Source organism: Zingiber officinale, chromosome 6B, assembly GCF_018446385.1.
Source record: "Zingiber officinale cultivar Zhangliang chromosome 6B, Zo_v1.1, whole genome shotgun sequence".
Taxonomy (NCBI): Eukaryota; Viridiplantae; Streptophyta; class Magnoliopsida; order Zingiberales; family Zingiberaceae; genus Zingiber; species Zingiber officinale.
This window is the reverse complement of record NC_055996.1, coordinates 121,095,034-121,167,122: the sequence shown is the minus strand read 5'-3', so window position 1 is coordinate 121,167,122 and position 72,089 is coordinate 121,095,034. Positions and strand designations below refer to the sequence as shown.

Sequence of the window (72,089 nt, the reverse complement as noted above, 5' to 3'; positions counted from 1 at the left end):
TAAAAGGTTTTGTCTAGTCGGTGGTGGTTGCTCCCATATCCAAGAAAGCCATGTGCCTCGCCACGTCAGTACTGAGAACCAATTATGGAAATTAATATTTAATGGAATTAATAACTTAAGGTGACTTGGGTCGAACGTGTTAAGTTCCGCAGGAGATCCAAGTCAAAACCTAAAAGAACAAATAGATTAAGTTTTGGATCAAACGTGTTAAGTTCCGCAGGCGATCCAAAATTTAATTTAAAAGAACACATGGTAGCTAGGAAAAGATTCATACCTTTGTACAAAATTTTTGTACAGTGGAACCTCTAGGTTTTCCGAGTAGCAACCTAGAGGGTTTTCATTTATAGGTGAGGGTATACGTAACTTTGTTATTCTACACGCTCTAGCTACAGTTTTCTACTATTCTCCAATAAGCGAAGGACTACCTCGAGTGTCGGAGGGTCAAAGACGGGAGCCCCTTCCCGGCCCAGCACTAATGCTCCTTATCTTGCAGGGTCGCATGAAGTCTTCATCTAGTCAACAGCAAAACCACACCCCCAGCCAACCATCTTCTTTGCTTTTGGACAGGATCATATTTGGTGTCATTTGTGAAAACTTCACCTGTAGTCGAAACATGAGGATGGAAGACACTGGGCGACTCCCCTGTCGAAACATGGGCATGGTCGCATGAAGTCTTCATCCAGTCAACCGCAGAACCACATCTCTAGCCAACCATCTTCTTTGCTTTTGGGCCGGAACATATTTAGTGTCATTTGTGGAAACTTCACCTGTAGTCGAAACATGAGGATGGAAGACGCTGAACGACTCACCTGTAGCTCAAGATCTTGCTATTTATAAGATGAAAATGGAAGCAATCTGGAATGGCCTCAGATCACAAGCCATCTACAACCCTATCAGGTCGGATAATAAGTTTGTGATTGAGTTCATGTAAATTATAAAGATATTTATTCCATAAATGCAGGAAGATTTGAATAAAAAAGTGTTTCAGACTCTTGAGTCATTCAACCAAGTTATAAGTGAGCAAAACCCTCGTGCTAAGTGTTAAAGACTCTCGACCTGTTTGGACGAGTTATAAGTGAGCTGAGCTCTTACGCCTCCAAACTCTTGAGCCGTTCAACCAAGTTATAAGGGAGCAAAACCCTCGTGCTAAGTGTCAAAGACTCTCGACCCGTTCGGACAAGTTATAAGTGAGCTGAGCTCTCACGCCTCAGATTCTTCAGTCATTTGGCCAAGTTATAAGCGAGCAAAGCCCTCACACTAAGTATCAAAGACTTTTGACCCATTTGAGCGAGTTGTAAGTGAGTTGAGCTCTCACGCCTTCGGACTCTTGAGTTGTTCGGCCAAGTTATAAGCAAGCAAAGCTCTCACGCTAAGTGTCAAAGACTCTTGACCCATTCGGGCTAATTACAAGTGAGCTAAGCTCTCACGCCTCTAGACTCTTGACTCGTTCGAGCGAGTTATAATTGAGCCAAGCTCACGCCTCTAGACTCTCGACTCATTCGAGCGAGTTATAAGTGAATGAAGCCCTCGCACCTGAGTATCCTGCAGTGTTGAGCCATTAGGCCAAGTTTTGAGTAAGCTTAGCTCTCACGCTCTGCATGATACTCATGTTAAGAATGTTTTGAGGATGAAGCGTATAGGTTAAAAGGAACGAGAACACTGAAATGCCGATTGGATGCACATTGAATTTGACTTAGCAAATTTTTACAAAAGTTACTAAGTTGCCACAAAAGGTTTCTTCTAAATGCACAGGAAAGCTACGCTAGGTCGGTGGTTACATCATCGGGGAGCATCTTCGCAATCTTCTCTATTTTTATGAATATTGTTGGGACATCAGCTGCAAGATAGCCGCCCTCCTTTAGCTGCATAATGGTCCCCTCGATGTCATAACCGAATAGGTGAACGGTCCGATCTGTCAGTATCTAGTTGAATTCCCTTGAGCGGAGATACTCGACCCTGTGGGTTTCCAGCCGGGCAAGCTCTTCTTCGTTAAATTTGGCCAGTTCGACCTTCAACGCTAGCAACTCAGTGTCTTTCTCATCAACTATCCTTTTGAACTCTCCAAATTGGATCTCGTGGCTTGTCTTTTCAGTCATACAACCGGACTGCTTCGCGGCCAAGGTATTTTCTGTTTCCTAGAGCTTTTTGGCCAGAACCCAAACTTTCTTGTTCTTTAGCTCCAAGTCTTTAATAGCCTTGAGTTTCCAAGCATTATCAAAGTTGATCTTTGACTCAAAATGGTGTGCCTGCTTAGTCAGTTGGTCGAGCTGGAGGGCCTGGTCATGATTTTTGTTTTTCTCCACAGTCAGTGCCCTCTTGGACCTTAAGAGCTTCTCGGAGGAAGTGTCTAGGTCTTTCTTCAATTGGGACACTTCGACAGACAATTGCTCGACCCGGGCTCATGAGGCGCTTGCTTCCTCGACCGGAGCTTGCAGCCACTTGTTCTCATGCTCAAAGAAGGCCAACCTCGGGTACAAGGCCAACCTTTCCACCCAAAAATGTAACTAAAAGATGTTAGTTGCGTCTTACTGGGAAAAATAATAAAAAAGTTTAGATAAGGTTACCCTGGTGGATTTCTAAGTAAAGCTATCAGCAAGCTCCTCAAGCGGAACAGTCACTGCCCTAGCCCTAGCATCTACCCAGGTCTGGGATAGAGGACCTTGAACCCTGATCTGGTGTTCGAGGGAGCGCGGTTCAATGTCGTTTGGACGACACCAATCATCGATTGGCAATCGGATGGTGGTCATAATATGCCTACGGCTGCTCGGATCCGAAGGCTCAGAAGTTGCTTTTCCCTTGGACTTGGACATGGGGGAGGAACAAATAATTGAAGTGGAGGCCATTGGGTCTGCCGACGACGATGGTAGGTAGGAAATGTTGGTGCAACCTTAGGTCAAGGTTGACCTGGTTGACCCGACTCGAGGTGACTTGACTCGAGTTGTATTTTGATGTTTGACTTGGGAAGATTGTCGGTGCAACCTTAGGTCAAGGTTGACCTAGTTGAGTTGCATGTTGATGTTTGACACTCGTGAGAGAGTTCTATTCTTGATGTGAGACAAGAATAGATGGTTGGGAGTTTATTGGTCCAACCCTAGGTCAAGGATTGACCTGTTTGACCTGAAAAGTCCAAGTATGGAGACTTGGCACTGGGAAAGTCCAAGCAGGGAGCTTGGCACGCAAAAAGTTCAAGTATGGAGACTTGGCACTGAAAAAGTCCAAGCAGGGAGCTTGGCACGGGAAAAGTCCAAGCAGGGAGCTTGGCAAGTGGGAAAGTCCTAACTGGGATGTTAGGCAGTGTGGAAAGTCCTGGTGAGTGAAGCCAGGCAGTGGGAAAGTCCTGGTGAGTGAAGCCAGGCAGTTAGAAAGTCCTGATGAGTGAAGCCAGGCAGTTGGAAAGTCCTGGTGAGTGAAGCCGGGCAGATTGGAAATCCTGGTGAGTGAAGCCAAGTAAAAATCCTAGTGAGTGAAGCTAGGTGAAAGTCCTGGTGAGTGAAGCCGGGCAAGGAAAAATCCAGATGGATCAAGGGTGATCGGACATCTGGTGTTGAGAAGGTCAAGTAGGTCAAGGGAGTGACCGGATACTTGACACGAAGAGAAAAGTCCAAGTGGGTCAAAGGGATTGACCGGATATTGGTTTGGAAGACTTGGAACTCAGTTTGGGCAAAACCCAAGCTCTGGATCGATCAGTGGATCGATCCAGCGATACGCTGGGTATCTGATCGGTCTGGTGACCGATCAGATAACGATCAGTGGCTTACTGAGGTTCTTCTGATCGGTCTGCAGACCGATCAGAAAGCGAACAGAAGGCAAAGAGAAAAGGAGGGGATCGGTCTGTGGACCGATCCACATGCACCCTGATCGGTCCACAGACCGATCAGGAGACGATCAGAGAACTTGGCCGAGTTCTCTGTGAAGAGTGCTGATCGGTCTGGGGACCGATCAGCACAGGTACTGATCGGTCCCCAAGACCGATCAGAGAGGATCTGGACCGATCAGGCTTCAGCCTGATCGGTCCACGCACTAGCCGTTGCGTAGCAACGGCTAGTTCTCTGCTCTTCTTCTTCGCAGGTATAAAAGAGAGCTACAGGACTTCGGTGAAATCACTCTTTTGGCTACTTCTTCTTCCTTCTGGAAGTTCTCTCCTGCCTGAAGCTTCTGCTTCTTCTTCCTGCTAAGCTTTGTTGAGCTCGTTGGGTGCTAAAGCTTCACGTGAGCTTCTTCCTGTTGCTGGTTTTCTAGCTAGGCTTGGATCCGAGAAGCTGCTGCTTCACCAGGGTTCCTGCTGACTTCAAGAAGGCAAGCAAGTGTTGTTTACATTTCTGTTCTTGTTTTCTTGTTCCTATTTGTACTCCTATTGCTGTTGCAAAGATTGTGGTGAGGTTTCTCCACCCACAAGGAGTATCTATTAGCCGGGTTTCCGGGGACTCATCCACCGACGGATTGGTAGACTTCGTCCACCTTACGGACACGCCGAGGAGTAGGAGTTCATCTCCGAACCTCGTTATATGGTTTGTCTTTCTTCTCCTGTTTTCTTTCTACGTTGTATTTCCGCTGCACTAACCTAATCGTAGGAAGAAACGCGAATGATTTGGGTCGGCTATTCACACCCCCCCTCTCTAGCCGTACGAAGGATCCTAACAAGTGGTATCAGAGCGAGGTCGCTCTTCATCGGATCAACACCCGTGGGAGCAAAGCTAGAGATGGATCAACTCGGAGAAGACATCACCATTCCACCCTTCTACGATCGCGACGACTTCGCGTATTGGAAGGTAAGGATGAAGTATTTCCTTATGACTAACATTGAAAATTGGACTTGTGTACAATTAGGTTTCACTCTTCCGATGGATAAAGAAGGAAAACCTTTTGAGAAGAAGAAGTGGACGAAGGAGCAAATCCACCAATCCACAATCAACGACGAGGTAATGAAAATATTTGAATTCTCATTACCTAACGATATATTGTGTAGGATAGATGGATACAACAATGCCAAGGAGTTGTGGAACAACTTGGCTAAGTTCCATGAGGGGAACTCCACTTCAAGCCATGAAGAGGAGTCAAGTGAGCCAAGTAGCTCACATCATGGAGAAGAGGAATTAGAAGTTGAGGGCTACTCAACATATAAGGAAGAAGAGGAGGAGAGTTCTTCTTCAAGAATGGAGCAAGAGGAAGAAGCTTCTATCTCCGGAAGGGATGAAGAAGAAAGCATACATCCCACCTCAACCCTAGGTAACTCAAGCATTTCAATTTCAAATAAATTACACATAATGTGCTTTGAGTGTAGGGAGTATGGATATTACAAGAGTAAATGTCCAAAGAGGGTTAGAAAGACTCCACCGGCACCAAAGGTCAAGGAAGCCGGAGTCCCAACACGCAAGGGCAAGGAGCACGTGGTGTGCTTCCAATGCAAGCGAAGGGGACATTATCGGAGCCAATGTCCGAGAGGGAGGCAATCTCACAAGGACAAGAGATCGAGCACATGTATAGGGGGAGCTAGGGCAAACCCTAAGGTAATCTCTAAGGCACATTCTTGCAATTCTAGTAGGATGCATGCTAGTAGCCTTATTGCTATTGTCAAGAATGATAAGCATGTTAATTATAGAAATCGATACACATGCTTAGGTGCCAAACATGTGAGCCTAGATAAGGATAACACTAGGAAAGCCAACCCTAGAATTAACTCATCTAAGGCTAAGGAAAATCTAGGTAGAAATCCCAAATCATCTAGACATATGCCTAGGAATACCTCAAAGAAAAATGACAAATTAACACTTGAGGTATTAGAGAGGGAAAATCAAGTCTTGAGGTCAAGACTTGATAATTTAGAAAAGGCTCTTAAAAACATGGAGAAGTCATCTCTAGGGTTTAAGAGTCAAAAACCCAAGTCCAAGGACAAGAAAGGTTTGGGTCACAAACCTAAGTCCCAAGTGGTCAAGCCCACTTATCATAGTGTTCCATTCGATTATGGAACAAAACCTAGGGCTAGGAAGACCACCACCAAGGTCACAAGGGGAGTCACCCCTAGAGTTGATCTTGATGAGTCCCAAATGACCAAGGCTTCAAAGCCTAGGAGGGTCATTAGGAGGGTTGCTAGGGAAGTCATCCCTAGTGAATATTTAGTGAACCCAATGAGCTCACATAGATATTGGGTTCCTAGGAGTATCTTCTCTATCCCATAAATGGGTTAGAGAGTGTCAACTCCAATTAGAAGGGTAGTTAACCCAACTTTGAGGAAATTGATACTCAAGGAGCATTTTCAAGGTTTTGATAACCTTTGAAAATGAAAAAGAATTATTATTTACTCCTTGAAGAGTAAATTGTGCCATATTTGAAAAATATCGATTTTAATCTTATTTGGCACAATTTAAGAAAACCTAGAGAAATACCATAATTGGGATTTTGGTTTTCTCTTAGGAATATATGGGCAATCTAGGGTTAGATTTTAAGTTAGCTAAGGCTAAGGATACTTAGATAGGGAATTTAGGTATTTTATTTGTGCTAACTTGCCATGATTGGTTGCCATATGCCATGCCATGACATCATATTCATTTTATTATCATTTGAAATGTCATGATAATGCTTAGGCTAGTTTATATGTCATGTTTTATTTAAGTTTTCAAACTTTATGCCATGACATCATGACATTGGCACATATTTTTACTTATGATATCATTATATGCCATGTCATCATCTCTTGCATTATAATCAATGAAATTGATTTAAGGACAAACATATAATTTGATATTGAGATCAAATTGGTGTTTAGAAAATGCATGAGAACTTAGCCTAAGTTGACCTTAACCCATATCTCACATCAAATTGACTTGAATGTGGTTTGATACACCTTAGATGTGTATGAGATATTAGGATCATGAGTTAGGATCAAGGTGCATTGTCCTTGTACCTAGATGACCCTAACTCAAGAAATTAAGGATCATAGGGAAAGCTTGTGTACAAGTCATGTACATCTAGCCCTAAGATTATGGTCCTAAATTTAAATGGTTTTAAAAGAATTTTAAAATTGATTTGAAAAATCTTGATGAAGCTTTCCTAGTGATAGCATTCATCATTGAACATTGTGATACAAAGTTGAGTTAAACTTTGAACTATTTCAAAGTTTTTGAACTTTGTATCAAGATTGAAAAATGGAAACTATATTCATAGAAAACTACTTTTCCTTGATAGTGTATGATATGAGGAATGTATCCTCAAAGTTTCGTAATTTTCTGTAATTTTATGTGAGTTTCTGAACTTCTCCCGGAGAGAAAATCAGAAATCTCTGATTTCAGTGGCTGGATCGGTCCGGGGACCGATCCAGGGAAGATCTGATCGGTCTGCGGACCGATCCAGAGTATTGTGGATCGGTCTGCAGACCGATCCAGTGAGTTCCAGTAGCATGAGTGCGATCTGGTGAAGGGCTGATCGGTCTGGGGACCGATCAGGGCGTGCCGAATTTCTGATTTTTCAGCTGTTGTCTGAAATTTCAGTTATGGAAGTGGTGTTTTTGGATTTCTAAAGGTTTGGAACTCTCAAAGACATTGTTGGTGCAATGGTCAAAGGGGGAGTTGACCTTTAGGGGGAGTTTTACCTAATTGTCAAGGGGGAGTTGACTTTTAGGGGGAGTTTTTACTCCTTAAGACTTTTGAGGATTAGTGATATGGGATTATCACTAAGTTGATTGTTGAGTTTAGTATCAAGGGGGAAATTAAGAGTTTCAATGAAAGGTATGGGACTTTCATTAGGAAGAAACTTTTGATCTTGATACCCTCCTTTTTCTTTTTGATGTGTGTCAAAAAGGGGAGAGTGTTCGTTGGAGAGTTATTGGAGAACCCAAGTTAGGTTATCGGGTTAACCTAAGCTAGGGGAAGAATGTCAAGGAATGTTCGAGGAAGAACATTGGAATTCTTTTTGATGTGTGTCAAAAAGGGGGAGAATTATTGGAGAACCTAAGTTAGGTTATCGGGTTAACCTAACTTGAGTATGGGTTTTGTCAAACATCAAAAAGGGGGAGATTGTTGGTGCAACCTTAGGTCAAGGTTGACCTGGTTGACCCGACTCGAGGTGACTTGACTCGAGTTGTATTTTGATGTTTGACTTGGGAAGATTGTCGGTGCAACCTTAGGTCAAGGTTGACCTAGTTGAGTTGCATGTTGATGTTTGACACTCGTGAGAGAGTTCTATTCTTGATGTGAGACAAGAATAGATGGTTGGGAGTTTATTGGTCCAACCCTAGGTCAAGGATTGACCTGTTTGACCTGAAAAGTCCAAGTATGGAGACTTGACACTGGGAAAGTCCAAGCAGGGAGCTTGGCACGCAAAAAGTCCAAGTATGGAGACTTGGCACTGGAAAAGTCCAAGCAGGGAGCTTGGCACGGGAAAAGTCCAAGCAGGGAGCTTGGCAAGTGGGAAAGTCCTAACTGGGATGTTAGGCAGTGTGGAAAGTCCTGGTGAGTGAAGCCGGGCAGATTGGAAATCCTGGTGAGTGAAGCCAGGTAAAAATCCTAGTGAGTGAAGCTAGGTGAAAGTCCTGGTGAGTGAAGCCGGGCAAGGAAAAATCCAGATGGATCAAGGGTGATCGGACATCTGGTGTTGAGAAGGTCAAGTAGGTCAAGGGAGTGACCGGATACTTGACACGAAGAGAAAAGTCCAAGTGGGTCAAAGGGATTGACCGGATATTGGTTTGGAAGACTTGGAACTCGGTTTGGGCAAAACCCAAGCTCTGGATCGATCAGTGGATCGATCCAGCGATACGCTGGGTATCTGATCGGTCTGGTGACCGATCAGATATCGATCAGTGGCTTACTGAGGTTCTTCTGATCGGTCTGCAGACCGATCAGAAAGCGAACAGAAGGCAAAGAGAAAAGGAGGGTCCACATGCACCCTGATCGGTCCAAGCATTCTGATCGGTCTGGGGACCGATCAGCACAGGGCCTGATCGGTCCCCAAGACCGATCAGGCAAGATCTAGACCGATCAGGCTGAAGCCTGATCGGTCCAGGCTCTAGCCGTTGCGTAGCAACGGCTAGTTCTCTGCTCTTCTTCTTCGCAGGTATAAAAGAGAGCTACAGGACTTCGGTGAAATCACTCTTTTGGCTACTTCTTCTTCCTTCTGGAAGTTCTCTCCTGCCTGAAGCTTCTGCTTCTTCTTCCTGCTGAGCTTTGTTGAGCTCGTTGGGTGCTAAAGCTTCGCGTGAGCTTCTTCCTGTTGCTGGTTTTCTAGCTAGGCTTGGATCTGAGAAGCTGCTGCTTCACCAGGGTTCCTGCTGACTTCAAGAAGGCAAGCAAGTGTTGTTTACATTTCTGTTCTTGTTTTCTTGTTCCTATTTGTACTCCTATTGCTGTTGCAAAGATTGTGGTGAGGTTTCTCCACCCACAAGGAGTATCTATTAGCCGGGTTTCCGGGGACTCATCCACCGACGGATTGGTAGGCTTCGTCCACCTTACGGACACGCCGAGGAGTAGGAGTTCATCTCCGAACCTCGTTATATGGTTTGTCTTTCTTCTCCTGTTTTCTTTCTACGTTGTATTTCCGCTGCACTAACCTAATCGTAGGAAGAAACGCGAATGATTGGGGTCGGCTATTCACACCCCCCCCCTCTCTAGCCGTACGAAGGATCCTAACAGGAAATAGGCTGCACTATCATCATCCCGGCTGGCAGCTCGGACATAGATGGAGTCTGATCAGACGATGATAATGTTAGCAGGCTGGCCGTCATTTCAGGGATAGTGGAGGAAGAGCTCTCGCTCCTCTCAGAGGGAGGACGAGGAGTGGGTGTGGACGTTTACAGAATAGAGACCTCCGAGCAGGAAGAAGCACCAAACCAGAGTCTTTTCTGACATTGGCGTTGGATAAATGGCTCACTTGAGGTAGCTGATTCAAAAGGAATAGGCACTGGAACCATGGAAGGCCGGGTTGGGGGAAGCTCATTGGTGGCAGCCGCAGCATCACTTGCCGCCGCTCAGCTTACTTTTCTGGTCTGCTCTTCTAAATGCTCGACCGGTAGGCGACCATGGCTCTCTAGCTCGACATCCCCCTTTACGTTAATTTCCATGTCAGTTAATTTGCTGGAGCCGCTTAATAATGACTTCAGCATGACTTAGGCTGCAAAATAGAAGAAGAAATCATTTAGAATAAAAAATGATGGGTACAAAAATAACTTACCTAAGGAGCTTAGTAGCCGGGCTCGAATGGGACTTAAACCAAACATATATAGCACGCTCTCCAGCAATAATTTATGGATATGATATTTCTGACCGGCCAGGTGCGCGGTCGCTTGGAGGTAGGTCAGCTCCCATCGATACTTTGTCAGCGCAGGGGACTTTGATAGCTCCATTTGCTATCCTGTTGGGAAGGTTGGTTGTTTAGGGAGTCGTACATAGAAATAATGGTCCTTCCATCCCTTATTAGATGTGGGCATCTTATTAAAGTAGACAACATCCACTCAGGCCTGGAAGAGAAAGGTGTCTAGCTCAGACAATTTTGGATAATAAAAATAATAAAAAATGTAGGACAAAAAGGGAATTCCGTATATGCGGAATAGGGCAACAACCCTGCACAGTAGTCTAAAGGAGTTGGGTACCAACTAGTGCAAGGGAATGTGAAAGTATCTACAAACTTTCGAGAAGAAAGGATAGATGAGAAAGCGCAGGCCGATATAGAATTGATCTTTGAAGAAAATGAGGAAGTCGTTCGGAGGCGTATGGGGACGAGCATAGGTAGAAGGGAAGGCGATTCTGTAATCATCAGGAATATGTAGGTCATCTTCATCTAATTGACCTCGTCTCCGTTAAAATCTGACACGGTGGAGGTATACCATAGTCCGAGGACAGCCGGGAGAGAGGGAAGTAGGTTGTGACATAGAATATAAGAGAAAAATCAAGGATAACTAGGGAGGGTAAAGAGGAGGAGCTTACTAGAGAAGGATCACCAATGATGAGCAGGGAATAGAGAGCAAGGAGATGAACGAGAAGGAGACAAAGACAAAGATAGAGAGCGTGATCGGGCGACGAGAAAAATTAAGGGTTTAAAAACCCTGGGGGCGACCACCCTAGGCCGTCCAATTGAGGGTTTTAGGAAAATGACATTTAATCATGGCCATTGATTTTGAAAAAGCAGTCATTGCATCAAATTTAAACAGTCGCTTGTCACATTACACATGCGGCGACAGGGAAAAATGATGTGTGACATTTGATTATAGGTGGCATTAATAAGGAAGGAGAATGCATGATTACAGGGCATGGTCAAGCGTGATTTGCATTAATGGTTAGGGATTTAAATTGTTTTCGAGAAATTATGGTAATGTCAGCAACAATTAAAAGACACTAAGTGGGGTGAGCGATAGGAGCAGAGATCAGAAGGAAGTTAGAAAACAACTAAGTGTTGTCTATGATAGATCCGAGCGGCATCAACCTCAGAGTATGAATAGCTAGTCGGAAGAGTGACTAGAAAGAAGTTCAAAGATGGCTAAAGTGTCTGTCATAACCGAGCAGCGGCTCTAAATCTTGAAACATCCGATCGGGACGAAGAGTTGCAGAACATACTAATTGTCCAGTCAATCAGACTTGTAACCTCCTTTGATTAGACTTGAGGGGAATGTTTGTGATACAGTGATAAAAAGGGGCCCCACAAAAGATGGGTAAAAACAGGAAAGAACGACTGACGTAGAGGTCAAAGTAAAGACAGTCGAAGCACAGGTACCCCGGTCAGGCGTAGTGGGCCGAATGGGCTACACTGTCGGTCGGACATGGCTGTTCGGACAACCGTTCATGGAGAGCATGTGACTGTGGTAAGGGACAAAACGTAAATCCCCCGGACCATCGTCCCAGTCAGACGCCATGGCTGGTCGGATGAAAGGAAGCTCTCTGACAATAGAAAGGCCGAATAAAGGAAGATAGCTCTGTTCAGTATGACCGAGCGGGGATGTCCTTGCCGAGCGGCCTCCGATCGACTTTCGATCCGCCTGCAATGGAACTCACCTGCGTATCTCATCGTACCCTTTTGGAGGTTTGTGCCATTGACAACGAAGCATGTCTAGTAGTCAGACTGTACTTTAGAAACCTGTCACATTAGGAATTTGTGTGTTTGCTTAAGGAAGGACACTTTTTAATTTGTCTTTTCCTAAGACGCTTCGGAAAACATGCATGTGCTTGGAAATGTGTGCACAAATATTACAATGACACTATAAAAGGGGATTCCCATATACAGGTAGAGGTATGTATAACTTTATTATTCTGCAGGCTCTAGCTACCGTTTTTTACTATTCTCCATAAGAGAAGGACTGACTTGAACATCGAAGGGCCAAAGTTGGGAACCCCTTCCTGGCCCGACACTAACGCTCCTTGTCTTACAGAGTTACGTGAAGTCTTCATTTAATCAACCTCAGAGTCACATCTCTAGCCAATCATATATCTTCTCTGCTTTCAGGCAGGATATATATATATATATATATATATATATATATATATATATATATATATATATATATATATATATATATATATATATATAGTGTTCATATAGATATATGTATTTGTAGTTCGATTCTCAATTAAGGCATATTGTTAAGGGTAAAGCTAAGTTCAAGCCTACTCGGGCTGTAGCCTGGGGTCAATAGCAATCAAAATGGAAAAAATTCAAAATTTATTATGGGAGAAAGAAAAAAAATACGAAAGAAAGAAGAAGCAACCCATGTGATGACATCAGTGTTGACACTTGTAGTTCACAACTTGAGTAGATCACCCAAATTAACTTCGTCATTGCATATTATAGGATAGAATGATAAATTTTGAATGTTGGGTTTCGACCGGTTTCAAATTACGACAAAATCGAAAACTTTTGTGAGGACTTGTGTTTCAAGTGCTCCCCGAAACTTTTGTGTCCTAATTTTGCACTTTGTAATTATTTATTTAAGACAAATTAAGTGTTAATCGATGCCAACTTAGACAAATTGACATATCACAGAATATCATGCATTCCAGTTAGCTAGCTACGTACCGAGACCAAGATCTTTTTCCTTAATTATATACGTTGATAAAAATCTGCAGACAGGTGGGTCCGCACCCCCAAACCACCAATGTAAGGGATCTGCATAGGCATGCATGTGAAGTTTGGTGGTATGTCGTCGTCAATTAAACATATAACATGTTTTGCGGACCATGCACGCAATTAGTCCAGTAAGCTCGACACACAAGTCTCTTTCAAAATTATAGTCACTACACAGTCCAAATTGAGTCATCATCTCAATCACTGCGCGCCATTTTCTTTTGCCAAAATGATCCGAGCGTCGGCAACCATTAATAATAATCCCTTTTACGTTAAAGGGTGGCCTCCCTAGCTAGCTGACCCTAAAGCATGCATTATTGTACCTACGTAACTAACAGTAATATAATTAATATTGTTTAATTAAGATTGCTCATTAGTTTCTATAAAATGCGTCCTTGTGCTCATATTTGATTTCAGAACGAAACGACAGTGATTAAGTTGGTCGCAGATAGCCATGGCTCCTTTGCAAAGCAACTCTTCCATTTCCTTCCTCGCTTCATTCGTGGTCATAGCCCTGACTGCCACTGCTTGTGCAGCAGTCAGAAATGATCCTTATGGCTCATCGAAAGCCCTCCACTTCATCCGAACTTCCTGCACTGCCACCGACTACCCCAACCTCTGCTTCAGCTCGCTGTCGGGCTACGCGGGCACGATCCGGACGGACCCCGTCCAGCTTGCGCAGGCCGCTCTGTCGGTGAGCCTGACCGGCGCGCGTGCCACCGCCACCTCCATCTCCAAAATTCTGAAGAGCGGCGGCGTGGGGTCGAGGGAAGCCGGGGTCATAAGCGACTGCGTGGACAACATCGGAGACTCGGTGGAGGAGCTCCGGAAGACCATCAAGGAAATGGAAGGGCTGAGGAAGAGCAAGAACTTTAAGCTATGCGTCAACGATATGCAGACGTGGGTGAGCTCGGCGTTGACGGACGAGAACACGTGCATGGAGGAGTTTCCGAGCAGTAGCATGGCGCTGGCGGCGCGTAATTCCGTTAGGGGCGAGATTGTGAAGGCGGCGCAGCTCACCAGCAATGCCTTGTCCCTCATCAATGGTATTTCCGGTGTTTAACGACTTGAGTTAATGGGAAATTAGTTATTCTAGTTAAAGAAATATATATATTTTAACTGTGTGTAGCTAAATATATATTGGACTCGTCAGCAGTTGGTACTGTTGCTTAGTGCTCGCTGTGTTTGTGTGCAAAAGTAGTTAATTTGTAATGTTAAAGATCAAAATCATGTTTTAGCTAGGCTTAATTTGCTAATTAAACTTAGACATCCAGTATCAACTGATGACTAAAACTTCATGTAAGACTGAGGTGAGGTCTTCTTCGTCACGCCCTACTCCAATCTCAGAAGCATTGAAGGACTACACTACAACAAAAAGATAGTACCGAACTTGTTAGGGGTAAAAAAAAACATATGTAAGATCGTTGCAAAGCGGAAACAAAGGAAAAAATAAAAACAAAAAATAAACACACAATAAATACAAGAATAAAATTAAAGTACAACCAAATAACAATAATAAAATATAAGAATAGTAAAATTTATGCACGAAAAATCACCTTTTGCTCACAAAGACTCTAGAAACGTAGCAACATTCTCCTATGAACCGAACACGAGCATTTAATAGCAAAATCTACACGAGATCAATTTATATGTATCCTTATGTGTTAGTCACTATTCCAAAAACTAGTAGCCGCACGTGATTTACCTCCTCCGTGTTGACCCTGGGACGGGTTCGTGTTGACGCTGGGAGAGAGCGTATTCGCCTTTTGTCACCATTAGTAGATTGCTTGTCAATCAATTGATTATTTTACACCAATTGATTAGACCATGACACATGCATGGTCGATGTTCCCCTTTTTTAGTAATCTAGGTATTTGACTTTCAATCCAACTAACTGTAAAGGTGGATGGACCAATCCCACAGAAGGACAGGTGATTTTTGACATGATGTCCCAACATCACAAGTGGTTCAAACTCCACAAGAAATTCCTAGAGTGAGATTTGAATCCTCGTTGAATGGAAATCATTCTTGTCTCTTACCACCACACCATACTAAAGGATCGTTGAAAGCCAAAGCGAGTAAATATTACTCGTAAAAATAAATATTTAAATTTTTTTTTTAAAACACAGCCAAAAGAAGAAATACACAACGAAAGAACACAAGTTGTTAGTGAAATCAGTATCTGGAGTTTTAAATGTTTGTTTGAACAATATATTTAAGTAAATTCGATCAAGGGTGACCAAATAACTTGATCAAGAATGATTGAGTTGAGTATAGAATCCAAGCAAAATCAAGCTTGGCATGAAGCTTGGAAATGAATGAGAAATCCAAGTAGGACCAGATATTTGATAGATTGGTGGAAAGACTTAATGGGACTTAGCAGTGCAAGTCTTAGTGAGACTAAGCAATATAAGTCCCAGTGACACTAGGTAAAGGGAAGACCTGATTGGGAACCAAGTAGTAGAAGTCCTAGCGGCGCTAGGTAGTGGAAGATATAGTTGGGAACTAAGTAATGTAAGTCCTAGTAGGGCTAGACAGTGGAAGATACAGTTGAAAACTAGGTTAAATCTAAAGTGGGTCAATCGAGAGATGAATACTTGGTAAGAGAGAAGTCTTGGAGAAAAAAATTCCAAGCAAGTGAACATAGTAGGTTAGTTAAACCAAATACTAGGTTTTACATGTTTGTGTGTTGCTTGCGTGTTTGTTTTGCAAGAAAACACAGCTAGATGAAACTTGGGTGGGACCAGTTAGGAACTAGCTTGGGCGATCAAACCCATGGTCCGGTTGATCGGAAAAGTCTGATTGATCGAAAGTCGACGTGATTGAGTTCATACGAGTCAGTCTACGAATAAGTTTTGACTAAGCTCCAAGTGACCTGAGGGTGTTCCAGTCGACCATGAGGTCAAGACTTAGCTCGAAGACGATCGAGTTTGCAGTTGAGTCTGTGTCAAGCGAAGGGAGGTCTAGTCCAGCGGAGGGAGGTCTAGTCGACAAGAGGAGTGTCGATCGAGCTCTATAAAAGGGAATCGAGGCAGCCTCTTCTTTCAAGACCTGCAATCAAAAGCTCTCATTTTGGTGCTCGAAAAGGCTCTCAAATCTTGCTCGTGTGGTCTGGAAAGCACTAGGAGAAGTGTCACATCACTCAAGGCTTCGGCTTAGACCTAACAAGATTGTTTTTATTTATTTATGTACTTAATATTTTCCTGTTTATGTTTGTACTATCAAACTGTAAGAGATTTCTTCACCTCCGAAAAAAGAGAAAGAAACTAGTGACTCATGCTTACGGGTGTAAACGAATCGAATCAAGTCGAATATACAGAAAAATTTAAGACTTGAATTCAGCTCGAAATAGGTATATTCGAGTTCGAGCTCGAGCTCGATTCGAAGATAAAAAAATTCAAAATGTTTTGTTCGAATTCGGTTCTAATTAGGGCTTGGGTTCGAGTTCGGTTCGAAATATTTGAACACTTAATATTTTCATGTTTGTGTTTGTACTATCAAACTGTAAGAGATTTCTTCACCTCCGAAAAAAGAGAAAGAAACTAGTGACTCATGCTTATAGGTGTAAATGAATCGAATCGAGCCGAATATGCAGAAAAATTTAAGGCTTGAATTCGGCTTGAAATAGGTATATTCGAGTTCGAGCTCGATTCGAAGCTCGAAAAATTCAAAATGTTTTGTTCAAGTTTGGTTCTAATTAGGGCTCGGGTTCGAGTTCGGCTTGAAATATTTGAATACTTAATATTTTCATGTTTGTGTTTGTACTATCAAACTGTAAGAGATTTCTTCACCTCCGAAAAAAGAGAAAGAAACTAGTGACTCATGCTTAGGGGTGTAAACGAATTGAATCGAGCCGAATATGCAGAAAATTTTAAGGCTTGAATTCGGCTCGAAATAGGTATATTCGAGTTCGACCTCGATTCGAAGCTCGAAAAATTCAAAATGTTTTGTTCGAGTTCGGTTCTAATTAGGGCTCGGGTTCGAGTTCGACTCAAAATATTTGAATATGTTCGTGAACTATTCGAATTATTGCTCGAAAATAGGTTCGAAAGGCTCGAAATTTATTTATTAAATATATATTTAACTTATATTAATAAATATTAAGGCTCGCGAGTGACTCGAACAATATAATTTGGGCTCGAGTTTTACTCAAAAAAAAGTTCGAACATATTCGAGTTCGGCTCAAATTCAATAAATTCGAATACGAATCGAATATTTTTCGAGCCGGCTCGAAAAGCTCGTGAGCCAACTCGATTCGTTTGCAGCCCTACTCATGCTAAGTGCATAGGCTTAGACAAAAAAAAACCGAAGGGTGTGAACCAAGTAAATCTAGTGTCCCCATGTTCTTTATTTTTCTATTTAAGTACTTTATTATTTCTACTGAGCTACTAATAACTCTGATAGAAAAAGAACGATGAAAAGACATTACTGTGTTCATCCTCTCTCCAACAATCAAATCAATCCTACACAAATTTTTTACTTAGTTCACAACCCTTAGGACTACTATTCTAAGATTTATGATCCGATTGTGGATCTCTTATGAGTGGGAAAGCACTAAATTTCTCATTTTTGAAAAACTTTTCGAAAGTAAAAAAAACCTCTTACAATGAAAAAGTCTAGTAAGATTTTTACCAACCTTTTAGAATTGAATGCAAGAAATACAAGAAATTAAAGTTGACGACAACAAGAAATTCGAAGTTGAGAGTAAGTTGTCAAAGAGTAATTTGACATAGACAAGTTGATTGAGCACGAGATAAGAGATTTGAAGGATGAATGTTGATGTCCTGAACCCTTTGTTTGAGCCTTATTTTATAGGATTTTATCAGCCGACTGATACCTAGTTTGGTCGACTGATAACCTCGATAATAAGATCTAGATCTGGTTTATCGATCGACTGAATGCCTTTTTTGGTTGATCGAACTTGTCATGTCAGCTTTTCATCTTAGATCCTAAGTTGATTTGGCTTTTTCGATCACCTAAACTGGGTTTTTTCGGTTGCCTGAATGTCGTCGAGTCTGCTTTTGTGTTGTTATATGATCACCATGTCATCTTGGTGAAGGCAATCTTCAACCACGTTAGCAAGATGAAGTTTATTCTTGATTGAGAAATTTGGCATGTTAGCAATCTGAAGTCTATCTTCTATCACGTCAGCATCCTGAGATTTATCCTCGTCCACATTAGATGCCACGTTAATACAATGAACACTTCAGCTACCATGTCATATCACTGTTCCACCTCAGCCTTCAGGTGATCGAACCCTACTATTTGATCGCTTGAACCATTCGATCGATTGAACTTACTTTTTGGTCGACTGAACCCTGCAAAACAAAGTTAGTACATAATACAGTAAAATATAAGATATGAATGTTCTAAATATGACAATTAATCAACTGTCTGATCTTGACTTCAAAATCTGAATTGGATTCTTAGTCAGATCAACATCTAAGTTTGTCCCCTCAATGCGGGCACATCCTCATTGGTCTTTTGAAACTATCCTTCATTGGTGCAATTGACCTCTAAGATGTTGATGTTTGTTTGACAACATGCTTATTGGGATCCAGTAAAGGTTAGATAAGTTATTTTGTCAAGGTTGACCAAGTTAATAAAAAATCCTCACAGATCAAGGCAAGGGAAAAGTTTAGTTAGATCAAGATTGACCAGATGACTAGCTAAGGGAAAAGTCCAAACAGATCAAAATTGACCAAATTCCTAGCAAGGTAAAGTCTAGGCAAATCAAGATTAATTGGATGTTTGGAAAAGTAAAGTTCAGATAGGTTAAGATTGACAGGATGTATGACAAAGAAAGAGTCCAAGCAGGCTAAAGATGATTGGATGTCTAACAAGAAAAGTCTAAGCAGGTCAAGGATGTCGAATACTTGGCAAAGGAAAAAATCGTAGGGCAGTAAACCCTAGGTAGTGAGAAGTCTTGGAGAAGTGAACTCCAGTGGATTCGAGCGACCAAAACAAGATTAGGTTGACCGGGGCAGCATATTTGGTTGACCCAAGTTTAGTCTTGCTAACACTGTTTTATTTTACTACTTCTATCTATTGTACCAATTTGGTATTGTAAAAAAATCTTAGTGGATCAGGAGAATCTAACTCTAAATAGAGAAAGTCAAATAGGTCAATTAGACTGAATATTTGATAGGTAAGTTAGCTAAGTCCTTGAGAGGTCTTTGAAGAATACATCAAATGGGAAGGAAAGTGATAGAAAATGACTACTATATTTATTTTTTTTCTCATAATTTGTTTTATTTTTACTATAAGTTATTCAAGAAGTAAGTAACCAAGACTAGCTATGATTAGTTAGCTAATGAAGGATATAATGATTGACAAAATTTGAGTTGTTATCTTTCAAATCATGAAGCAAGGAGCATATGGAGTGTATGATGAATTAGCTTAAATTGGAATCTTCAGCTTGAATTGGAATGAAGATTGAAACCAAATATAGTGATTGATGCAAGCATATAAGTACAACTTAATAAAGAAAGAGAACATTAAAAACAAGTGTTATAGAGGATAATCTCAATTATTCAATGGTTGCAAAAAATAACTTAGCATTTCAAGGAAGTTATGAAAAGCTTTATGTTAAAAATAATGGTTTGTTCCTACAAATGATTGAAATGATTACAGAGTTTGATTCAGTAATGAAAGAACACCTCGAAAGGATTAAAGACCATGAGACTTATACTGCATATCTTGATTATAGAATTCAAAATGAGTTGATATAGATGTTAATAAATGAGGTAAGAAAAATAATATTTGCAAAGGTTAGACAAGCAAAATATTTTTCAATCATATTACATGTACTCCTGATATCAATCACAACAAGCCAATGTCCATTGTTATATGAGGTTTAGATATTTCAAAAAGCTCTACAAAAGTAGAAGAATATTGGATGCAATTTTTAGAGGTTGATGATACTTCTGGACTTGGGCTTGTTATGCATCTTATAAATGCTTTAGTCAATCTTGAGCATGATATTGATAATATTAGAGGTAAAAAGATTTGATAATGGATCTAATATGAAAGGGAGATATAAAGGTGTAGGAAAATGTTACTTGAAATAAATCTCAAAGCTTTTTATACTTCTTGTGGGTGTCATAGTGTTAATTTAACTTTGTGTGATATGACGAATTATTGTCCTAAGTCTATGTCATTTTTTGGAGTGATATAATCTATCTCTATAGTTCTCCTCTTCTACCAAGCGATGGAAGATTTTCAAAGATCATGTGAAGGGTTTGATGGTTAAACTATTGTCACAAATGCACTGAAAAAGTCATCTTGAGAGTGTTACACCTATAAAAGAACAAATTGTTCAAACAAGAGATGTTTTGTATGACTTAGCAAATGATAACAAGGATGCTAAAACAAAGAGTGAAGCTGAGTCCTTAATGTTATATGAACTTGAGAATTTTGAATTCTTGCTTAGTGTGGTAATTTTGTATAAGTTGTTCCATGATATTAACACTATGAGTAAATTTCTTCAATATGAAGATATGGATATTTATATTGCTATCAAACTTTTACAAGGAATTCTTTTATTTTTATAAGAATTTAGAGAAGATAGTTATGATAAGACCATGGTTGAAACTAAAGAAATGACATTTGAGATGGACATTAAAGCTGTATTTCGAGAGAAATGCATTGTTCAAAAAAAATAATTTAGTGAAAGTAACAATGAAGAAGTGGCATAGTCAGCGACAGAATCTTTTTGAATCAACTACTTTCTCTTTATAATCAATCAAACTAGTTCTTCTACGAAAACTAGATTTGAATAGTTTCAAAAATATGAAGAACCATTTAGTTTTTTTTTTGTTCAATCTAGAGAGGTTACAATGTACAGATGATGAAACATTGTTGAGGTCTTAGAAGAATCTTAAAAATTCTGACTTATAAGGGTTGTTCTGATATTAACAGAGATGATTTATTTTCTGAGTTGATATTCTTAAAGTGCTCATTATCAAGAGAAGCAAAATTGACAATTGATGTAGTGAATTATTTGAAGAAAATGGATGCATGTTTCCCAAATGCTCACATTGCTTATAAAATCATATTGACTATCTCGGTTACAATAACAAGTATAGAAAGAATCTTCTCAAAGTTAAAGTTCATCAAAAAATTTCTCCGATCAATCATATCACAAGAAAAAATGAATGGATTGACTATTTTATCAATTGGTAAAAAAATTACTAATAACTTAATTATACAAATTTGATTAGTAGTTCTTTTAGTTCTATATAAAGAGGCTTATTTTTTAGTAATCATTTTAGACATTTATCTTATTATTCAATTATAATAAAAATATTTTGATTATTCTTTAATGTATTAATTTATTTTGAAAAAGTTATTACGGAGCTCAAAGAATAAGAACACACAATATAATATAGGGATTTTAGACATATGCCCAAAAATTATTAGGATCGGCCCTAATTAAGTGATATTGTCAAGTTATTAGAATTTTTGCCAAAACTTATAGATAAACTTCGGATTATCATATCATCAATCCACATTAGGATCAATGCATTTTTTAGACTCTCCCGAACATGACAATACCCTTCAACCTTTATGTTCCACACCTTATTCAGTTTGTTTTAAGTTTTTTTTTTAAAAAAAAAGAATATAACCTTATTGCAAACAGCAGCTATGGTCAAGAGATAATATATATTACCATTTAGAGCAAAAACAGAATCGACTAGGGTTTGGAATTTCTAGATTACAACTTTAGCAAATAGAGGATTATCGAGTGGGAGGGCATTAATAGAATTTATAAAAGTTATATGTGCGGTTTAGTAAAATGATGTTAAAACTGGAAGGATGAGGGTGCCTGAGTTGTTAGGTTGGATGTAAATGCAGTCGGGCATAGTATGAAGAGCAGCCCACATGGCTAGACGGGCCTACTATGCGCGCTGCCATGTGCACCTGTTATTAAGCAAACTGCATGTGACCTGTTGTATGTGACTAGATTTATACCTTTCTTCCATTGTTTTGTCTTTTTGTGTGTGCCTAACTCATCATCATCCATCCATCCATCCATATTCCGATTCCTATTTCTATTCAAAAATATAACATCCATCCATATTCCAATTCCTATTCCTATTCAAAAATATAAAAACTATAAGTTGTCTCTTCTTTTACAGTGTTGCTAGTGCTCCCAGGATGTAGCACAGACGGTGGATGTATAGTATCTCTAGCGTAATGGTCAGAGGTCGATTCTCAGGAGTATCTGCATGAACCTCCCTCCATATCCGTGGGGCCGACACTAGGGGGACCGCTAAGATAACGAATTTACCTCTTTTTTTTTTTTTTTATACAGTGTCGCTAGCTCCAACCATGCATTGTCATTAGAAATTAGAGAAAAAAAATACATGGAAATTACATATAAGAAAACTAAAGAAAAGGACATGATTTGAACATTCTCACAAAATGGATTTCCTCTTTGTTAGAATTTATGAACCGAATTTTGTTGGGGCCGGCCAAAAAGCTTATGGAATGGCATACACAATGCAACTTTAGTTATTATTATTATTATTATTATTATTATTATTATTATTATTATTATTATTATTTAGCGGTAGAGGGATTTGTAGAGCATTAACCTATATTAATATGTTCATACACATTTTACATTCAGGTAATTAGGGTTTCATGATTATGCGATGTAAGCAACAATCCTTCTCTTGTACCAATTTCAATATAATGAAAATTTTCTGCTTAAGTTTTTTTGCCCGTCTAAGATTTTTTATGTAAATCTGTGTATTTCTTATTTTGTGTTGGTTATCTATTTTTTATATTATTGCTTCAAATGTATATCATAGAATCAATCCGTGTTTAATCTCAATTATGATAATTATGAAATGAAATATGATATTCCATTGTTAGATCTCAATACCAAATTTGTATTGGTACAATTGACTTCTAGTCAAAATTGACTAGGTTAACCAAGCTCAAGTTGAGTTTTGATATTTGATCAATACATTAATTGGTTGCGTGAGATATTAAGTAGGCCAAGATTGATCCAATACTTGATAGTTGAAAAGTCCAAATAGAACATGGTCAACTAGATAGTTGGCGGTCCAGAGAGATGGTAAGTAGAAAAGTTTAAGTGGGTTATGATTGACGGAACACTTGGCAATTGAAAGTCCAACAGAGAGTTGACAAGGGCGAAGTCCAAATGAGTGATAAAGGACTAGATACTTGGTAATGACAGAAGTCTTAATAGGTCATGGAGTATCAATTGCTAGGAATAAGATGACAAGTTCAAACAAGTCAATGAGGATCGGATGTTTGGCAATGGCGAAGTCTTAGCGGGTCAAGATTGACCACATGTTAGGCATAAGACGAGAAGTCCTAGCAGGTCAAGGTTGACAGATACTAGGCGAGTAAAGTCCTAATAGATCGAAGTCAATCAGGTACTAAGCAAGTATGAAACCCTAGAAAGTCAAGGTTAACCAGTATTAATCGTACGAGGAAAGTTTCGGAGACATAAGGGTCCCTCGACATAAGGATATTCAATGCAGACAATATTTTTCAGCATGATGAACAATGTTTAGGATTTCTACTATAATATTTTAGGGTTGCTACAATTTTTAATATTGCTACAATATTTAAGGTTTAGGGTTTAATATTAGACTTTCTATAGTAATTAGAGTTACTATAGTACTCAGGGTATAGGATTTTTGTTGTAGTATTTCTACTATAGTAACAATCAATTGATGGGTTTAATCAAATGACTAGAAAACTGTAGTAGCAAGTTGAAATGTTAGAACTTGATTCGAGCGAACAAAAAATTTAAAACTCTATTGAGTACTCAATTTGTTGTCCCTCAGTCGAATGATGAGTTTAATCAATCGACTAATGACACTAAAGCATTGAATATAAGGTTTTTGAGTTGGCTACAATATTCAACATTTTAGGTATCAATCGATTGATAAATAGTAATAGTCAATTATTCATGGCTAAACAGAGTTGTTAAGAGATGTTCTATAAGTGTAATAGTCGAATTCAACATAACAATTGACTGATGGTGATGAACATTCAACTAATAGACAAAAATCAGCTCTAACTTGAGGGCTATAAAATAAATATTTCGAGGAGGTTTTTGAAGCTAGTTCTTAGGGTTTTGGAGAAGAGTGCTGCATTTTCAGATTTTCAAGATGCATTCTAAAGCAACTACAAAGTGAGCAAAGCGAGATTTATTTGTCTAAATTATTGCTTACATTGTATTTCATTTTTCATATTTATTCTTATTATCTTGTTCTTGTTGCTTATAAAGAAATGTGTTGTAAGAGGTTTCTCCACCTCCGGATTGTATCCAATAAGGAAAGAGCTAGTGGTGAGTTCACTAGGTCATGAAGTAGGAACTCGACTATGAATAGTATTTTGCTATAGTACAACTAATTAATGAGTTTGATCAGTCGATTGTTGTTGTTAGTGGAGCAAATAGACTATTAGGAAATCAATTGATCAACTTGACTGATGTTGATTAGTCGAGTTGATCGGTCAACTGATTCACTATTCGAGCAAATAGAAAGTTTAAAACTTGATTAGGTACTGCATGGTTGTCCCTTAATCGATTGATGAGTTTAATCAATCGTCTCATGACACTATAGCAGCAAATAGAATGTTTTTGAGTTAGCTACAACATTCGACTTTTTAGGTATCAATTGACTAATAAATAATAATAGCCGAGTATTCATGGTTAAACAAAGTGGTTAAGAGATGTTCTATAGTACAACAGTGGAATTCAACACAACAATCGACTGATGGTGATGAACAGTCTGTTGGGATCGTTCGTACTCGGCTAGAGAGGGGGGTGTGAATAGCCGCCCCAAATTCTCGCGTTCTTCCTACAGTTAGGGTTAGTCGCAGCGGAAATACAAGGAAGAAACTAAGGAGAAGAAAAATAAACCGATGTAACGAGGTTCGGAGATGAACTCCTACTCCTCGGCGTGTCCGTAAGGTGGACGAAGCCTACCAATCCGTCGGTGGATGAGTCCCCGGAGAACCGGCTAAATATGAGCTCCTTATGGGTGGAGAAACCTCGCCACAACTACTTCTTGCAACAGCAAGATAAGGAGTACAAATACAAGAGAAACAAGAAGTAAATACACAGCAAATGTAAACAACCCTTGCCTTCTTGTCGACTGTTGAAGAAGCAACAGCTTCTCAGACGCCAACCACAGCAGCAGCTCAGTCGGAGTCCCAGCCTAAGTAAGAAGCTCACGCGAAGCGTGCGAAGAAGAGCTCAACAAAGCTCAAGCACCGCAGCACTTAGCATAAGAGAAGAGGAAGAAGGAATTTTTGCGCAGCAGCAGCCCTCGACCCCTTTAAGAAGACAGCGAAGAAACTAGCCGCTGCGTCAGCTAGAACCCCGATCGGTCCGCACCGATCGGTGTCGCGATCGAAGCCCGACGGTCGTGGACCGATCAGCAACATCCTGATCGGTCGCACCAATCGGAAAGAAGCCTATGTTTTCTCGATCGGTCCATGGACCGATCAGAAACCGATCGGGCTGATCGATCGATCAGAACCTCTGATCGGTCTACGGACCGATCAGCTTCTCGCCGCCACCGATCTCCTTCGATCGGTCTCCAGATCGAGAACCATCAGGCAGATATCGATCGTCACCGATCGGTCACCGGACCGATCCGATGAGCCATATCATTGGATCGGTCTGCAGACCGATCCAAACTTTTCAACCCTAAACCTAAGGCTTCCACACCAACATCCGGTCAGCCTTGACTGTTGGTACATCATGCCTAGCATCCGGTCACTCCCTTGACTGCTAGCACTCCCGCTAAGTGTCCGGTCAACCTTTGACCCACTTAGACTTTTCAACACCAAGTCCGATCATCCCCGATCCATCTGGATTTTCCTTGCTCGGTTTCACTCACCAGACTTTCCAACCGCCTAACATCCCAGTTAGGACTTTCCCACCGCCTAACATCCCAGTTAGGACTTTCCCCGCCTGGTTTCACTCACCAGACTTTCCACACCGCCTAACATCCCAGTGCTAGGACTCTCCCGCCTGGTTTCACTCACCAGGACTTTCCACACTGCCTAACATCCCAGTTAGGACTTTCTCACTGCCTGGCTTCACTCACCAGGACTTTCCAACTGCCTAACATCCCAGTTAGGACTTTCCCTCGTGCCAAGCTCCCTGCTTGGACTTTTCCAGTACCAAGTCTCCATACTTGGACTTTTCCAATGCCAAGCTCCCTGCTTGGACTTTTCGCGTGCCAAGCTCCCTGCTTGGACTTTTCCAGTGCCAAGTCTCCATACTTGGACTTTTCCAATGCCAAGCTCCCTGCTTGGACTTTTCGCGTGCCAAGCTCCCTGCTTGGACTTTTCCCGAATCAGGTCAACCAGGTCAACCTTGACCTAAGGTTGCACCTACAATCTCCCGAACACCTATTCTTGTCAAACATCAAGAATACAACTCTCTCCTCGTCAAACATCGTCAAACATCAAAACACAACTCGAGTCAGGTCAACTCGAGTCAGGTCAACCAAGTCAACCTTGACCTAAGGTTGCACCAACAATCTCCCCCTTTTTGATGTTTGACAAAATCCAAAATCAAGTTAGGTTAACCCGATAACCTAACTTAGGTTTTCCAACCATCTTCCAATGTCCAATGTTCTTTTCTTGAACATTCTCCGGACATTCTCCCCTTAGGTTAACCCGATAACCTAACTTGGGTTCTCCAATAATTCTCCCCCTTTTTGACACACATCAAAAAGTATTCCAATGTTCTTCCTCGAACATTCCTTGACATTCTTCCCTTAGCTTAGGTTAAACCGATAACCTAACTTGGGTTCTCCAATAATTCTCCAATGAACACTCTCCCCTTTTTGACACACATCAAAAAGAATAAGGAGGGTATCAAGGTCAAGAGTTTCTTCCTAATGAAAGTCCCATACCTTTCATTGAAACTCTTATTTTCCCTTGATACTAAACTCAACAACCAACTTAGTGATAATCCCATATCACTAATCCTCAAGGAGTAAAACTCCCCTAAAAGTCAACTCCCCCGACCATTGCACCAACAATGTCTTGGAGAGTTTCAAACCTTTAGAAATCCCAAAACCCAACTTCCAAACTGAAATTTCAGACACAGTGAAAATCAGTGTATCACTCGATCGGTCCCAGACCGATCGACCCTGGATCGGTCCCCGACCGATCCACGCCTACCGAAGCGATGGATCGTCACCGATCGGTCACCGGACCGATCAGGCCTTCCGGATCGGTCCGGTGACCGATCCACCCTCTGAAATCAGAGATTTCTGATTTTCTCCCAGGAAGGTCAGAAACTCATAGAAAATTACAGAAAATTCTAAAAATTACGAAACTTTGAGGATACATTCCTCATGTCATACACTATCAAGGAAAAATAGTTTTCTATGAAAATAGTTTCCATTTTTCAATCTTGATACAAAGTTCAAAAACTTTGAAATAGTTCAAGTTTAAGTCATCTTTGTATCATCTTGCTCAATGAAGAATGCTATCACTAGGAAAGCTTCATCAAGGTTTTTCAAATCAATTTTAAAATATTTTTAAAACCATTTGAATTTAGGACCATAATCTTAGGGCTAGATGTACATGACTTGTACACAAGCTTTCCCTATGATCCTTAATTTCTTGAATTAGGGTCATCTAGGTACAATGACTATGCACCTTGATCCTAACTCATGATCCTAATATCTCACACACATCTAAGGTGCATCAAACCACATTCAAGTCAATTTGATGTGAGATATGGGTTAAGGTCAACTTAGGCTAAGGTCTCATGCATTTTCTAAACACAAATTTGATCTCAATATCAAGATGTGTTCTTCATCCTTAAATCAATTCAATTGATTATTAATGTAAGAGATGATGACATGGCATAAATGATATCATAAATGGAAACATGTGCCAATGTCATGATGTCATGGCATAAAGTTTGAAACTTAAATAAACATGACATAAAAACTAGCCTAAGCATTATCATGGCATTTCAAATGATAATAAAACTAAACATGATGTCATGACATGTGAGGGCAAACAATCATGGCAAGTTAGCACAAATAAAATACCTAAATTCCCTATCTAAGTATCCTTAGCCTTAGCTAACTTAAAATCTAACCCTAGATTGCCTATATATCCCTAAGAGAAAACCAAAATCCCAATTATGGTATTTCTCTAGGTTTTCTTAAATTGTGCCAAATAAGATTAAAATCGATATTTTTCAAATATGGCACAATTTACTCTTCAAGGAGTAAATAATAATTCTTTTTCATTTTCAAAGGTTATCAAAACCTTGAAAATGCTCCTTGAGTGTCAATTTCCTCAAAGTTGGGTTAACTACCCTTCTAATTGGAGTTGACACTCTCTAACCCATCTATGGGATAGAGAAGATGCTCCTAGGAACCCAATACCTATTTGAGCTCATTGGGTTCACTAAATATTCACTAGGGATAACTTCCCTAGCAACCCTCCTAATGACCCTCTTAGGCTTTAAAGCCTTGGTCATTTGGGTCTCATCAAGGTCAACTATAGGGGTGACTTCCCTTGTGACCTTGGTAATGGTCTTCCTAGCCCTAGGTTTTGTTCCATAATCGAATGAAACATTATGATAAGTGGGCTTGACCAATTGGGACTTAGGTTTGTGACCCAAACCTTTCTTGTCCTTGGACTTGGGTTTTTGACCCCTAGACCCTAGAGTCAAATCCTTAAGAGCCTTTTCTAGAGAGTCAAGTCTTGACCTCAAGACTTGATTTTCTTTCTCTAATACCTCAAGTTTTGATTTATCATTTTTCTTTGAGGTATTCCTAGGCATGTGTCTAGATGATTTGGGATTTCTATCTAGATTTTCCTTAGCCTTAGATGAGTTAATTCTAGGGTTAGCATTTCTAGAATTGTTCTTATCTAGGCTAACATGCTTGGCTCCTAAGCACATGTATCGATTTCTAGTGTTAACATGCTTATCATTATTGACAATGGCAATAAGACTACTAGCATGCATCCTACTAGAATTGCAAGAATGAGCTTTAAATGTTACCTTAGGGTTTGCCTTAGCTCCCCCTTTACATGTGTTTGGCCTCTTGTCCTTGTGAGGTTGCCTCCCCCTTGGACATTGACTCCTATAGTGTTCCCGTTGCTTGGATTGGAAGCACACCACGTGCTTCTTGCTCTTGCATGTCGGGACTCCGGTTTCCTTGACCTTTGGTGCCGGTGGAGTCTTTCTAACCCTCTTTGGACACTTACTCTTGTAGTGCCCAAACTTCCTACACTCAAAACACATTATGTGTAGTTTGCTTGAAATCACAGTGTTTGAGTTACCTAGGGTTGTGGATGTAGATGAGCTTTCTTCTTCATCCCTTCCGGAGGTAGATGCCTCTTCTTGCTCCGATCTTGAACAAGAGCTCTCCTCCTCTTCTTCCTTGGATGTTGAGTAGCCCTCAACTCCCAATTCGCTTCCTCCATGATGTGAGCTACTTGGCTCACTAGGCTCCTTTTCATGGAGTTTTGCCAAATTGTTCCATAATTCCTTGGCGTTGTTGTACCTATCTATCTTGCACAAAACATTATTAGGTAAAGCAAATTCAATAATTTTTGTTACCTCGTCATTGATTTCGGATTGTCGGATTTGCTCTTTCGTCCACTCCTTCTTCTTGATAGGTTTTCCTTCCTTATCCATCGGAGGGGAAAACCCTTCTTGTACACAAAACCAATTTAACATATTAGTCCTAAGAAAATACATCATCCTTACCTTCCAATATGTGAAGTTGTCGTGAGACTCGTAGAAGGGTTGAATCGTGACATCTTCTCCATAGAGATCCATCTCTAGCCCATGCTCCCCCGGGTGTTGATCCGTCGAAGAGCGGCCTCGCTCTGATACCACTTGTTCGGATCGTTCGTACTCGGCTAGAGAGGGGGGTGTGAATAGCCGCCCCAAATTCTCGCGTTCTTCCTACAGTTAGGGTTAGTCGCAGCGGAAATACAAGGAAGAAACTAAGGAGAAGAAAAACAAACCGATGTAACGAGGTTCAGAGATGAACTCCTACTCCTCGGCGTGTCCGTAAGGTGGACGAAGCCTACCAATCCGTCGGTGGATGAGTCCCCGGAGAACCGGCTAAATATGAGCTCCTTATGGGTGAAGAAACCTCGCCACAACTACTTCTTGCAACAGCAAGATAAGGAGTACAAATACAAGAGAAACAAGAAGTAAATACACAGCAAATGTAAACAACCCTTGCCTTCTTGTCGACTGTTGAAGAAGCAACAGCTTCTCAGACGCCAACCACAGCAGCAGCTCAGTCGGAGTCCCAGCTGAGCTCAACAAAGCTCAAGCACCAGAACAGCAGCTCTGTAGCAGAAGAGAAGAGGAAGAAGGAATTTTTGCGCAGCAGCAGCCCTCGACCCCTTTATACCTGCGAAGAAGACAGCGAAGAAACTAGCCGTTGCGTCGCAACGGCTAGAACCCTGATCGGTCTGCAGACCGATCAGGTGTCGCGATCGAAGCCCTGATCGGTCTGTGGACCGATCAGGCAACATCCTGATCGGTCTGCAGACCAATCAGGAAAGAAGCCTATGCTTCTGTTCCGTCCCTGATCGGTCCATGGACCGATCAGGAAACCTCCTGATCGGTCCACAGACCAATCAGGGAACCTCCTGATCGGTCTACGGACCGATCAGGCTTCTTTCTCCGCTGCCACTGATCTCCTTATGATCGGTCTCCAGACCGATCAGATAACCATCAGTAGCATACTGATCGGTCACTGATCGGTCACCAGACCGATCAGATGAGCCATGTATCATTGGATCGGTCTGCAGCCCGATCCAAACTTTTCAGCCCTAAACCTAAGGCTTCCACACCAACATCCGGTCAACCTTGACCTGTTGGTACATCATGCCTAGCATCCGGTCACTCCCTTGACCTGCTAGCACTCCCCGCTAAGTGTCCGGTCAATCCCTTTGACCCACTTAGACTTTTCAACACCAGAAGTCCGATCATCCCTGATCCATCTGGATTTTCCCTTGCCTGGTTTCACTCACCAGGACTTTCCAACTGCCTAACATCCCAGTTAGGACTTTCCCACTGCCTAACATCCCAGTTAGGACTTTCCCACTGCCTGGTTTCACTCACCAGGACTTTCCACACTGCCTAACATCCCAGTTAGGACTTTCTCACTGCCTGGCTTCACTCACCAGGACTTTCCAACTGCCTAACATCCCAGTTAGGACTTTCCCTCGTGCCAAGCTCCCTGCTTGGACTTTTCCAGTACCAAGTCTCCATACTTGGACTTTTCCAATGCCAAGCTCCCTGCTTGGACTTTTCGCGTGCCAAGCTCCCTGCTTGGACTTTTCCAGTGCCAAGTCTCCATACTTGGACTTTTCCAATGCCAAGCTCCCTGCTTGGACTTTTCGCGTGCCAAGCTCCCTGCTTGGACTTTTCCCGAATCAGGTCAACCAGATCAACCTTGACCTAAGGTTGCACCTACAATCTCCCGAACACCTATTCTTGTCAAACATCAAGAATACAACTCTCTCCTCGTCAAACATCGTCAAACATCAAAACACAACTCGAGTCAGGTCAACTCGAGTCAGGTCAACCAAGTCAACCTTGACCTAAGGTTGCACCAACACAGTCAACTGATAGGTGGAAATCAATCCTAACTTGAGGGCTATAAAAAATATTTTAAGGAGGTTTTTAAAGCTGGTTCTTGAGGGTTTTGGAGAAGTGTGATGCTACATTTCCGGACCTTCAAGAAGCATTCTAAAGCAACTACAAAGCGAGCAAAGCGAGAATTATTTGTTTAAATTATGGTTCACATTGTATTTCATTTTTTGTATTTATTCTTATTATCTTGTTTGTGTTATTTATAAAGTACAGGTGTTATAAAAGATTTCTCCACCTCCAAATTGTATCTGACAAGGAAAGAGCTAGTGGTGATTTCACGAGGATGGTAGGCCATGGAGTAGGAACTAAGAGTTCTGAATCATGTTAAATCGGTTTTTGTTGTACTTGTCCTTTATTATTCCGTGTTTATATATATTTTCACTATGGTAACCTTTTGTAGGCGAACACGATGATTGAATGAACACGATCAAATTGTACCAAATCGCGAATTGCTATCCACCTCCCCCAAGCGACATCAATAGTCCCAATACTTTGCACTATGGAAGGTCAAGATGTGGATTGTGCTTGCGCACATGGATTTAGACTTAGTGGTGTTAGGGTTTGAAAAGATTCTTTCAAGTCGGTCGCTCTAAGAAAAAGAAACTTAATTATGGAAAGGTCCAATCTCAAATTAATCTTCATCTTAGGATCAAATATTGAAGAATGTTCTAAATAATAAAAACATACTAGTGTTATGGCTGAAGTTAGAGTAGTTGTGCATGATAAAAAAAAGAATATAATAACCAAATTTCACTAAAATAAAAGTTATATTTGTTGGTGCAATCTCCAAGTAAGTTGCTCCTCCATCTAAGAAGTACCGACCGAGCTTCATACTACATCTAGTGTTAGTATATTTTTATTTAGCTTGCTTTGTACTTAATTTCAAATAAGATAGTAGATTGTTACTATCTTACACATTTTATTGTACGAATTACTTCTATCTGAAGGTTACGAATTACTTCTATCTGAAGGTTTCAGAAAGAAGGATTTTAGTAAATTGCCCAACGGTGCGATCAAGGATCGCGAATCTTGGAGTAGGAGTCAATCTAGGCTTTGAACCAAGTAACCGAATTGTGTTCTTTATTTTCCGCTGCACTACTTTGGTTTAAACGTTAAAAAGAAAAGAGTTTTTGAAAAAAGTGATATTCATCCCCTCCTCTATCGTACTTTCTCAATCCTTCAGTCGAGTAGTATTTTGTATTCACACTATAGTATCCTCTTCTTCTTCTCTGAAGTATGGAAGAGAATTATAAGTTTTTTCTTCTTGAACTTCCCAATTCCAAGATGCTTCTTCAATAAATTCAATATCTCGACTTATAACCACTTTGTCAATGCTTAGGTTTTATAACTTGTTGCCTTTGGAATGTAAATTATATCCAATAAATGCATATTTAACACTTCTATCATCAAGTTGTGACATCTCTCGTTGCAATGCTTCCAAAAACTCATAAATGTTTGACATTAGGCTTTCTTCCATTCCATGCTTTTTGAAGAATTTGATCTTTAATGTTCAATGTTGGAGAGCAATTAGACAAGTAAATTGCACAAGAAATAGCTACAACTCAAAACTCCTTTGGCATGTTTTTGGCTTTTAACACAGGATGGTTCTATTCTTCCTCTCAGCTACTCCATTTTGTTGTGCTAAATTCAATTTCTCGACTTATAACCACTTTGTCAATGCTTGGGTTTTATAACTTGTTGCCTTTGGAATGTAAATTATATCCAATAAATGCATATTTAACACTTCTATCATCAAGTTGTGACATCTCTTGTTGCAATGCTTCCAAAAACTCATAAATGTTTGACATTAGGCTTTCTTCCATTCCATGTTTTTTGAAGAATTTGATCTTTAATGTTCAATGTTGGAGAGCAACTAGACAAGTAAATTGCACAAGAAATAGCTACAACTCAAAACTCCTTTGGCATGTTTTTGGCTTTTAACACAGGATGGTTCTATTCATTCCTCTCAGCTACTCCATTTTGTTGTGCTGATCTAGGAACTGTCAAAGTAAGTCAGACTACATAAGTTTCACAAAATTCATCGAACTCCATTGAAGTGAATTCACCTCCTCGATAAGACCTCAAAGTTTTGATATTATATTCACTTGCTTTTTTAATAAGGATCTTGAAAGTTTTGAAAGCACTAAAAGCTTTTAATTTTTGCTTAAGAAAATAACCCAAGTTTTTTGTTGCTAAATCATCAATAAAGAGTTAAAAATATCTATTCTTACCAAGTGACAAAGGATTGATCGATCCACAAACATCTGTATGCACATGTTCAAGTGGTTTTGTTGCTCTGAATGTTGCTTCTTTTGAAAAACTCTTCCTAGCATGTTTACTAAAAAGACATGCTTCACATAAATGATTTGGATGGTTGATCAGAAGCATTCCTTTCACTAACTTCTTTTCTCCCATAACCTTCAATGCTTCGAAGTTCAAATGACCTAATCGAATGTGCCATTGTCATGCTTCATCATGCACATTAGCCTTTAAACACTTTGCTTCAATTATTTTAATATTCAAAGTAACATCATGTTCTTTGACATAACAACCTTAGCAAGCAGATTAGCATTTTGATCTATAAGCCAAAGATAGTTATTAGTCATAAGAATCTCACAATCTCTTTCAAGTATCTAACCTAAGCTTATAATGTTACTCCTTAATTTAGCACAAAGTAAATATCCGATATTATTTTATGACTACCCTCTTTTAAAGATACGAGAATTGTACCTTACCATTCAATATGGATTTTTGAGGAGTCTCCAAAGTAAACAATGATTTTCACTTTCTCATCAAGCTCTACAAATTTATCTTTGTACCCACACATTTGCAATCATAATGACTCATTTTATGGCAACTGTAACATTCAACTTTAGACTTGTCATACCTTCTTTCATTTGAAGTTGGATAATTGTCTTGCCCTTTTCCTCTTGCTCTTCCATAGTATTTAGGTGATGATTGACTTCTTTCTTCTTGACTAAAGTTGTTTCTTTTCCCCCCACTTGGTTCATTTTGGCCATGGCTATGTCCATGTCCTCTTTCTCGTCCACAGTCTCTTCCTCGTCCACGACCTCTAAAATAGTTGTTTCCTCTTTCATCATTCTTTAATGTAGTCTTGGTTTTGAGAACTTGCTCCAATGGTTCTTCTTGTCTTCTCTTCATCTTTTCTTCATGGGTTTGTGACGAGCTCTCCAATTCTTTAATAGTCATTGAATATAAATCTTTTGTTTCTTCAACGACACACAATATAATCAAATTTAGAAATTAAAGAATGAAGCGCCTTTTCCACTATTCATACATCTTCTATTTTGTCTCCATTTCTCTTCAATTGATTGACAATTTCCTTCCCCCATGAACAATGATGGATTCAAACTCTTTAATCAATGCTACAAAAGCATGCCTTAGTGATTGAATTTTTACCTTCTTTACTTTGTCAACACCTTGTAGAGTCTTTGTCATTGTCTCCCAAGCTTCTTTTGAAGTAGTAGCATCGACCATCTTCTTGAACATGAAATCATCCAAACATTGATGGATGAGAGTGAGGGCTTGTTAATCCTTCTTTGTTTTTGACAAAGAATCATTCTCTACTTGAGGTAGTTATCTTCATTTTGAGGCTTCTCATATCCTTTCTCTACAATATTTCATACATCTTGAGAACTAAGCAAGGCTTTCGTCCTTAGACGCCATGTCTCATAATTCTCCTTTGTGAGATGAGGAAATTGAAAAAAAAAAAAAAAACCCTCCATTGTTGGCCATCATTTGAGCACTTCAACTTGACTTTGATACCACTTTGTTGGAGATAATGAAGATGAGGGTCTTTATAGAAAGGAAGAAAATGAAGGAGAATTCAATAACACTTGTTTCTTAATCTTATTAATTTATTCAAAATGTCAAGTACAAGGATATATTTATACATACAAAGAAACTCTTTAAGAGACAAATATTACAAATAACTCTTTAAGAGACACTTACCTTTTCATGACTAAATAAAAATTATGTATTCACATTTTGATTGTCCTTTATAATTTTTATTTCTATTTTAAGTGATATTTGAAACGTGATGATATTTAAATTTTAAATTTAGATTATATATTTTAATAAATATTTATGATAATTGTATGGTATGTTAACTACAGTGCACACTGCGAGTTGTGAATGCTGCAACTACATCACACGGTGCGTACTGTGAATATTGTTAACTATAGCGCACAATGCGCACTACAAATGTTGTTAATTGCAACGCGCGGTGTGTGCTGTTAATATCTTATAACTTTTAATAGCTTATATTTATACAACATGCGATGCATATTGCGGATAGAATAATTACACACTATTAATACCTATATTTGGTGTAATGGAATATGTTCTAGAAATATACTCTAGAGTTAATGAATAAATATTGTTTATTCATATACACAAAAAATTAAGTTTATTATTTCAACATTAATAACTTATCCACTTAATTTTCTTTTTCATTTAGCAATTGACATTTAAGATGTATCTATGAACTTGAAGTTTCAGTGGGAATGAACAAAAACCTTCGAAACCCCAGTGTCAAGTGAATTTACACAACAGACCCTGAGGACTTATCTAGCTAGAAGTTTGAGAGTTAAAGTGAATTTACACAACAATAATCAAAATATATTTACAAGTTTTCCAATTAGATTTCTTCTAAAACAACAAAGCAAGTACAATTTGTTTTAACTAAAGAAGCACTAAGGGCCTATTGACAAAGTTATACTATCAACTAAACCATAAAGAGCATGGCATGTAAAGGGCTCGAGTTTGAAGCTTTTGATGTTTAAAGACATCAAAAGATACCGGTTAGATTGATTTTTTTTTTTTTAAAATGTGGATTTCTATTTGAGTTCATTTGAAGAAAAAGTGTATTTTTATTATTAAATTTGACCTTTTCTTGAGAATTTTCACCTTGACTCATAAAGTTAAAGACACATGATAACATAATCCATGTAACTACTGCTAGCTTCTCTTTCCTTTCTTTCTCCTAATAAGATACTTAGGCTATGAATATAAACGACTTCCAATTCTGGTAATCTATTCTTGATCGGTGATACAATCAATCAAAACCCTTTACTTTTTGAACTCCTAGAGATAAACATATAATAAGCATATCTATAGGACACCCCAAGAGAAACTAATGTCGCAACAATCACAACTAAAGGTGAGATATAAGTCGCATGAGAAATTATAATGAGGCGAAGTGAAAAAAAAGGCATGCATCCGATCCTGTGAGTCGTACAGTACTCATTGTTTCTGATTTCACATGCTACATCCTTTTTCTTTTTCCTGTGTTGATGACTTAGACGAGTTGTGGTATCGTTCACTCTGAACATCACTTTGCGACAAATTCTCCAAACATATGAGACAAGCAAATAGTTTGAAGCACTCTTTCCTTTCCCCTCCGTCCGTTTTGTCAGCTGCTGCACTACTCATCCACTGGGCCGTATCTGCAGCAGAAAAAGGGGGGCTAGCTTCCCTCCCGGCAAGGAATATTTATGAGCATATATAAACTCTCAGTGGAGAAGCGTCAGATAGTGGCTAGCCTGCGAAGCATATATTCCAGTAGTTAGCTAGACATGATCATTCGAGAGAATAACATATGGAAAAATGGAGATTGGAAACTTGCATGTCCTTCTGAGAAAGGAGAGGAAGACCACAATGAGGGCCAGACCCGCCAAGATGCCCACAATTATTGCCACCGTCTTTCCAATATCATCTTCTGAATAATCTACATATCCACTCACAAGATACATCAGTTTCTTTTTTATAGTTTTTCAGGAGGAACATTAATGCTTGATGGTGAATGGCATTTGTTAAATGTGTAATGGACTTGGAATTCGACCCGGAGTAAGATAATATTATTAACTTTGATTAAAAGCTACATTCTGTCCAAAGCTACTTTAATCAAAATGGTGGGTTGTTGGATTTTGGAATGGAATATGATGGTGCCTATTCCATCTACCTTTTTATTTCGAACACTATTCCCTTTCTGACACGAAACTTTTCTCAGTCTTGATATATTAAAACTTATTCTGATTCGCCATAACAGTTCTTGGTTCTTAACACCAACCTCAACTGGAAGGGTTCCTTTTATTCTCTATAAAAACATAATTTACTTTTGAAATTTGGATATTAAGACCACCACATAATATCTAATTGCATTGTATTCCAACTTAATTTTAAAAAGAAAAAAAAAAGGAAAAGGATTAGTAGTGTCTGTAACTCGATCGCATCTAAAACGCAGAGAAAACAAAACAGAGGAGTAGAACTACAGACCTGCCGATGACCGGAAGTAATGGCCGGAAGCCCAGTACCTAGCATAGCACTGCGCTAGATAGACGTCGGCCGCAAGCGCCGACCCGCAGGCGTTCTTGAGCTGCCCTACCGCCTGCTGAAGGCAGGCGGAGCAGTCGGCGGCGTTGATGTCGCCCAGGCACTGGACGTAGCCCTGCACCGTGCCGGAGCTGCTCACCCGGTAGCTCACCCCGTTCTGCAGGTCCGCCAGCACGTCGTCCCGCCGCCGGAAGAACTCCCCGTCGTTGCTAGAGCTGGCGCTGCACTTGCGGTACACCATGGTGGTGTCCGGCTTCCCCAGGAAGTCCTCGTTGCTGTACCTCACGAAGCAGCCGTCCAGCTGCAGCGAGGCCGCGTAGGAGTCGGCGCACACCAGGTTGAGCTGCCCCACCGCGCTCTGCACGCACGCCGAGCAGTCGTCGGCGCTCAGGTCGTTCCGGCATTGGTACAGACCCGAGGCGGAGGACGCGCTGCTGCCGGCGTTGTCGCCTGACTTGAAGCTGTTGTAGGAGGACTGCGCGGCGCCAGAGACTATCGAATTGAGGAGCGAGTTGAGGTTTGCCTGGAACGGGGAGTTGGCGTCGTACTTGGACGGCGAGCAGCCGACGTAGATAAAGGACGCAGCTCTGGCCAAGTGGAAGAAGGAGAGCAATAGCAGCCAGTTCAGTAACATGACTGAAGCTAGCTTGTTTGCGCGAATTGAAGTGAGAGGGGAAATGAAAGAGCTGAGTGAGAAGATGGATTCTTTAGCCATCTCCTTTTAAGGTGGTGCCGGAATTTCTCTTTTAAATTAATTCCCTCCAGGTCTAGGCCGGGGTGGCCACCCAGTGCATTCCTGCCCCTGTTCCAAATTAAAGATAAAGAGTGGTTCATCTTTTGGCAACGAGATTCTTTATCTTCTAGCTTTTTTGATACTCGAGCACTCCCGTATGGGAGTGCCCATGCTCCTTGCCTAAGCCCTGAGTAATTATCGCACCCATAACCAATATTCCTTCCTGATTTACATTCTCTGAGGGAGAGGCAGGGCATGGCCAGGCAAGTACAAGGCCTCTTTGGCAAAAGAAGAGTCGTCTGTTTTAATTTGGCCTGCGGGACATGGCTTTAAACTCGGCCACAAGTACCAGTCAATGGTCCAAGCCGCAGCTGCTCTCCTGCATAGAAAGCATCATGGTACGTAGAAGAAACAAAATCATGACTATGATTTCATCCTGTGCAGGTATTAGCAGGTTAACAAATTATGACAACAGCATTCATGTCTTTGGTTTCATAGCTTATACTCGCGCATCGGTTTCATGGTTGCTTGTGGTCAGCATATTCGCAAAGCAGTTATTGGACAGTGGCGCGCAAGGGCTCCCACTTGAATGCCTAGACGTCAGTGTACATTGAGAGGATAAATCTTGAACAATATGTTAAAAAAAAAAAAAAAATAGAAACTCAAATCTAAAACTGATCACCTTCTATCAAATTAAGCCTAAATTATAGAGCCGGGCCAATTTCAAATATCTACTCATTCATTAGATTCTGGTTCAAACCCGTCTCAAATGCACATACAACAAAATCAAATTCCCTAGAAAATCATAACAACCCTAACTTCCCCAACTACTACAACGAACTCCCATACGCCTGGACACTGTCTTTTATTAGAAGCAGGTCGCAATAACCACCTCGCATCATCCTCGCAACTCCCACACCAAGTGCATGCCCTCGCAAATTATTGTAAATATTGCGTGACAAGTTTGTAACAAACTTATATATTTATTACAAGTTCATTGATTGTTAATTGGCTGACAGGATTTTTTTTTTTCTACATCATCAGCCACGTACTATGATAGTGTGTCCCCAATTAATAATATTAGATAATATTTTAAAATTTTATAATTCAAGTGTTCAGAGTTCAGACTCAATAATTCATCTATTGGATAAATTTGAAACACAACTTACCTTCAAAATATTTATCCTATTATTTATTCCCCTAAGTATCACTGTAGCTTATTAAAAAAATAATAATAATAATCCTAATTAGTTTCATTGACTATCTCTGGGTGACCGGTCCAGTCCTACGGAAGTTTTCCACTGGCCATCAGGGTAAATCGGGAAGCACACATAACGACCAGCCTAGAAGCCCGCATCCTTTGGTTACACCCCTTCATTTGGAGGAAAAATTCCTATAAATATATTGTAGTTAGGTTTCGAACCGTAGATACCTGGGTGACAATCTGAATATCACTTGGGGCTTATTAAAATAATATATTAGATTGATATTAAAAGGTTACAAATCTTCTAATAATTTTATAAGTTTTCTAAAAGTATTTTTAAAATTATTTCATGATCTAAATTAGTTTCTAAAAATCTTAGTAGAATCAATCTCATCATTATTGTCTTTGCGCCGCATGATTTAAACGAAGTCATGAATATTGTTCTTGTCATATAAAAACTCAAATATTTTCTTTAGAAAGGACAATCAAAAATTAATATTTTAAAGTAAAAGTGTAAAATGAGAAATGAAATGCATCAATTTTTTTTTTCATTCGAAGGGATGTTCAAAGAATAAAAATGATGAAGAAACTTTAATAAAAATGTTCCTCGTATTGGGAAATCAAAATTTAGAAGAAGTTGACAACTTGTTAAGAGTCAAGTTTTTCTATTGAAGTTTTTCTCAATAGAAAAGTTTAATACAAATAATTGATAAATCCATTAATATTATTGACTATTAGTGTGGATGATCCACAGAAATTTTTCATCAGCCATCAAATAAGAAAAAGAATAATGTGGATAAACAATAAATATCATAGAAAAGAAAATAATTTAAAATAAAATAAATTAAAGTTAAATTTGAGATTGGATCATCCATAATAAAAGAAAAAAAAATAAAAGTCTTCCAGAATAGAAAATATTTAAGATTTGTGCATCTATAATAAATAAAAAAAATTAAAAATACTCAAGATTGGCAGATATAATAAATTAGATATTTAATTTTTTTTATTTGATAATTAATATTTTCTATTTTAGTAATAAATAAGGAATAATTATAATTCTTATTAAGATTAGTAATTTTTTATCTAGAATATTTATTTTCATATATTTACTGTTAAGTTAAATTTATAAAAGAAGTTCAGAGTATGGTATTTTAATCATTTTTAAATTTATAATTTTCAAATTGACTTCTTTGTGTGAGAGTTGAGGTTGTTTCCTTCTTTGATTCATCAATTTAGTTTATAGTTCATGTGTGATTTGACAGTTTGAAGTTGGTGCTACGTCACAAGCTAACACATGGGTCAAGCCACCTCCACACAGCCTGACCGATGGCACAGGTTAGGCCGATCGAGACCAGCACGACACAGTTGTTCTCGTGTTGTGCAAAGCATGACGACCTAGGTTGTGTAGGGATGAGCTAGATCATTGGTGACCCGACCCATTGTACACTTCTAGATTGAGTCATGAATCTAAATCAAACAAGGGTCTAACGGAAAGTTCATTTTTAAGGTTGGTTTATTGGATATAAGTGATGTGAATGGAGAAAAGGTAAAAAAGGAAAAAGACTTTATTGTGAATGAGACTTTAATCTCATATTGGGAGTTTCATGACATATTAGTTGGTTTATATTGATTCACATGCATTGAGGATGTGAACAAATGCATGGGGAGAGACTCTCTCTCACGCGTGGGTACATAGGGGGGTGTAAATCCAGGGCTCGGATTTGCACTGAACCATGTTGACTCGTGTGCGGGCACGACCTGTGCACGCTGAATGTCGAATCGGTCGAAGCAAAATTTGCCCAAGTGAAACAATCAAAAATCAAAACGGTCGAGCGATAATGAGTAAAGCAGTGTCGTTAATCTGAGCTCCTATATAAGGAGACTACGATCACATGCATAAGACATACAGGAACACAAGCAGAACCTCTCCACCTTCATTCCCTCATCCTCTGCCCATGATAGAAGTCGGGTGTTACTCAATTCGTCATGACCAATAGTGTTTGGTGGAATCACGGTCAACCGTTGTATCCTGGGAAACAGACGACCCGAGTAAACCTCGAAGCACTGCCGGAGGTAGGGCGAATCCCTCGGTCAGCTCGCTCGGTCGGCCTTACTACCCGTCCGACCGTACTACACGGTTGGTCTCTTTAATCGGACGACTACTTTGCGCGGTCAACCTCTTTCTGCCTCTCGATCGTGCTGCTCGGTCGGCCTATCTGATCCGCTGCGCCCGCTCGTGCTGCTTAGTCGAGCAGCCCACTTTGTCAACATTGTGCAGACTGTCTTCATCACCTGGCAGAAACTAACCCCTGCTGGCAGCCTGAGATTATCCGTTCAGGTCATCTCTATTGTAAGTTGAATTTAAATTCTGTGTAATTTTAAATTCAGCTAAATCCCCTAAATCTCCGACAACAGATTATTTATCCAACATGGTCTTCCTATTTGTTTTATTTTAATATGTCTTATGCATGATTAATTATGTGAGTTAGATTGAAAGGAGACATACATGTTTTGCTTAACCCGTTGGATCGAGAGAAAACACGAGAGAGGAGTGAATAACGCATGCCATTTTTTTCATGATTTTTAAAAAAATACATAGCGGAATAAAGAATAAGCACAATAAAGACATGGTTTCTTTTTTTCTTAGTTTACAGTCTAACGGGTGCTAGTACAAGGTACATGATCATTAATCATTTTCGATTAACAATCCAATAATTATCTTCTTTTTCCAATAGCAATTCAGAGACGAAGACTTGTCTTTTACAAATGATAAGGAATGGTAACACTTTTACCATCCTTAGATAGTAAAGCACGACAAGATGAGAATAATACAAAGAGAATACCGACGATTAAAAGACAAAACTTGAGTGCGTTCGTCGTTGGTTTGTGCCAAAATAATTTTTTCACCATTTCTTTTTTTTTTTTTTTTTTTTTTTTTTGCCCCAGGGCATAGCGCAGACGGTGGGCGCATGGTATCTTTGGCGTAATGGCCAGAGGTCGATTCTCAGGAACTGACGACTTGGGATTTATCCTGCCATGCACCTATGACCTGTGTACCTGCATGAACCTCCCTCCATATCCGTGGGGCCGGCACTAGGGGAGCCGCTAAGGTAGCGGATCTACCTTTGAGTGCGTTCGTTGGAGTAATATTTCAGCGTTGTAACAGAAAATTGGAGCAACACAAGAGTCATTTGAGCATAGAAGATGATGTACTGAGTTGCTGGTCGAAGGTTTCTTTTATAAGGTATTCCAGGTGCCTGGATGCATGTCCAAGCACCTCCAGCAAGAGTTATCCAACTCCAGGTGCTTAGATTCCTTCTAGGCTCCTAGACTACTGACATGACACCACCTGATCGAAGCTCTATCCGCCTCGATGTTATCCCTTCCCAGGCGCCTGGATCTCTCCTAGGCGCTTGGAAGATAATGTGTGCCTCCCAACTAGGGTGTGCCACCTCATCAAGACGTAGGACTGAGTTTCGACATTTCCAAGCTCTTGGATTCCATTTGGTCGCCTAGACTTCCAAGCACCTGGAATCCATTTGGTCGCATAGATGACCACAACTCCAGTTAATGTTAGATTTCAAATCATGCATCACAAAATTAGCACAAACAATAATAATATAATATTTAAGTTGAAAACAGTTTAACAGTATGACTACTGTCTGATCTTCACTTTTGGATTTCCAATGAAACCCTAGTCAGACCGACGTCCACTGCTCCCTTTTCGGGAATGTATCATCACACACTTCTCTTAAGAGAGATTACCTGACTTGCCAAACATCTAGTCTTCTAGACCTATTTGGACTACATGCTCGACATCCGATCCTCTGACTCCTAAGACTTCCTCCAATTTTCAGTCCTCCATACCCATCAACCTGCTGGACGTTCGGTCTTCTAGATTCGTCTAGACTTCCCGCCTAGTGCCTTTAATCTACCAAGACTTCTGCCTAGTATCCGGTCTAGTTGACCTATTAGGGCTTTCTTTCCCTTGCCTAGTATTTAGTCAACTTGACCTACTAGGATAGGACTTTTGTCTTGCCTAGTATCACTAAGACTTTCCTTTGACTAGTATCACTAGGACTTTCTGGTTAAGCTACCTACATCTAGTCAACCTCATTATATCATAATAACCCTTAATTTTAAACCTCTATGAATTATGAAAATATAGATTTGATTATTTGGTGCTTCTAACATCAATAATCTCTTCCTTTTTATTTATAGTAATGTAATTCAAAGTTAAGAAAAACATAACACATTAAATAAAAATTTAACAAGTTAACATGTAAAGAAAACATTTTAACGAGTTGAAAAACATGTAAAAGATTTTCAAAATTCGAAGTTTACAAAAAAAAAAAAATGTTCCCCTTTAACTAAAACTCTCCCCCGAAATGATGTTTTAATGCAAGTTTGAAAGCATATTTATTTTTAAAAGTATATTCTTGTTTTTGAAAACATAATTTAACTTTTAACTTTTTCTCCTGTTTCGACATATATCACATATAAAACATTTATTAGAGAAAGAATAAAAGTTTTAACAACTTTTTCAAAACATAAATAAATTTTGAATAATAGTTTCAAAATAGACAAATTTTGAAAAAAGTTTTGAAGATAGAGAAAAAAATTTTAAAAATAGACAAATTTCGAAAATAAATTTTCAAAGTTAGAGAAAACTTTCTAAGACAGATAAATTTTGAAAACAAATTTTCGAGGATAGAGAAAATTTTCTATTATGAAGAATTTTTGAAAGTATGTGAACATATATTGAATTTTTAAAAGTGAATTTTCAAAAGAGGGATTTGAAATAAAATAATTTTAAAAGAAAAAATTTTGAATACAAAGATTATTAGGTCTAAAATGATAATTTTGATAACGATTTGTAACTTAAAGAAATGTGATTGGAAAAAATGTCAATTTAGGATTTTAATATTGTAATAATATTGAAAAAAATACAAACCTATAATCCAAGTGCTTGTAGAATTAAAAATGAGAAACATAAATAATCTATTATTAAAGCATCCTTATTCAAATGTCTATTTCTTATTACTAGCTGACTATAAAAAAAATAATTTTCACTTATTTAGTCAAATTAAGTAGCAATATCCAACTAGTTATTTCCTATGAAGATTATTTAACTTGATTAAGGTTTTAGTGTTAATTTTGGATTAGAATTATTAAGTTAAGGTGGATTAATTAAGTTTTAAGTTATAAAGTTACTCAAATTAAACTTCAAGTTAAGTCTAAATTTAAAGGATAAGTTCATAATTAGGTTGAATTAATTAGTTTCAAGTGAATTAAAATTGGGTTCATTAAGTGTAATTACAAATTTTAAATTAAGTTTGATTAACTTGAGTGAATTAGATTAGTTAAACTAATTTTTAATTAAGTCTTTTACTTAAGTTAGTTTTATGAATTAAGTTTACACTATTAATTAAGTTATAATTAAGTTAATTAAGATTTAATTGATAAAAATTATTTTTATTTTGAATTCAATTTAGTTTAGTTAACATAACTTACAAATTTTAAATTAAGTTTGATTAACTTGAGTGAATTAAATTAGTTAAACTAATTTTTAATTAAGTCTTTTACTTAAGTTAGTTTTATGAATTAAGTTTACACTATTAATTAAGTTATAATTAAGTTAATTAAGATTTAATTGATAAAATTATTTTTATTTTGAATTCAATTTAGTTTAGTTAACATAACTAGTTAAGAGTTAATTAAATGGATTTTTGATTAATTAACTAATTAATGAATTTTGGAATGATTAATTAGCTCCTATCGGATTAGTAATTATTAGTTATATTATTTAGAATTTAATTTAGTTTTAGGTTTAATTGAAATTTTTAGTTAGGTTAAGATTTCTTAGTTAGTTTAAATTTCAAATTATTTATTTGGGTTAGATTTAAATTAAATTAAGTTGGATTTATGAATTATATTTGATTATTTAAGTTAGATTTTATTAATCAAGTTTAGTTAATTGATTTTGAATTAATTAGCCTTTAATTTAATTTTGAATTAAATTTAAGTTGATTTTGGGTAAATTTAAGTCTAACTATTGTGTGAAATTATGAATTTTTTAATTAAGTTTCAATTAAATCGATTAATTGAGTAAATTAGGTTAATTAATTTTGAATTTAGCCTTTTACTTAAGTTAGTCAATTTAGCCTTGTATTAGATATTAATATATAATAAAATTAGTCAATTTTTATACATTCATAACGAATTATAGAAAATGTAAAATGTACCTTTCGAATCGATATATCCATCGAAAATAAATAAGACCTCCAACTTTGGCCTCATATGATAAGTGAACCAAAAGATATTTCATGGAATCAAAAAATGAGAGTGGAAAGATCTTTTCTAAATTACACATAATGATTAGAATGTCTTTATCTAACATTTGCATGTGTGAATATTTCAAAATTGTTGAACAAATATCATTAAGAAAAATATTTAACTTCATAATGGCACCTCATACAAAATTTGGTAAGAGCTCCTTAAAAGAAATAGGAATGAGTTTTTCCATGAATATATGACTGTCATAACTTTTCAAACTAATAAATTTGTATTTTTTTCATATCAACACTTCTTCCAAGATTAGAGATATAACCATATGAAAATTTCAATAATTTCAACCATTCACAGACAACACATCTCTAATCTTTATTTAATATATAAACTGGCTTTGGCTTTGGTCCCCTACTACTTTCGTAGACATTTGCATCTTCATCAGCTCTCCAATATAGTATACAACCATCTCTGTAAACATCAATTCTTTCCACTAGAATACCTAATTTTTTAACAAGTTTTTTTATATTGTAAAATTCATTGGACAGTATGTGATAACATGGCAATGCCTCTCCAATAACTTGAACAAAATCATTAAACCAAATCTTGTGACTGATGGGTACATTTCATATAGATTTTTTATCGTAGTTTGACACACATCCTATCCCATGTTTATATGCATATATTTCATGTTTTTATCTTTGTGTGCTTCTTTTTGTTACTTTTTGTTCAGAGAACTACTCTTTGCATATTTTCATTGATAGGATATGAATTTGGAACTAAAATGGAGCATTAAAAGTGGAGTGGAGTAAGGAACCGAACACACGAAGCATCCACGAAGAAAAAGGATTTAAAAGCTCATCAAAATGAAGTTTTAATTAAGGAACATACTCTAGTAATGTCTCATGATACGAGCGTGTTCATATGGTGAAATTAGGCATAAAATGGTGCTAAAATGACCCCAAACAGTTCCCACGTGGGCAGCCCATGTGGCTAGGCACGAGCGTGCTGGGTTCTGCCATTTTCCCTTGAGTGTCCATGGTGGACCACCACAGCCCGTGTCAGCTTCTGCTTGCACTGCGGACCGAACCTCGAACGATTATAACTTTTAGCTCAGTTCGAACTATGGATCATGCCATATATGAAAATGTAGATAATTTCAGGATCTACAACTTTGATTCAGGGTCCACCTAAGAAAATAACATCTAATGGTTAAAAAACTAGGTTTGGTGGAGCCTTATAAATCTAGAAAATCTGCCCTACTCAACCGAAATTGCAGACCAAACTTTGAAGGACCATAACTTTCAACTCAATTAGAGCTAGGAGTCAAACCACCTATCAAAATGTAGATATTTCAAATTCTACAACTTTAATTCAAGGTCCAACCTGAGAAAACAAGGTCTAAGGGTCAAAAACCCTATTTTAGTGGAGTCATATAAACCTCTAGATCTTGATCACTTGAAGAGAGGTATAAAAGGATTAAGCAAATACTTGCTTGGCCACTCTTGGACTAGAGGAATTTATCCTCCTCCTTGGGATAGGGTTTCCCCCTCTAGGGAAAACCTTAGAGCACTCATCTTCATCCATTCAGTGATCTGTCCACCTCCAGCGCGCAAGGGAACCACTCCGAAGATACCGAGAATCTTCTCCCTAAGCATGTCTCTATCTCTATTCTCTATTTTGATCTATTTGAATGTTTTTATTAATGTCTTTAGTTTGATTTTTCATTATGATGGAGTAGTTCTCCTTATTCTAGGACGTAGGGAGTATCCCTTTTTGATATGTGAACATGTTTTCGTTTAATCTATATATTTGCATGTTTCTTATTTGATGAAATGTATATTTATGGTCTAGATCTACCGTATTAACATGGTATCGATGCCAAAAGCACGAGAATCGTATCCCACTAGGGTTTAGGGATGAATTAAAAGGAGAACCCGACCCATATAAATCAAGAGGTAGAGTCAGATACAAAAGTGCAATCTGATATGTTGCGAGGAACCCTAGGCGATCATAAAGTTTAATGGATTAAACTTAATTCATTGTCATACAGTAGGAAAAGTGGTTAATTAGATATCGAGAGATCTAGTGACAGGGTCCCCCTAGGTTTCGATCACTAGTTACGATCCTTCCGAAAGTAAATGATGATTAGGATTGGTAGGCTATTGCAACAAAAGTTTACATCAAATACCATAGGATGGTCTATTTACATAAATATCATTATGGATAGGAAACTAAACATAGATTAGGTGTTTATATTCATTTGGGTGAAACCGAAGTCCTAGAATTGCCTTCACCACTGAACCTTCTTTGATCTCTCTACCTCTACCTCAATTCTCTCGTGCTCAGCTCTCTCACTCTCTTTCAACTCTCTTAACTCTCTCTCTCTCTCGTCTTCCTAGCTTGTTCATGACTTCAATTACCTAAGATTGTCTAAATAACCTATTTTGTCATTCTGACTAGTACTTAATTCACATTCCCTTTATATTCGATCTTTTATTACTTAACATTACTTCTGTGCACTTGCGGATTTGCCCGCGCATCAGCGGCACATTATACTCTACCTTGACATTCAATAGCCTTGTGGTGAGAAATAAATTAGTGTGATTGTCACAACCAACTCATAATGGTTCTAGAACTCACCACTTTTTGAAATTGGAAATATGTGTGATCAACACCTAGTACTTCTACCTTCTCTAACGGTGATGTATAGATAGTAAATATTTGTTCATCTGTTGGAGGACAACTAGACCTTTCACCACCCGGTTTGGGAATGAAATTTTAACCCACTACATCAATTACCATCCTCTGATATTGATTTAATTGATTATAATAATTCTGATCGCTGCTAACTGAGACTTATGTGTTTCGTCCATGATCTTCATCGGATATGAATGATTTATCATGACATATCTAATTATAGTAATTCGGGGTAAAATCAAATCTATAAAAATGTTCTCTAACTTTGTCAAGCTGTAAAATTAACATTGTGATATTTTGTACACTGACACCTTATCTTATCCCTATCTATATACTCAACATTACTACAAGAAAAATCCAAAAAATATTCCTACCCAACTTTAAACTCATCCATTAAACTCCAACGTTCAAGTATGTTCCTTTTAAACATCCAACTCCTTTCTTTCTTCATTTTTTCTATTTTCATCATATAATCCATACAGTAAATATTTATCTCCTAACGAAGCAAGAGAATACAAAACATTCTAGAAAATATTATTTATCTTAAACACAATGATACTAACTTGATTTCCACAAGTGAACAAAGAGTAACGAGTAGATATACCTAAAACAGGTGAGATCTGTACAAAAAGTGTCTCCAAAGACACTTAGCTCATGCCAAAATGAGATCTGCATAAATAATATTACAAAATCAATAATCAAATATAAGAGTACACAAACAAGATATTAATATATGCAAGTCCGATCACAAGAAATAAATATCCAAATTTGAAATACAGATTAATCCATGACTTATTCATCACAATAGAAATGGCCTCAGTAGTCGGCCAGTGACAACGGTGGCCAATCGGCCACAACGATGGCCAACCAACCACAATGATCGGCCATGGCCACAGCAGACAACCACAGCGATCGACCGTCAACCTTAGAGCATGGTCGGCCTTAGCATCACCATTGCCATCACACCTCTCCAAACTCACGAAAGTCATTGTCGTCATCGCCAGATCAGGGGAGTTGGGGGATCAGGGGAGTTGGGGAGGGTTTAGGGAGATTTGGGGAGAGGTCGGGTAAGTTTTTAAAATAAGATTTTTACGATGAATTTTAATTTGTCGCCGATTTGGTGACAAATTCAAGATTTGTCGGCAAATTGATGACGAATACTAAATTTGTCACCAAATTGATGACGAATCACGAATTCGTCACCAAATTTAAACATCATCGCCATAGACGAGATCTCAAATTTGGCTATGAATCTTGGATTCGTCGCCAAATTAGCAACAATTCGAGTATTCGTCACCAATTTGGCGACAAATATCGGATTCGTCGTAAAAATGTCAATCAATTGGTATGTCTTATTCGAATTATGTGGATTCACAGAATGATCCAAAATCGATTGGCTTGAACCAATCAATTCTCCAATCGATTAGGGGTCAATCTACGACTCTCCTAAGCATCTCGAGTTGCGACAAACCATGAATTTGTCCCAATATTGGCGACGAATTCAGAATTCGCCCCAAAATTGGTGAAGAATCTAGAATCCGTCCCAAAATTGGTGAAGAATTCAGAATTCGTCCCAAAATTGACGATGAATCCTGACTTCATTGTCAATTTTGGGACGAATGCGAGATTCGTCGCAAAAAGGTCAATTGATTACCACAATCAACTAGTATGCCTTATTCGGATTCGGTGGAATCACAGAATGATCCAGAATCGATTGGGCAATCGATTGATTAATCTGCGACTTCTTGGGCATTTCTATTAGCGACTATCTCGAATTCGTCGAATCGTGAATTTGTCGCTAAATTTGAGATCCCGACCTAGTTCTAAGGCGGCTGAAAAATTTTTAAATTGCCAACTAATCTTGAATTCGTTGCCAATTTGGCAACGAATCAGATTTGGCGACGAATTCCTGATTCGTCACCAATCTGACGATGAATTCAGGATTCGTCGTCAATTTAGTAACAAATTTTACGACAAATTTAATCTTAACAATAAATTTTAAGATAAAATAATTATGTTGCTAAGTTAAAGATAAATTTATTTTTGTCACAAATTTTGTTGCTAATTTACAATGATTGTTATTTTCATCATAAATTTTGTTATTAACCGGTGATGAAAATTTTTTATCGTTAAAATTTCTCACTAAATTAGTATTTTTCTAATAGTAGATTTGAATTAATAGATTAGAGCAGAGCACATTGCTATCGTGTAATTAAGGAAACAAAGAATAGAGTTACTACTACTACTGGAGCACGAAAAAGAAATTAAGAGAATAATTTATGTTTCATTGTCAGAAGCCAAACGTTCCACTGTGTACAGTACGACAAAGGTAGTAGATAGAGAATAGTCGTATCTAACAAGTGCTACTTCAATAATACTTTGGCGTCCTGTAGTAGTAATTAATTATTTATTTATTTAATCTAGTTTTCATTTTGATGGATCGGAAGATATATCGATCGAAGAGATAAAAAGTCGAAGGTCACGGACTTGACAGTGCTGCCAGCCAGCTTGCATGCGATTGCCACCTAAAATCAAACAAACAAACGAGTACCATTTTCTGTTTATTTTAAAGCCGTTCCTGGAAATGGTTGGATGGATGGATACGATGGATGATGGAACACTTGCAGGCAAACGCAAAAGCCAAGTCACGGGCAGGCAAACGTAAGTTTCTGCTGCTGTTCTCTTCTCGTCTAGCCTGGCAACAAACTAAATTTGAATTAAATGATAGACTGGATAACTTATTAAAATACAGCCTTAATTTACAAATTAATTGAGATCTATAATTCTTTTTTTTTTCAATCAGAACATTATCTTACAAGGCAGGATAAGATGATTGTGTGACCTAATCAATCACGGATTCAAATCAAATCTTAAAAATAATATTTTATAACAATTTAGACTACCTGTCGTAATCCTTTCTCGGAATCTCATATTGATAAGAATTTCATGCATCAAACTACTCTTTAATATATCCTTAAATCATAGGTGTAACTTCTTTTACAAGCTATCTTAACTTTTGGTCAAATTTTCTTATTAACAAGATTTATTTGATAATATATATGTTTTGTTATCATGCATATCCATTTATGAATAATCTATGAGCACCTACCTAGTGTTAATTTTTTTAAAAAAAAAAATTAGGCTAAAGGGAGTAAAAGTTTTTAAAAAAACTAACACTAGGTTTTCACAGATTGTCTATACATGAGTGTGTAGGATATATATAAGGCATTGAGAAGCTCATAATAATCAACATCTTTAATTTTGAAGACTCAAAATGATTTGCAAATCAACTTACAGATTAAAGAGATAATTAACCTATTATTGGATTTTTCAACTAAATAATTAAACATTTAATTGGATTGTAGAAAGTGTTAACATTATATTTAAGGAATTTAAAATTAAGCTTATAATAGTTAAAGTTTTAATTTTGAAGACGACGCTTACAAATCAACTTGTATTTTTAAAATTCACAAATAGCAGTAGATATATTATAGAATAATTTGCAACTGGATTTTTTATTTAAATAAATTCATTCTACATAAAAATATAATATTCTATTTTGGGCGTTTAAGAGCTCAAAATTATTAATTTTGAAGGAGCAAGTTGATTATAAATCATGTCGCAATTTAATGAAATTCAAAAATAATTTTTATAAAGTGCAAGGATGCCTAATACGTTCAACTTGTAAGACGATGTGTAAATGTTAATAATGGTCAAATTTTTCATAGAATTAATTTACACTTATGTTATGCCAATTTTCAAGTGCAATCAATTTGCATTTTTAAAATCAATGAATTAGATTCCCTTATACCTAAAAAAAGGTCAATTTTCCTAAATATATTTTAACTTATTTTTAAATTAGCTAAGCTTGACCATTGTGGGCTCTTGATAGCTTAAGTAAACTATCAATATTTTAATTTATTGTATCAAAAGAGTTTATTTTAATGAGAAAGTTATAATTTACACAGTGTAATCAATAATATTAAGCTTTTTTCAAATGATTTTACTACTTTTAATGTAAAACAATTATGGGATTAAATGAAACTTCATATTGTATCACAATATGTTACTCTGAAATCCATGCATTTATTGATAGATAGATGCAAACGAAAGCTTCGAAAACAATGATGCCAAATGCCAAATTTAAGCAACGATACAACACGATCGACTAAGACGTACGGACGACAAGATTAATTATTAAATGCTCGTAGATGCTGAAAATTAAATTCAATTAGCATGCAGTTTACGATAGTGATCATCGAATTAATTGCACTGGAAGCCCCTGGGGATGTTTCTGCCACAGAAGTTGACGATGAGGCTGAGGTCGATGGGGATGTTGAGGTGGATGCCGAGGATGTTGGCTCTGATGGCGGTGCACAGGCACACCGCCACCTCCAGGTCGGCCAGGCCGTCGATGAGAGGGCAGCAGGGCTCTCTCGGCGGCGCCGCCACGGTCGCGTTGATCAGCCCGTTCAGCACATTGGCGCAGACGCCCAGTTTCAGCGTGTCGCGCGGGCACCTGCCCCCACTGCCGGGGCTCGGCGTCGGGGTAGGCCTGGTGCACGGGCTCGGCGGGGAAGGAGCAGGAAGTATTGGGACAATGCCTCCCCCGCCGCCGCCGCCGCCGCCTCCGCCTCCGCCTCCGCCACCGCAGCCACCACCGCAGGCAGCACTGAGGTTTAAGGTGGCGAGGAAGAGGGCGAGGGAGGCCAACAACTTGGAGGGCATGGACTCCATGAGCAACAAGCTACAGCCGTGAAGCTGCAACAGTAGAGGGACACTACAATGCTGTGCTGGGGAATGCACCCGGCTATTAATATTTATAAGAAGATAGTACGCGTACTTGGACATTTTCAATTTGCCTCTTTGTTTTCTTTATATTTAATGATCACATGAATGCTTAAAACCAAAAAAAAATGTCTAAAAAATTAAGGTGAAATCGTATTTAACTGGATATGCATGTTCTTCTTGATCAGCTCGCATCTCATCACAGACTTGTTGTTATACATGTTAATAGGTGACGTCGTATTTAGCTTTGGATGCTCCTGTTAACAATCTAGTTCATTTGAGCTGATGCAAGTGTGCATATTCTGCTACGATACTACAGCCATATATATATAGCCCCGGTGGATCAAAACATTGCGAGGTCGCTCCCCCTCTGAGCAACTTTTTTTTTAATCAAGGATTTGTAATCACACTTCATTCACATAATTTAAACCCTGCTTATCTTGCTAATAAACATACACTTTCAGAAACAATTTTGTCTACAAATAAAACTTTAGGTAGCATCAAATCATAACTTTGCTACTCACTGATCAGTTCATATATCTTTAAGAACATAGTATAGAATTACTAATATTTCATCCCCTTGATCGCTCATCATTGTACATAGTTAAGTATTCATACACAATTACTAGCTACCCCAATGATTTTTTTTGTTTTTTTTGTTTTTGGTGATAGTTTCGAGAAATTTGCACGGCATGAGAATGTCATGAATAATAATATAATACACATAAGAATGTTGGTAATTCCCATTAAGCAAGAATCTTTCCCTCGTTCTACAATAAGTGGAATCCAATTCCACAGGGAGCAACTTCACATCGATCGTAGCAACTGCCAAAATTCTATCCGAAATAGCATGCACCCCGACAGGAGTTGATAGAATCTGTAGAGCTTATTTAATAATTTTTCATTTTTATGAATCTCCAAATGCTCGAAATCACACACTTCAAACTGGATAAAAAAACAAAAGAAATAATTATTAATTCAATTAACGAAGTTGATCAAAGAGTAGCAGCAAAAACAAGTAATAACCAACCGTGATTGGGACATATTTAAGCTTCTCATACCACTTTTCTGCATGTGTGGTTTAACAAATTTGTGGCATTACCTTCTAGTGTTTTAAACTTTTTTGCCCTTTTGTCTTAACTGAGATGATATTTAGGCCGTAGCCCAAAAAAACAAAAAAAAAAAAAAAAACATAATGTAGTAACTGCATATATTTAGGCAAATTTACTTTCATCGAGCTACATAAAAGTCATCAAGTGATAATGATATGAGTATTATTATAGAAGGCCAGCGAAATACTATGATGTACATGTAAGTTGGATATTAGTAACCCTATGAAGAGGGTAAAACAAAATCTCAATACTTTTGCTACCATTAGATGGGATAATACGTGTAGGTAACACAAGCATAGATGCTGTGAACAAAGAACCAAGAGGTGATGCAGTCATGCAGGTCTAGGTAGAGGTATGAGCCAGTGAAATAGAGAATAGATAGATTCTTTGAGAATTAGATGATGCATCACATGAAGTCTTTGGATATACATTCACTTCTAGAGCTTATAGAAGGGGGACAACTCCAGTTGTAAGAGAAAACCTTGGATTCCATCAAAGGCAAAAAAAAAAATGTTGTCTCCAACTTGGACATTCTCTGACCTAATTTTGGCTTAATCCACGAGATTCTAAAAGCATAATTAAGTTACAAGAGTTTGAAAGAAACGTAGGAGAAGCACTCCCTGTCCATTCTAAGGATAGAAAGGTACAACCTACAAAGGGCAAGAGGTTAAGATAGAAAGGTACAACCTACAATGTGTAAGAGGTTAAGCTATGTTTTTAATGTTTTTTTTATATCAAGTAGGGTATAAAATGTGACCGCTTCAAATTGAAAGGACTTATGAATCAAGTGTTGTCCACAAGCTAAACAGACACAGGGACAACAATAATATGTAGGGGTTATTGTGTGAGCTATAATTGTCTTGTTTTATACAAAAGACTAAATAATTCAAGGTAATCATGCTCAGTGATTAACCAAGTAAATCCAATAATGGTTCACTATGAAAGATTCAAAGCCACAAGCTACTTTCTCAATGTAATAAAATGGTTGGCATCAACTATCTATTTTGCAAGTAGATTGTCATAAATTTCTCAAAATCAATAACAAATGAATAAGAAATTAATGTTTAAGTTGGTGATGGAGAAAATCAAATTTATGTTGTTTTATTAGTCCAAGTCAAGATGGGCAAGGACAAGAGCACGGGCTTGAGCATGTGCTTGTATTCTATGCAACCATCCTGTTTGTATTTTATGCAAGACATCTCTCTTAATCCCTCCATCATTTTGCAAAAATAATCCTAAATATTTAAACCTCTCAGTTCCGGGCAACTCGTCATCTCTTATCTTAATAAATATCTCATTACGTCTAATATTGCTAAAGTTAAATTCCATACATTATGTCTTTATTCTACTAAGCCTAAAACTTTTCCCTTCTAGTGTTTCCTGCCAAAATTCTAGTAATTGTAATTCCAATTTTGTCTTAATTTTTGGGTGATTAAATGATTCAATCGTGGTGTTGTACCAATCCTCCTAACTTAAGTTCCGCTAACCCAATTCCCGACTGAAGTTCGAACAAGACTACTATAGTTGACAAACTTCTAATGAATCAATTTGCCACATAACTCGGATAGATAAAGAGAATGTACAACTAGTGGTCGTAGTGGTTGGTATAACTAAAACCCACAAAGCATAGATAAATAAATAAATTGAACTACATTGAATAGTTCGTTACCTAGGTCATTGAGTTTCTTGAGTTGTTCTATGTGATCAGCAAGTTCTTGCTGCTTAGAGTTCAGTAGTTGCAAGATCTAAGAGGAATAAACACAAAAAAAAAATTAGTTCAAGACTTATTACCCCTAAAGATTGTTGAAAATAGCAATTGTACTGTACCTCATCAGTGTCCACCAACCATTCTTCCAGTTCATTTATCTTTTGCTTTAAGTGCTTATTTTTCGTATATTGTTTTCCACTTGTATTTTCCTGCAACATATTTATTTATATGTTAGTAAACAACTAAAATGATATATTATTATCTTCATATTAGATAACCATGACAATTATAGTCATTAGACTTCAACATCACTAAAAGTCATGTTTCCTAGAATATGAAAAACTTGATCATCTGCATGTGCTTTTACTATTATCTCTACAAATCTTATCATTCTCATTACACCTCTTATGTAACAAATATGGCATTATGTTCCAAGGGAAGAGAAGTTCATGGTAACATCTTGAAACAGTATTCCTGAAGAATACATGATGTGTAACTTTTCAGCATTGATAAATGACAGACTAATATTTCTGTTGCTAATCCTGACTATGATGGTGTAATAAGTTTAGCTCAATAGCAACCTAGATTATGTGAATTCACTGAATACCAACCCCTTTCAAGGCTGACAATTAAAAAGCCAATTCGCATATCAAAATCCCGAATTCATGTCCTTTGTGATTTGTGAAGATGTCAATTTGAAAGAAATGATGAGGAATATATTGGAATTAGATCAGTATAGTATTAATAATTGGTTTCCGTCTAAAGAATGGTATCCTTCCAAATTATTAACCTTATAATATCTTACGGTAGGTATTTTTATCATTGTTATAAGTATCAACAATAGTATTTTTTTTATCAACCCAGTGAACCAAAAAGCAGAAAGAATTTAAAATTTTCACAGGTTTAAACCAAAGAAAAACAAAATTTAGAAGAAAACAATCATCAAAAAGATCACACAATTTGTTAATCCCAAGTGATTTTGTTGACATCTTGTTCTTCCATAAAGATTTTAATAGTGATTGATTGATCTTTTCTGATCTTACCTTGATGCCTAAAGGATTATCCATCTTAGAAGGAACAACTTCTTGTAAAATTTATTTCATTATTGCAGACAACAACCATCCGTACAATGTATGTATCCATATTAAGAAATAGAACTGAGGTGATGAAGTCTAGTCAACTAAACTGTGGCATCCCGAACGATTTTCTTAGAATGACAAATCATACAAAATTTTACATATATTTTCTCAAACATGCATTTGGCATTTCCCTTTAGTCAACAACTAGAATATGAGATGAGCAGTAAGTCAGATTTCCCAAGATGTTACTACCTAAATTATTAAGAGACACATGAGAAAGAACTATGTTTGAATTTTTTTAGCCATCTGCATGTTGCAAGCTCCAATAAAAAACACTTACAAGATAATTTTCTGGCGCATCATCCATCTTTGAAGAAAGAGTTCTAATAGAACTCGACCTAAGTCGTCGATTTGATGACCCCTGTGATCCAAAAGTGACCAAAGCATTTTGAAAATAATTAAAAACACCTTTTCCTAGGAATCAAAAAGTTATACTTGTATACTTATTGGATTGTATACTTGTCCAAAAGGAATTACATTTTGAAAGGAACTAAGGACTTCAAGATCTTCTGTGCCACTTGGTTCATCTGCTAATTGTTCCACATTATCTGCTAATTGTTCCGCATTATTAAACACATCCTGAAGAACAATGATCATCAAAAGCATAAAAAAATTTAGAGTTTTTCCATACTGAATTTGATTAATGAATGGACCATGTACATCAGAAATTCACCATCAATTTGGTGATAATGTCTATGTGAGTCCATGGCCCTGTGTCTTTCATCAAGCAACCTCCATGTTCATAGCACTTGCAATTTCCACCCAAAAAATCGGGTAAATTACTGAGAATATACAGAATGGATTTTAGCTCATTGCACAAAATTATTATTGTTAAAATCACATGTACCTTAAGTCCACGGCTTCAGAAAGCTTATCCTGATATTTAGTACCTAGAATCTGATTGGTCAAATTTAATCAGATTGATAGACAATTGACTATTTCTGAATTCAAAGCTCAATATTCACCTGTATCTTTGCCAATGTCCGGACGTCGAAGAAAGCACTTAAAATTTTCCAGAGGACCTTGAACCCTGGTCCAGCATTAATAATGTATAGCTGGTTGAGAGTCTGTTAATAGCAAAGTGGTCACAAATTAATAATATCACAAATAGCCAAATGCAACTAATACCATAATTAAACAGGCAATTTATAAATAATTATCCTAGGTTTAATTCAAAATGTTAAAATTACTAAGAATTAACAACTCAACTATAGAAACATTTAAAAGCGTTTTTCCCCATTAAACAATGTTCCCTCGTAACCCTACCCTCCCTTTCTCTCTTTATTTTTCTAAGGAAGTTTATGAATCCAAAAAAGGAAGGACAAAAGGAGCAAGTGAAGCCCAGAGATACTATTTAGAAGTGCAATGACCTGATTATTGAAGAAATAGGAGTTACTTCTATAGAAAGCCACAAGCATACTTCCAAGGGCTTATGATAGGGTATTGTCAAACTACCCCTGTAACAAATACTTCACCTATCAGCTATGAAGAAGGTGGTCTTGGTAGATTTCATTACTGAAATGAAAGAGTTTGTAAAGATTGGTCACTATATATAGATAAGTTAACCACTAGGAACAAAGGAGCTGGAGGGGTGTAGATCATCCCAAAGGGGTATATTGTAGAAAAGGCATTAAGACTTCAATTTGCAGTGACTAATAATGAAGCACAATATAGAACCTTGAAAATAGACCTAATTCTAGCAGTACGAATCATGGTAGCTTAACTATAGGTGTTCAATGTCTCAGCTAGTTGTGAAATAGGTGTCGGAGGTTTTCAAGCCAAAGAAGCACCATGGTGGCATGCTTATGTTTATCCTGAGGACTGGATGGAGGAGATTGTGACCACGTGGCCGCAAACTCGTGTACGAACTCACGACTGTAAGTAGTGGCCACGAATTTATAGCTATATACAACAGCCACAATTTTGCGGCCTTAAACTCACAACTGTGCAGCGACTGCAATTTCGTGGCCAGTGGTCGTGATTTCGCAACCTTGGCTATTGCGATTCCCATGTAGCGATGTGTAAGTGAAGTGCAAGGTACTTATAGTACCACTGGAATTGACCAACAAGATTTTGAGAGGACTCGGGATTTTGATGTTCGCTGGCCAAAGAATGAAAAATCATTTAGGGTGAATGAGAAAATGAGGAAAAATGGATCTGTGTCCGCGGATTATTTTTACACTAGGTAAAAAGGAGCGATGCCTTGACTCTTGTGCAATTCATCTTTCCTTTTGTCCATCTTTCAGAGTAAACAGGCCATTAGAGAGGCAGTATGCACTGGAGGAACAGTTTGTGCCCATATAGTGAGCACATACAATGAATAGACAATTAAAAGTAGATTCTCTCAAGGATTACCTAAAGACATTCAAAAAAAATGTGCAGCAGATTATTATAGAAAATATATCCACCCAGAGAGCTCAAGGATTTAGCTTGGTTTTTAAGTCAGAAATAGTGATTTGGCAGAAATACAGTGCTTCCATACAAGATAGGAACTTTAACTTATAGGTAAGTTAATAACTTGCTTTAAGGGTAAAAGAAAGACGATCATCAAAACAAGGATAAATGGCAAAAAATTGGCAAGGTCCATACTAAGTTATAGCCAAGGTGTGGCCTGGGTCATTTATGCTCTGTTTATTTGAGAGAGCGGAAAGCAAAACTAAGGAAAAGTTTCCACAGTGAAAAAGTTTATGTTTACTTCATTAAAATTTTAAGAGGGAAGAGAAACACAACCCATCAGATAGTTTTGGAGCCAAAATCGATCACCTCAAAATCGGATGAAAAGCAGCAGATAGAAAAAAAATGATGCATGTACCCCTTTCATTCACAAAATTACACCATATAAAAAAAGACGTATGTACCTTTTTTAACTCATAAAATTACGCCATATATCCAAAAAATGACACATGTACCCTTTTTCAGTTACAAAAATTACACTGCATGTACCCACCTTCCTCAATCAAGGTAAAGAAGCATGCAGAGGAAGAGATTTCTTTCCCTTTCCATTCTCTTCCCATGCCCCAAGGTTTATTCCATCCATCCATCGTCCACTCCTTTAGGTAAACAGAGCATTAAGCTCGCCACTAGAAAGGGAAGGAACTTAATAGCATGGCATATTACCAATCTGTCAATTTTATGCTTAAATTGTATTTTTAGATTTTCCATGTTGTACTATGAAAACTCTTAAGTAATTGAAATTTTCAATCCCTTTTGAATGCATGCCATCATTTCCACTAAAATCCATCCTTCACACTTATATAAAGTTTCTGCTCTGCTGTAAAGGATAACTGAATCTCAGATAAGAGTTTGAGCCAAGCCATAAGCATAGTAATAGAATTTAAGCTAGAACAAGGCGAAGCAGTTTGGAGCAAGTTGAATATATGAGGATTTTACAATGACCAAGCTGAAGATGAAAATGGTGAGGCTAAGTGCTATAAAAAGTATATCTGAATAAAAGGTCCTAAGTCCTTAGTTATCAAGAAAAAAGAGATGAGCCTATGAGTCATAAAAGGTAGACCAATAAAAAGTCCTAAGTTCTTACCTATTAAGAAGAAAGAGGTGAGCCTAAAAGCCATGAAACACAAACTTGGACAAACAGGTCCTAAGTCCTTACCTATAGGTCACAATTGGTAAAATTAAATAAAAGGTTCTAAGTTGTCACCTTAAATATCATAATAATAAATAATGATCAAATCAGTAAAAACTTTCAATTACTTAATTTCTTCCAGACCTCAGGATAGTAATTGCTGTCAATCCTTTGAATTTCTGTGAAAATCTCTCTTGCTGGCCTTGAGAAGTTGTTTGTACCCTGTACCAATGGATTCAAACGTGCTCAGCATCCATTTTGACTATTTGGTTGCAGAAAATAATGAAAAGGGAATGTGGAAAATTTAAAATCATGTTTTGATTAATAATAGCTAATAAGGATGTATGTCATAAATGTTAGCTATTCCACCAAGCTACACATCACAATCACTGCTTCAGTTTCATGAAAATTCCTCAATTATCAAAATAAATTCAAGTAAAACTTTTTTGATGTTTTTGCTATTTTCTTACGATCATAGTAAAAAAAATGTGCAAAATCAATCAGATTCTGAGAAAGTTCATTGACATTCAAAAATTGATAGTTTCAGAAGGTTGACAAAGCACACTAACACTTACACAACAAAGGCATATGATTCAGATCCTAATTACCAGAAATCCATATAATATAGCAGGTACCATCGACAAAGCTGAACACACCACTTTACAATTGATGATGTCAAGCAATTTCTCAGAACATTAATAATATCTATGATGAAATTAGAAAGGAAATGGTTGTAACCATCTCCTACTTTACATTTCACCAGCCATGAGAACCAATTCTAAGTGCATGTACTTTACCACTAACAATATCATATTATCTAATGACATCAAACCTTAAATGAATATGAACCAGGCTGATGCAATAAGTTTCATCCTATCTATCAAAATTCAATAGTTACATAGGTGAAGCTAACTAATACAACAACAACCAAACCTTTATGCCGCTAAGTGGAGTCGGTCATATGGATTCTTCTATGTCATTGAGTTCTATCCCCTACTATATCTTCATCTATATTTAAATATATTTTATCATGTTTTATTGTTGCTAATATAGATGATGATATAATAGGAGATAGGGCTCAATGGCGTAAAAGGATTCATGCAGCCGACCCCACCTAGTGGGAAAAGGCTTGGTTGTTATTGTTGTATTGTTGCTAATAAATTTTCTTTGGTCTCCTCTTCCTCAATTAATGTGTATTTGGCGTGCTCTCACATCGTCTAACTAGGGATTTATTGGTCGCCTAAGTACATGTTCATATCATCTTAAACGCATCTCTTGGGTTTTCCCTCAATAAATATCACCTTGATTTTCTCTCTAATATTCTCATTTCTTATTTGTTCATCCTTGTATGTCTGCATATCAGTCTTAATATTCTCATCTCTATGACTCACATTTTCTACACATGTAATTGCTTTATAGTCCAACATTTAGCTTCATATATCATAGCATGTCTAACCGTCGTTTTGCAAAACTTTCCTTTAAACTTTAGAGGTATCTTACGATCACAAAGAACACCAACACCCTCTTCCATTCCAACCATCCTTCTTGTAAATAATATAAAACATCTCTATCAACTCCTCCATCCTTTTACAAAAGCAATGTTAGATACTCAAGTTACAATTAACTTATCATCTCTTATCCTAATAATTTCTCTGTTATATCTAATACTATTAAACTTAAATTCTATATATTCGGTCTTTACTCTACTAAGCCTAAAACTTTCACTTCAGTACTTCCTATCACGACTAGAGCTTAGCATTTACTTCTTATCTTATCAACTAAAACAATGTCATTCGCAAACAACATGCATCATGGTAACATATCTTGGATGTGCTCAGTAGTTCATCCATAACTAGTATAAAAAGATATGAACTTAGACCTGATCCATAGTGTAACCTTATCTTTATACAAAACGCTTTGGTTAATTTGCCTAGAGATTTTACTCTTGTTGATATATTTTCATATATATCCTTAATTGTTTCAATATATGCTAGAATTTTTCTTTTCGAGAATTCTACACATAATTTCTCTCAGAACTCTGTTATAAGCTTTTTCTCGATCAACGAATACAATGTGTAAGTCTTACTTATTTTTTCGATACTTTTCAATAAGTTATTTAAGAAGATATATAACTTTTATCGTGTCGACCTTTCAGACATGAATCTAAATTGATTTTCTATCGCCCCCGGGCTATAGTGTAGTGGTAAGCACACCTTGGGGCTCCCCATGCACCCACAATTTAAAACCCAGGGAGCAAAAGGAATTCTCCTCCAACATTTGAAAGACTGGGACCGCTGGGTCATTGTGCAGACTGCCACTTGCGCTTCCAGATTTATCCGAGTAGTTGGTAGGAAACTTTCATGGGACTGGGCCAACTACCTCCGAGATTAGTCGGATTATAAGACCTAGGTACCTAGATTACCAAGAAAATTGATTTTTGATCAAGTATCCTTCCTTAATCATTTTTCTATCACTCTTTACTAAAGTTTCATGATATGGCTCATTATCTTAATGCCCCTATAATTTGCACAATTTGTACATCTCCTTTATTTTTATACAGGGGACTAGATTACTTACCCTCCATTGATCGGACATGTTTTTCATTTACAATATCAACTTAAATAACTTCATAAATCATTTAATGCCCTACTTCTCTAAACACTTCTATATCTCTATCGAAATATCATCCAATTCAACTGTTTTTCATTTTGCATCCCATTTAATGTTTGTTCTACTTATGAAGTTTGAATTTTCTAATAAAAATTTAAATTTCCATATTGCTCTAACTTACTTAAATTACCTACACTAAGTCATGTAAACTTTCATTAAAAAGTTGATAAAAATAGCTCTTTCATCACTCCTTTATTTTCTCATCCTTCACTAGTATCCTATTTGGTTCAACATTAATACATCTTATTTGGGTTAGATCCCTTGTTTCCCTCTCTCTTGCTTTAGTTAATTTATAGATATTCTTTTCCCCATCTTTTAAATCAAGCTACCTATACAAATGTTTGAAAGTTTTATTCTTGACTTCACTCACCGCTTTTTTGTCCTCATTATTGACTACTGCCTACTTATTTAGTTTTCTTTGTTCTTACAAGTGTGTAATAACTTATAGATTGTTCGTTTTCCTATCATTTCGCTTGTATTCCTCATTCGACCATTAAGATTCTTTATTTGGTGGTGTCGGTCCTCTTAACTCACCGAGTATACTCTTGGACACTGTTTTCAAATTTAATGTCTTTTTATCCCATGTCGTATTTGAGTCGTCATGTATTTTCCTAATACTTGTGTTCATACCCTCTCCTTAAAATTACTTTGTTTTACATTAACTTCCACCACATAATTTGAGAAGCAATGCATATTTTCATTCTACTATACCATGCTTGAGGCGTGTATCTAATACCACAACCTATGTTGGTTGGATAAGTTTTCTTTAGGATTGGCATTGCAATTTTTACAAATTTTATTTATCCCTCTTCTTGGCCATAAGAAAGTCAATTTATGACTTATTGTTCCCACTTTTGAGCATAATCAAATGTTCTTCTCTCTTATTGAAAATATATAACTATTATAAATTCATTTGCTATCACAAAATCTAATATATTTTTTCCTTCTTTATTTCTTATTCCAGAACCATAGCATCCATGCATCCAACCATATTCTTCATTTCTATCTCCTACATGCCCATTTAGATCTCCTATTAAAATCATCTTGTTCGTCAAAATTTTTTGTACTACCTCATCTACATCTTCCCAAAACCTAATTTTGATATCTTCATCTAATCCTACTTGAAGTGAATATATGGTAACTACATTAAAATTTTTTTTTGCTACTGCTATCTTGAGAGTTATAATTCTATCTTCCTTCCAAATTATTTCTACTACTTCGTCCCTTAACAAATTGCAACAATTATTACTCCATTTCTCATTTTACTCTATCATGTGAACCATAGCACTATCATCTCTGACTTCTCCCCTTCTAATTTTGTCTCTCGTACATATAAAATAGTAATTCTTCTTCTAATCAATATATTTACAACCTCCATTGCTTTGCTAGTGAGTTTCTATGTTCCATGTTCTAAATTTAAGACAATCAATATTCCTATAAAGCCTATTCTTATCAAACCTAGGGTATAAAAACTCTTGCATATTTAACTATACCAAGTTCTCATGGAGATGTAGTAGTCTTTGCCATGACATTATAGTCGGACCCTATAACGTGTTCCTTCCGGTGAACATCCTACCATTAGCGCAATAGTTTGATAGTTTTACATTGGCTGACAACCTAACACAACCCTCATCCTTACCCAAGCTTGGGACCGGCCCTGATGGGGTTTATTTGTTATGGGAGGAGTTATAGGTGAAGCTAACTTATAATTGAGCAAATTTCTTTACTAACTTGACATGTTGAGATAAATAATTTACATGACATAGCACATGTTAAATTTTTCATATCTTGATATATGGTCCTTTTAATCCACTGATAAGATTTTCATGATTATAATTTTGAGTAATAAGCAACAGCCTTAGTACAAATAACAATTTAACACATCATGGAACATCTATATATTATAAGAATTTTACAATAAAGACTAAACAAAAGTTGGCTTGAATCTCCAGATCATGAAAAAAAGATGTCCTTAAGGAAAAAAAAGATTAAAGAAACTAATGATATATTCTCATCCTCCGACAGAATAGCATTGACTCAAATGAGACTGACATAAATGGGGAGAAAGAACATATCCTTAACCAATAAGGGGATAGTACATTTCCCAATATTCCAATGAGCAATAATATTTAAATCTAATAAACATTCCATATTTGATAGTTTCTGAATTTTACTTACCCAAAATAAGAAAGGAAGATTAGCAAAATAATAATGGTAAGTGTAGTGCTTACCAATCCTTTGACATCTAGAATAGCGGTGGTGGATGCTATATGCCTTTTAACGGCAAGTGAGCATGCGGGGTAGCGTAAGTTCATTGTTTTCTCTTGTTCATAAATATGATACTTGACATAACGATCAAATGTTGTTATGTTGAAAAAGGCATTGAGATCCACCAGACCTATTCTTTCAATGTATAATGGTCTCCCGTATTTATCAACTCCATGATATCCATGTGGATAACATTTTTTCACAGCGTCATACTCCTCAAACTTGAATTCCTGCAAAAAGCAACATTCAGGTATGCATAAATTCCATCTGAAAACAATTACTATATGAGTTAATATGCAGCAAGATAAAGTAGGTTTTATAAATTGGTTTTCCTATGAACACGTGGGGAGAAAGTTTGCTAGGTAGATAAGATAAACTAAGTTCTTTAATCTGATATTGTTGGTAGGAAAAATTTGCTGATTGATTCTATTTGATGAATTCATTGTAGCAAAGGTGATTACGCTCACTCCAGGTGCCCCTCACAGCCCGTCCCCAGGTTATGTGAAGGGAGGTAAATCACAGGGTCAACTTATAGCCGACCGCCAAGTTGACTAGGGGGTGGGAGGGTTTCAATTCATAGTTCTAGGTAATGAGGTTAAATTGTACAAAAAAAAAACATAAACAAAAGTTGAAAGGTGACAAAAGCAAGTGCAGGTATTACTTTGATCAGTAATATCAATTCAAACTTAGATGCCTTCTTTGCAGGGTGCCTGTGAGCCAAGAATCTCTAAATTCCATTTGTCTCATCGCAAACAATCTGTCATTTGATTTAATGTTTGCAAGGAAAAAGATCACGACAGGAATATTATTATAGAAATTGGATGAAAATTGTTATTTGTTTCATCATATTTGTGTCAAAGTCAGCAAAAGTCGTGAGGTGTTGAATTGAAACGCCCACATAGTAACACATAGGGAGAAAAACATGTCAGGAATATATTACTTTTGCAATAAGATCAACACCAGAACTATCTCTCCACTTGAGCATATTAACAAACATGATCTCTGCCTTAGACATGTTGAAGTTCCGCAATCGCAAAAATCTGCAGAGAAGAATAGAAATTCTTTCACACGATATAGAACTAGGCCATGTCCCATGTATGATCAATATAATAATAAGAAGGGTTCAAAAAGAGAAATTTCTTCCAGCTACTTAACAAATGTATTCTAGCCATACCGGAGAAGCGTATGGTAGTCATCATACTTCTCAGGTAGCTGGCCCTTCGACAGCAGTGTGTCCCTCAACGACTTCACCACTTTCTCCTCATTCGGATCGTGGACGCCTTGGAACATCGTGCGAAATGCGTTGCTTTTGCTGACCTTAGTGAGCGATTTCTGCAAGGACTTGAAGGTCAATTTTGAAGTCAAAGGGGGCTTCTTCTTCTCGGGCTCCGGAAAATGCCAATGCGATTCCAAAGGTCCGTAGAACGTGTTCGTCCTTCTCGTCTGCTTCTGTTCCTCAGTGGTCGTCGAATTCCTCCTCGAAGAGTCGCCATTGGACCTGGCTGCAGGATAGTTACCCTTCCACCAAGAACTCATTTCGCTTACCAGCTTTCTTTATCTCCTAAATTTCGCAGAATTGATAGTTTTGACAGAAGATGGCGGTGGAGGTTGGAGGGAAAAGCCTGGCTTCCCTGGAATAACTTCAAGCGCTGAGTGGAAGCCATGGAAAGGAGATCACCCTCCATCTTCAAATGATCTGCAGAAGCAAAGAATATGAAAGCGTGCGATGGACGAAGGAGCGATCGAGTCGAGAGAGGAATAAGAGTCTTTCACCTACTTCCAAGAAAGGCACGACAGCTTTCCACTTCAAAGCGCAGGTGGAGACTGAAATTGAAATTTAAAATAATAATAATAATAATAATAATAATAATTTTGACTAAAACGGTTATAGGAAAATTTTGTTTAAAAAATCTCATAAATTTTTATTTATTTATTTTTAGTTAGTATTCCTTCCGATCGATGAATTTTAAGGAAGACCGGCTCCATCAAAATTTGATAAAATCTTATGATCTTTTATGTAGTCATGATGATATAAAAAATAAATAGGTCTATAAATAAATTTATGAATAAGTTTAATTTGTTAGATAAAATTCAATAATAAAAAATATATAAAATAAATTAATTTAACGCTAACAAACTTACTTTGCTGATGTTCATAGATAAATAAAGTTCGCCCCCTGGATGGTGTAGTGACTAGCACATGAGGTGTTATTATCATAAGGTCTAGGGTTCGAATTTCGATAAAGTCAAGATAAATGTTTCTCTTATGTGCTAGTCACTATTTTAAAGGCTAGTAGTTGCCCGTGAACGTATTCGTCTTTTATCACCATTAATAAATAAATTAATTTATAATGATGAATAAATTTATTTAATACCTTATATAAATTTTAATTATAAATTCATGTCTTGGTTTTTATTTAAATATATAAAAATATAGTGATTTATAAATTTTATAATTTTTTTAAAATAAGTTAATTTTATGTATTAGATGAATTTTTAATATAATTTATCAGAATAAGAACATTGTTAATTGAACTTAATAAAAAGTCCAAATTCAATAAGACTTTTAGGCTACGTTTTGTTGGGTGTAATGTAATCTAGCTTGTAATTTAATCAAATTTGTAATGTAATGTAATGTAATCTTGATTATATTACTACGTTTGGAAATGTAATGTATGTAATATTTGATTAGATTACATTCTTTTGTTTGGTATCTATTATTTTTTATCAGGAATGTAATTTGTATTATTACAAAATGACAAAAATGTCCTACGACCTCTACTGAAGGTCGCCGCACTTCTGTCGGAGCTTGCGGCAGCTACCGGCCGTCGCCGCCGCCATCGCCGACCGCCAACCATCGCCGCTGCCGCCGCCGGTCGCCGACCATCGCCGACGGTCGGCGGCGGCGGTCGGCGGCCGGCGGTCGACGGTCGGCGGCGGCGGTCGGCGGCCGGCGGCGGTCGGCAGTGGGGGGCGGGGGCCGACGGTGGACTAAGGGTATATTCGGTATTTAAATTTTGGTGAGACGGTGACCTCGTAATGTAATCGGATTACATAGCATTTGCTTTGTAATCTGGATTACAAAACTTCACTACATTTTGTAATCCAGATTACATTACATTATAAGTTTAAAAGTGAAACAAACAAAACAATCTGCCTTGTAATGTAATCAGGATTACATTACAAGACAGATTACGTCCTATCAAACGCAGCCTTAGTTAATAAATTTGAATAGGATTGTAAATGAATTGAACGTTCATAAATAATTTTAGTACTCGACTTGGTAAGAACTTGTATATGTTTGTTCAATATACATAAAATCAATTAAATAAACAAGCTTAAACAACTTATTCAACTAAATGAATAAATTGAATATATGTGTTCAGCTCGTTAACGTTTGTGAACAATATTCGTGAACATATTTATAAAAACTACATTCGTAAACCATATTTATTAATAAAACTCTTATCAATTTGCTAAATAAATAAAGAAACTTTCAAAATGAATAAACAACTTTATATTATCAAATTTAATAACTAATCTAACCAGCTTAAAATATAAAAAATTTAAATAATCAAACAAATTTAAATTGAGAGTTCAATAACATCTAAACGAATCAAACTTAAGCCAAATTCAACCTCATAAAAATATAAAGCAAATCAAGTTTAAATAATCATTTTAATGGCTTAATTATTTTAAACTCGGTTCGACTTAGCTCGATTACCTTATTAAATAAGTTTGAATATCATAAACTTAACTCGACTTAGCTTGACTAGTGTATGGCCAGCTCAATAGATAAATAAACAAATTTGAACCAAATTAAACTGGACTCTATTCCGACTTATTTACGTCCCTACAGATAAGGCATGGAATGTTTCATCTTAATATTCTTTTAAAATGAAATAATAAAAAAAAGATGATTATTCATATATTAAATGAAACAAAAGATGGAAATTATTTTACATGCCATAAAAAACTATAGTCTTTGCATCTAAGCTCCAATAATCTTTAAAGTTTTAATGGAAAAGTTAATTTACTATGAATTGAGTAACCAAATCGTGAATAAAAGAAGAGATAAATACATTATAAAAGGAAGGTATGGACTTATGGTAGTTCACTCATATTTTTAAATGACTAAAAAACTCAAATAGTTATGTATCAAATTTTAGAATTGTCAAATGTTATTTTTTTTGAAAAAAAAAATGATCCAGTAGCTTCAAATATGCATATATCTCATATTTAATTTCTAAAACAAAAATCATATAGTTATTTAAGGATATAATTGATACAGGGTCATTTTGAGTATTTGATCATTTTGAAAGTATAGTTAAGTCTCTAATATGGTCTCTTATGCTTTGTTTACTCCGAATAATAGAAAGGAGATGGGAAAGAATTTATTTAGGAAACAAAATCTTAGGAAAAAAGGGAAAGAGAAAAGAAACATATTCGTAGGGAGGGCTGCTTTTCGCACCCCCTCTGACATATCCCTCCGCCCACCCCCATCTTCTATTTTAATCTTCTTCCATTTATATCCTTTTCATCCCTCCTTTTCACTATTATTTTCAATCCATTTTCACTAATCCCTATGCACCTTCTATTTTAGTTTTTGTTTTTTTAATCCGTTTTTTTAATTTTTATCAATTTTATTTTTAATAATTTTTTATTATATATTTATAATTTTTTTGTCTATTTTTAGTTATAAATTTTAAGAGTTATCAGCACTCGAAGCTCAAAGGATGGGTAATTTAAGAGGATAGGAGATTCTGACATGTGTCAAGTGTTGGAGAGGATAATTTAAAAGGAGAGAAGTGTTTTGACATGTGTCAAAGTTTGGAGGGTAGGTAATTTAAAGAGAGTGAGAAGTTTTGACATATGTCAAGAGTTAGAAGTGGGATAATTTAAAGGGATGAAAAATTTTATTGTGACAAAAGGCGAATACGCTCGCCCCCAGCGCCCCTGCCAACCCGTCCCAAGGTCAACACGGAGGAGGTAAATCACAGGCGGCTACTAACCTTTGGAATAGTGACTAGCATATAGGAAAGGTATTTACCTCAGTTTTGTCAAGATTCGAACCCCAGACCTCATTGTGGCAACACCTCATGCGTTAGCCACTAGACCCATCCGAGGGGACTGAAAGATTTTTAATATGTATCAAGGGTTGGAAGTAGAGCAATTTAAAGGGATGAAAGATTTTGACATGTGTCAAGGGAGTTGAAGATGCATAATTTAAAGGGGGGGTGTTTTGAAAAAATATAAAAAAATAATAAATAAAATTGATTAAAAAATAAAATTAAATAAAATTTTAAAAAATAATAATTAAAATTAATTTAAAAAATAAAATTAAATAAAAATTAAATAAAATTAAAAAATATATAAGTATTGATAAAAAATAATAAACTAAATTAATTTAAAAAATTAAATTAAATTAAAAAATAATAAACAAAATTAATTTAAAAATAAAATTAAAAAATATATAAATATTGATGAAAAAATAATAAATAAAATTATTTTAAAAAATAAAATTAAATAAAATTGGAAAAAATAAAGAAAAAAGAAAGTGTAGAACTGTCATTTGATAGGGAGAGAGAGGAGGGGAGAGGGGTGCGGTGTCACATCAGGAGGGGGGAAAGCAATTTACATTCGTAGGAAAGGAGCAGGAAAGAAAAGTACACGATAGTCCGACTTTTCTCTGAATTCATAATCTAAATTGTCCACGAAATGTACGTCAAAACAAACAAACGATGCAGAAAAAGACAAACGATGCAGAAAAAGAAACCTATCATCCACATATAACCACAGATGAGTGATAATGTCCCAGGCTGGATAGGCTGATCAGCGTT

General features: G+C 37.2%; 4 protein-coding genes across 5 annotated transcripts; 1 reads left to right on the top strand and 3 right to left on the bottom strand.

Moving 5' to 3' along the window:
- Nucleotides 1-13,492: 13,492 nt before the first annotated feature.
- LOC121991477 (21 kDa protein-like) lies at nt 13,493-14,101 on the top strand. The gene has a single exon (XM_042545473.1). The coding sequence runs from the start codon at nt 13,493-13,495 to the stop codon at nt 14,099-14,101; it is 609 nt and encodes a 202-aa protein (XP_042401407.1).
- A 22,696-nt stretch (nt 14,102-36,797) lies between these two features.
- Nucleotides 36,798-39,068, bottom strand: LOC121989295 (plasmodesmata-located protein 8-like). The gene is made up of 3 exons (XM_042543241.1): nt 38,000-39,068; nt 37,350-37,451; nt 36,798-37,266 (listed from the first exon to the last, which is right to left on the bottom strand). Exons 1-3 carry the CDS (start codon nt 38,769-38,771, stop codon nt 37,262-37,264), a joined length of 879 nt encoding a protein of 292 aa, XP_042399175.1. The 5' UTR covers nt 38,772-39,068; the 3' UTR covers nt 36,798-37,261.
- A 13,979-nt stretch (nt 39,069-53,047) lies between these two features.
- On the bottom strand, nt 53,048-53,771 carry LOC121990606 (14 kDa proline-rich protein DC2.15-like). Its single transcript, XM_042544715.1, has one exon. The coding sequence runs from the start codon at nt 53,716-53,718 to the stop codon at nt 53,245-53,247; it is 474 nt and encodes a 157-aa protein (XP_042400649.1). The 5' UTR covers nt 53,719-53,771; the 3' UTR covers nt 53,048-53,244.
- A 559-nt stretch (nt 53,772-54,330) lies between these two features.
- Nucleotides 54,331-68,062, bottom strand: LOC121989294 (phosphatidylinositol/phosphatidylcholine transfer protein SFH11-like). Of its 2 annotated transcripts, XM_042543240.1 has the most exons (13): nt 68,027-68,062; nt 67,424-67,945; nt 67,190-67,289; nt 66,213-66,479; nt 61,456-61,533; nt 58,694-58,795; nt 58,576-58,625; nt 58,402-58,510; nt 58,206-58,307; nt 58,009-58,089; nt 56,709-56,798; nt 56,551-56,626; nt 54,331-54,714 (listed from the first exon to the last, which is right to left on the bottom strand). In XM_042543240.1, the coding sequence occupies exons 2-13, from the start codon at nt 67,783-67,785 to the stop codon at nt 54,710-54,712; spliced, it is 1,422 nt and encodes a 473-aa protein (XP_042399174.1). In that variant the 5' UTR covers nt 67,786-67,945; nt 68,027-68,062; the 3' UTR covers nt 54,331-54,709. The 2 variants fall into 2 exon arrangements, with proteins under 2 accessions (XP_042399174.1, XP_042399173.1); XM_042543239.1 differs by having other exon boundaries at nt 67,424-68,031.
- Between the last annotated feature and the right edge of the window lie 4,027 nt (nt 68,063-72,089).

Bases quoted from the DNA above. Each gene is read 5' to 3' on its own strand.
- LOC121990606 (XM_042544715.1), bottom strand. From the start codon at position 53,718: ATGGAGTCCATGCCCTCCAAGTTGTTGGCCTCCCTCGCCCTCTTCCTC.
- LOC121991477 (XM_042545473.1), top strand. From the start codon at position 13,493: ATGGCTCCTTTGCAAAGCAACTCTTCCATTTCCTTCCTCGCTTCATTC.
- LOC121989295 (XM_042543241.1), bottom strand. From the start codon at position 38,771: ATGGCTAAAGAATCCATCTTCTCACTCAGCTCTTTCATTTCCCCTCTC. The intron at 37,452-37,999 runs GTCTGTAGTTCT...GTGGATATGTAG, and splicing joins TTACTTCCGGTCATCGGCAG to ATTATTCAGAAGATGATATT.
- LOC121989294 (XM_042543240.1), bottom strand. From the start codon at position 67,785: ATGAGTTCTTGGTGGAAGGGTAACTATCCTGCAGCCAGGTCCAATGGC. The intron at 67,290-67,423 runs GTATGGCTAGAA...TCTTCTCTGCAG, and splicing joins GACTACCATACGCTTCTCCG to ATTTTTGCGATTGCGGAACT. The intron at 66,480-67,189 runs GTAATATATTCC...TGCTTTTTGCAG, and splicing joins GTGTTGATCTTATTGCAAAA to GAATTCAAGTTTGAGGAGTA.